Source organism: Brachionichthys hirsutus, chromosome 6, assembly GCF_040956055.1.
Source record: "Brachionichthys hirsutus isolate HB-005 chromosome 6, CSIRO-AGI_Bhir_v1, whole genome shotgun sequence".
NCBI lineage: Eukaryota > Metazoa > Chordata > Actinopteri > Lophiiformes > Brachionichthyidae > Brachionichthys > Brachionichthys hirsutus.
The window spans coordinates 6,394,149-6,466,237 of record NC_090902.1 but is presented as its reverse complement, the minus strand read 5'-3'; the positions used below and the strand labels follow the sequence as shown (position 1 = coordinate 6,466,237).

Here is a 72,089-nt window from a genome sequence, read left to right as displayed (position 1 = left end):
ATGTCCTCCATTAGAGACAGTTGGGTCATCTTTTTATTCTTTATGTTGGCATTAAGTTTCTCCAGCTGGAGCCCCAACAGCCTTTCTTTCTCCGTCCACGCATGTACCTTCGAATTCATGTTAGTCTTCACATCATGAATCTCCTGTATGAGAGAGGACTCTTTCTTCCTCCACAGCTGCTCGTTGTGTTCACTCGCCTGTTGTTGCTTTTTCAGGGACTGCTTCAACAGCTTTATTTCCTTCGTTAGAGACTGATTATTTTTTGTCTCCCCCTGTATGCAGGCGTCAAGGCCCTTCAGATGGGAACTCGATGCCTCTTTGTCCTTCAGCACCTTGCTGAGGTTCTGCAGCTGGGACGTCAATTCCTCCTCTTTGTGCTTCCACGCCTGCTCCTTCTCGATCAGGGTGGTCATCAGTTTAGTCATTTCCAGGCTTAGAGAGGATTTTTCCTTCCCCCACAGCTGCTTGTTGTGTTCACTCTCTTGCTGCTCCTCTTTCAGGGACTGCTTCAACAACTTTATCTCCTCCATTAGAGACAGTTGGGTTCTCCAATCCGAGGAGATATTTGGCACCTGTTTGCTCTGAGCCAAACAGGCTTTCAGATCATAAATCTCTTTTTCCATCTTCTCCTTCTCCTGGCGCCAGGAGGTGCCACCTTCCTGGCGCGCGACCCCCATTCTCACTCATTCACACACATAAACATCTTAAATCCTACTTACCTTCGTCCATCGATGCGTATTTCCCGCTGTTCCTCCGTCACACGGATCCTCCGTCGGACCGAAACGTGAACGGGGCCTTCTCCGAGGACCCGCTGCGTTGTCGACTCACCATCGCCATGCCTGCGCAAAAACCGCGTGCGTTCGCGCTCCTGCCGCACGTTCCGGACCGTGGATTCACGTGATATTGGATTCGCGGCTCGAGGACCAATAAATGTTAGGGATAAAGTCTCTAACATTGTGATATTAAATTTTAAACGCATCGAAATGAAGCAGGCAGAGGCACAGATGCTTTCTCTCTTGCGCCGCCAAGACCAGGTGGTCTGGCGCGCTCCTCAAAACCAACTCTGTTCCGCTGACCGGAACATGTTTATTTATCACCTTCGTAGCTCCACCTCTTGACCCAGTGACATCACAATACTTTTAGGGGGGGGGGGCAAACATCGCTGCCCACCAGATGGGACTGTTCTACACCTAACAGTTACATTACATTGAAAATTAGCTAATTGACTCTATCAGCTCCCCTTTGTCCCTGAGAGCTTTTAATAAGAGTAAATTCACATCAATATGAAAAGAGAGAAAAATAGATTTTAAAAACATTAACTCAAGTGGTTCGCTCCAGACCGACAGGTTGGTGGTAGCAAATTGTTTTAACAGCTTTTTCACCACTATTGCCACCCTGTTGGTCAGCAAACTACCCCCGCATTCAGGTCTGTACGGTTCTGACCACATCCAAACTCACTATGAGAAGCTAGGTGCTAAAAAGGACACTTTCTCTTTCACACCTGTAAATACCGTTGATGTGCTAAAACAACTAATTGCCCTTCAACCTAACAAGGCCACAGGCCTTGACAACATACCCACCCGGTTCCTCAGAGACGCAGCTGTCTCTATCGCCCCCGTGGTAACCCATCTGATAAATTTATCCATCAATCAGTGCCACGTCCCACAGGAATTCAAGACGGCGCGGGTTATCCCTCTGTATAAAAAAGGAAACAAATTAGAACCTGGCAACTACCGCCCTGTTTCCATCCTTTGTTCCATCTCAAAGGTTATGGAGAGAATAATCCAGGAGCAAATCAACCGCTACCTCGCCGAGCATAGCCTGCTCTTTGAATTCCAATCAGGCTTCAGAACATCCCACTCCACTGACACGTGCCTCATATATCTGACCGACTACATTAAGCGTGAAGTAGACTCGGGCAAGTATTGCGGCATGGTTATGCTGGACCTCCAGAAGGCCTTTGACACGGTCAACCATTCAATCCTATTGAACAAACTAGGGGCGATTGGTTTTGATAGCACATCAACAAACTGGATGAAATCGTACCTTGAGGGACGAGAACAAATGGTAGACATAAACGGAACCTTGTCCTCGTCCCTCCCGGTAAGCTGCGGGCTTCCTCAAGGCAGCATTCTGGGGCCGTTACTGTTCCTCCTATACATTAACGACATGAATGCTGCCTGTAACTGCAAATTGTTCCTGTTTGCTGATGACTCAGCACTCCTGATTTCGGGAGAGGACAAAGTGCAGGTTGAGGAGGCTCTCAGCTCTGAGCTCACCAGAATCCGTACTTGGCTTACCGATAACAAACTGTCACTACATCTTGGTAAAACCGAATCGATTCTTTTTGGGTCTAAACACTCTCTGCGTGAGATAAATGTTAATGATTTCAAGGTCACAGTCGATAATACAGTCATCTCCAGCAAAGAAGAGATTACCTATTTGGGCTGTGTTCTTGACAAATACCTGTCTGGCGATAGTATGGCAACTAAGGTGATCAAAAAAGTCAATCAGAGAACAAGATTTTTGGGCAGAATGTCTGCTTTTGTCAACAAAAGTGCTCTCCGGACGCTTGCTGCAGCCCTCGTTCAGCCCCTCTTTGACTATGCTAGCACCTCCTGGTATTCAAACATCAAAATGTCCCTGAAAACCAGGCTCCAAACCTCCCAAAATAAACTGATTCGGCTACTCCTCAATCTGGGGCCCATGACCCACCTTCTTCCTGGACATTTTGCTAGCCTAAAATGGCTCAGGGTAGAAGACAGGGTTAAACAACTCAAAATGGGATTGGCATTTAAAATAGTCAATGCAGCTCTGCCCTCAGTCCCCTCAATCCCTGCATACCTGACGGAACACCTCCACAGATTTAGTGACACCCACAGCCACAACACTAGAGGGAGCTCAAACAACAACCTGATTACCCCCTCCTATAGGACTAACATGGGTAAATCATCTTTCTACAATACGGCCACCCAAGGGTGGAACGGATTGACTCCCGCCCTCAAAACATGCACCTCTTTGGCCTCCTTCAAAAAGGCCCTAAAAATACACCTTTCAGGGGGACAGAAACGGAGATAGCCATCACGACTCTCTCCGGGTCAAACCCCCCCCTCCTTTTTTTTTGTCCACCTATGTTGCACGTATTAATTGCTTTAGTAATTTATTGTAATTTATGTAAGTTATTTATTGTCATCTCGCATCAGTGGTGTAATTTATTTTAGATTAATTGTTAGTTTGCACTGGCGGTGTAATAACATTTTATTTTTGTCTTTCTAATGTTACGTTGCATCAATTGCGTAATTTAATATTGGATTTATTTTTATTTGTATTATTTGTATTGTTTTTTGTGGATGATTTATGTACGAAGGACTTTCAACGGAAACAAGCCCGCAAGGGCTTTTTTGAAATGCTCCTCTTAGACAGGATGTTTGACGTTATTTGTACTGTAATACATGCTACTGTTTGACTGTACTTGTACTGTAATACATGCTACTGTGTGACTGTACTTGTACTGTAATACATGCTACTGTGTGACTGTACTTGTACTCTAACATTCTATCTAATAAATATATTCATTCATTCATTCAAACAAATATATGGCTCCACGCACTGAGGGTCCTCGTTTCTGTATTTACCATCTCATCATCAAGATGGATTCCTGAAAAACGCAGATTCGGATTGTGATCCGTATGTGTGAAGAAGCACCTCTGTGACGTCTTCATGATTCAAGTAATGTAAACTCAGATGTGTGTGTGCGTGCGCGCAAAAAAGGAAATTACTGCTGCTTGATGATGGGACAGAAACACTTGTTTGCGCTCCAAGAACTTCTAGTTGGAATATTGCGTGTTTGTTTTAAGTAGTCTTCCAGTGTATTAGAAAGTAGAATAGTACTTCTGTGTGGATGTACACACAGGAGTCTGTAGAATGTTTTGACTATCTACAGTGAAATAAATGAGTTTGACCTTGAGATGGTTCTTTGTACGTCATGTTCCACTATTAGCTGTTTTTTTCTTCGTGCACTTTCTACCTCTTGAAAAAGTCAGTGTTTCCTTCAAAGAGACAAAGAACCAGATCACTTGTGTCTGGATCTTATGTTCTGTTTTCTTTGCGGCACCAGACAGTAGCCGTCTGTTAGTAGAGCTTGTGTTGCAGGGGCATTTTGCACGGCTGGCATTTTGCTGTGAAAAATCAAAGAGCGGAAGCATGCCGTCACGGTTCCGCCCTGAGCTTGGGCTGCCACTTTAAAAGTAGGCCGTCATCTTGCCATTAGAGGTGGGCGTGGCCAGCTGTGTGCACGGTGGCAGAGTGGACTTTGTTTGGCTCCACCTTAATTCCAGATTACTACTATTTTAATGTATTCTTACCTGGGACCTTCTTTTGGAATAAATGTGTGAAAAAGATGGGGCCCTGCGTTTGCTTCAAGAGGGCATCACTTGCTTTTTGGTTTTTCTCTCGGCTGTGTATTATTATGTTGGGCTCCAGCCGCCCCTCGTCCTGTGTGCAGCTCCAGGCGTAAATGATAAATTCAACCATCGCACCGTCTCTGTTCTCTGCTTTCTGGGATCCGCTCACGTTAGTCCGTAATGTTCAGAGGCTTATTATACTAGTTTCATTACCTGCTTACCACTTATACTGACATTTAGTTGAATCCGCATTTAAAATATATTATATATGGCTCTCACTGAAATAAATTTCCAAATATTTTGCTTTCATGGCTCTCTTAGTCAAAAAGGTTCCCGACCCCTGGTCTAGGACCATGACTAATTTCGGCCGGATCCGGATCACAATCCGGATCTGAGAGCTAATTTTCATTCTAAAATCTGCATTTTTCAGGAATCCATCTTGACCTCATTTTTGGAGCTAGAGACTTCAAATTTGGTGTGCACACTCATAGTTCATTAGGCCCGAGCGCCTATCCTAGTTCTAGTTGTAGTTGTATCTTTTCCCATTCCAGAGCAGCAAGCTAGCGCAGGTTTGACCCTTCTGATCCGGAAGCCCTGTTCACTGTCTCACAAGATCGAATAGTCTGTTGGAGGCGAGGGTCTGCAATCTCTGATTGTCTTTCTATGTTGGTTCTTGGTTTAACACATTGACAATAGACTATTCGACACACACGCACACACGCCTGTGGTTGTCTCAGGTTGTGATGTTGGCTGGATCTAAGCTCCGCCCTCTCTTCGTGCGCCCAGCTACTTCTCCGTGAACACACTGAAGGTCCTTGAGATCCTCACCTCCAGGGCGGATGAGCGGCAGGAAGTGGTTGCAAATCTTTTTGACACAATTTTTTCTCCATACTACCAAAAGCGACAAAGTGTATGTTGTCATTATAGCGTAGGAGAGGGCTGCTGTGCAAAACCGTCCTCTTGCAAGTCTGTTGCGGTAGGAATGGCATCAGCGTAAAACTGTCAGAATTACAGTAGATTGCTGTGCACAGCTTTCCACAGAGCTGCCCACAGATCTTTGGGGATTTTTGACCACAGATCTGTCAGGGGGCGTTTTGACCACTTACAGTGGTACCTCGACTTACGAATGTCCCTACATCCGAAATTTTCAGGTTACGAAGTTTCTGAATGGGAAAATATTGCCTCTTGTTACGGAAGCATTTCAGGATACGAGCGGCGAATAGCGCTATTCGCCGCTCCCAGAGTTCACCGAACGTAAACAAACTTGTAGCTGCTCTGCCATCTGCCTGGCAACCCGTTGCGTATGCGTGTATCTCAGCACGCTATTCGTGTCCCCCTCGTGTCACCCGGAAAAAGTGTTGACAAGTCGGGCTATTGCTCATTATGATGACGTCTGCCTCGCACATTTCCGACGGATTGTCAAAAGCCGGCAAAAGCAGACGTCATCGGATCCGTTTTTCAAGAAACGCGAGGCAGAAAACACCGCAAAGGACCAGTAAACAAAGAGGACAAAAAGTAACAGCTAACAGGTAGATTAATATTTAAAAAAAATATCATAATGTAGCGTCCGTCGGACGCTGGAATAAGCACACGACGGGTAACTCTCTGTGTGTGTGGGTGCCGCGGGGAGGAGGAGAACGGGAGAGCTGCGTAGCTCCCGCAGCTCTCCCGTTCCCCTCCTCCTCCCCGCGGCACCCACACACACACACCGCCCCTCCTCCCTGGATGCCTTTGCGGACTCTCTGCAGCGTAGGAATAATGAACACTCCTAAAACATGAACCGTTACAATACTTTTGCGGGGCTTGGAACGGATTAGTGCATTTACATTCAAAATGCGTCTCTACTTACGACGTTTTCACGTTAGGAGGTTAGTCCCGGAACGGATTAAATTCGTAAGCTGAGGTACCACTGTATTTGTGGCCAGAAAGATAAAGAGGTCTCTCAATCCGTATAAAAAGCTGTACAAGCACTTAGTCTTGCACCACTTACGCTTATACCGCTTATGTGTTTTGGTAGTCAGTTTCTCTAACTTGCGCCAGAAGTAATTTTCCAATTCCCGCCACTCATGTTCCTTATGCCTCAGGGTGCTTTCCAGTTTATCCAATGTCTGTATGAGAGAGGACTTTTCCTTCCCCCACAGCTGCTTGTTGTGTTCACTCTCCTGCTTCAACAGCTTTATGTCCTCCATTAGAGACAGTTGGGTCATCTTCTCATTCTTTATGTGGGCATTAAGTTTCTCCAGCTGGGACCCCAACAGACTTTCTTTCTCCGTCCACGCATGTTCCTTCGAAATCATGTCTTTCTTCGCATCATGAATCTCCTGTCTGAGAGAGGACTCTTTCTTCCCCCACAGCTGCTCGTTGTGTTCACTCTCCTGCTTCTCCTTTTTCAGAGAGTTCTTCAACAGCTTTATGTCCTCCATTAGAGACAGTTGGGTAATCTTTTCATTCTTTATGTGGGCATTAAGTTTCTTCAGCTTGGACCCCAACAGACTTTCTTTCTCCCTCCACGCATGTTCCTTCGAACGCATGTCGGTCTTCACATCATGAATCTCCTGTATGAGAGAGGACTCTTTCTTCCCCCACAGCTGCTTGTTGTGTTCACTCTCCTGCTTCTCCTTTTTCAGAGAGTTCTTCAACAGCTTTATGTCCTCCATTAGAGACAGTTGGGTCATCTTTTCATTCATTATGTTGGCATTAAGTTTCTCCAGCTGGAGCCCCAACAGACTTTCTTTCTCCATCCACGCATGTTCCTTCGAATTCATGTTAGTCTTCACATCATGAATCTCCTGTATGAGAGAGGACTCTTTCTTCCTCCACAGCTGCTCGTTGTGTTCACTCGCCTGTTGTTGCTTTTTCAGGGACTGCTTCAACAGCTTTATTTCCTTGTTGGTCATGTTTTGGTTAGTTGTCCTGGACCCTTCACTTGGTTCCTTTTATAACATAACATCTTTGACGGTCACATCAAAGGGAAATATGTGCCTTTGATGTGTGCACATATTTGCCTTTGATGTGAACTTCAATGATGTGCGTTTAGTGAATCAAAGGTTCGACTTCAGATACAACATACTGAATTTAGGAATTCCTCTAACTACATTCAAGTAGAATCAGTAATATTTTCATTGGCTGTCAACTACCAGCGTCAGATTGTACTTGGACTTTAAATAAATACATTTTGTTTTAAACCACCACAAAATAAATGTAAATGTATAACTTTATAATGAACTGGATAATTCTGAAAATTTTTAGTTCCTGGAGTGACTAAATTTGATTTGGGCAAATCAGACTGGCTAGAACCTTTCTTCATGGAACTTGAACGTTCTGCTCTTCTTGCATGTGGGTGCTCCAGGTTTCGCATGAACATCTTTGAAGGTCACATCAAAGGCAAATATGTGCACACATCAAAGGCACATATTTCGGACGCATACAGACGCATTAGCCATGGAGCTGTAAGAGAACCACAGCCCTGTGCCACGCCCACACACACTTATTACAGCATGGACGCCCAACAATGGTCAATTGTGTGATATTAGAAAAATAAAAAATATTTTTTTTAGATGATATCGGAAAATCTCTCGCGGCACACCGGTTGGAAACACTGGATTTTTGCCCCCCCCCCCCCCAGCACAAATGTCAAACTCCGCCCATGGGCGGATGAGCGGCAGGAAGTGGGTCAGCATCTTCCTGGTGTAGAAGAAGTTGGTCTTTAGGGTCACCTCGGCCTGAAGGCTGAATGGGGTTGGGTCAGCCACTGAAGAGACGGGGACAGGTCACATGACGTCACGCATTCCAGATGAGCTCCACCCTCCATCCACATCGTCCCAAAACGTCTCACGCAAACCAGACAAACCAGCCGAAACCCCCCCCCCCCACCCCCCGGCAGAGGTTATTATGACATCATTATCTGTTGAACACTGAAGTTGAGTAACTGTTATTGATTATACATACAGAACGTTACGTAATCAGACACCTTTGGAGGCTATCCCGGCGTTAATGATTGGTATGTCTACTCCTCCATAAGTCTCCTTGAAGAAAGCAGCAGCTGCGGTGATGATGCTCGGGTCATTGATGTCCAGCTGGTGGAACTTGGCGTCCAATCCTTGCGAGGCCAGAGACGTCACGGCCTCCTGGCCACGCCCCCTGTAAACAGGGTAGCATTCACTCCTTTGTTGTAACGGAAGAGGAACAGAAGAGGATGAGTCCGAGGAGGATGACAAGGCACGTTACTGAAGCGTCTTGGTCCAGGAACATCTAGTGTAGGCTCCTCCCTCTTGCGTAGGTAAATTTTGCCTTCTCAGTGTCAGAGATTAAAGTCCTGGCCAGGTAGATCCCCACCATCTGATTACAGGTAAATGCATACGAGCATGGAACACTGGGACCAGTTCAAACCAGTAAATGGACTAGACTGGACTGTCACATTGCTGTCACCTCATTTATGCTGGCTGCCTGATGTACAAAAGCACAAGAGTTCAAAGCCCCCACCCTCAGAGTTGGCCACTGTGATTGACCAATGAGAGCAAGGGAGAAAGAGGGGGCGTGACCGACATTCCATCAGACGCTCGCCCACTTTAGCGGCACCAGATGGCGCTATAGATACAATCCATCTCTGACTACAGAGTGTTGAAACGTGCAGCATTAAAATTATAATATAATAACACTTGGATACTAATTTAAAGTCTGACTTTAAGGGAACACACACAAGCACTGTGATAGAACGTACCTGCAGCAGAGAGATGACGAAGACGATGGCCACTGCGTAGAGATTTACAGGTAACCAGTCCTCCAACGCATTGATGCAACCTTTGAGAAAGATGTGATCGCCCCAGTCCCTCTGTGGGAGAAAGCAACAGAACCCTTACCTCACCTGACACCTGTACCCATAGAAACCCTTGTCTGATTTAACGCTAACCCTAACCCAAAAAACAGACAGAAATAATAAGAATGCAGAATTTCTCAGTCCTTGTTAGCCGTTTGTGAGGTTTTGTGCTCGTACACTACATTTGCTCACATCCTGTGGATCTCCTGGGGGCTAAGCCCCCCCTGTCCTTAAAACTTAGTGACGCCCCTGCTCCTCATCAAGGAGGATATTTGGACTGAGCCACTTGCAGCCATATATCTCTGTTGCAGTACCGATCCTGCAGCCGAAGCTGCACCACAGAACCCATGAGAGGCCAAAACAGTTTTTGTGCACTAATCTCCACACAAATGGTTAGGATGAAGACACTGTGATTAGAACCCGACTGAGACGAGGAACATAAAGAAGCTACAGCACGAAATGTATTGTATGTAACCAGTCTGCATAAACCAAGCCACATGTCGGGCAGCGAAGCAACGTCCTCTCCGCATGTCTCAAATAAACCATTCGAATGCCTCGCAGCAATCGGACACAGTAAATGGAGGTCACTGCATTTGTCTCAGCTCACCTTGACGCTCACCAGGGAAGCTGCGTGCCTCCGTCGCACTCGCATCGCAGTTGTCTTTGACTCGTGTGCAAAGTGAAAGCCGTCGTTCTGAGAATACGCCGTCCTTGGTTCTTCTTACAAAGGACATAGTTTAGAACGCCCACGCGCGCACACACGCATGCAAAGCTGTCCTCGGATATAGAACGTCACCATTAACAGGATGGTGGGCTTCCTTTCACTGGAAAGGTGTTCAGAGTGTTTTCATGAAAAGTGTTTTCCTAAGCTCAGTTTCTGTAACGGCAGTCCATCCCTCTCATTAGACCTTTTAAGGGGAATGAAATTCCATGATCGTTTTATTTCTTTTACAAATGCACATGCCATATACAAATAATTATTAAGTAGTTAAATATGAATACATCAGACTGAAGTTTATTACATAGTCACATGGAAGTTTTACACTGGATGCTTGTGACTGTTATAGAATATAAAAAATATTAAACACCAGAAGGCATGCATACTTGTTTGGTTTACCAGGTTCTATAATGTGAAGCGCTTGAAACTTCAGGAGAACCGGATCAACTTTGCCGACTCGTGTTGAAAACACACGCCGTTCTATGCATGCATCCCGGGAGGTAGATTCTATAGCGAAAAATAGACGAGACCTATTCAAACAAGGACGGACGTCACATGTTCCTCCATTTCAACACGATGTCATTTTTCATTTACACAGTGAAGAAATTGGTCAGTCTTTTTAGGACATTGGCGTTCGTTGGATTGATGGGTTTGAAAGTAAACAAGAATATCCCGTGATGACCCGTCTCTGCTGGCGTGTGTTCCTGCCCTCAGAGGAAATCTGCTTTGAACTAAAAAATGGAATGGGGAAAACCGAGAACTAGAGAGAGAGTGACGGGGGAGATGGAAACGGGAGGGATTTGAGCTTCAGCATATCAATTAATTGAATATTGTAAAAAAAAAGAAAAAAAAAGCCCGAAAGACAAGATAGCGTACATGGAATTGGAAGTTGCGTCCCCATTGCATCCCTCCCATGTGGCCATGTTGCAGCACATAATGAGAGAATGATATTCTGTTTAAGCAAGCTGAATGTCTATAATACCAACAGGCTGAACTGATTTGCACTCGCAGTATTTTGCAGTTTGAATGAGAACTTATTTGACGTTTGTTTTCAAAAACATAGATTTTTTTTTTATATATATATATAATTGGAATTCTCTGAAACTTAAAAGCGAGTCGAATGAAATTTTGTGTACGACAACAAAACCTTTTCTGAGACAACTTCTCCTGCCTCAACAAACTTCTCTTCTGTGTAGGAGGTCTTGTCCTATACTGTCTCACGGTAAAGTCTCCTTTCATCCGCACTGAAGTTACTTAGTGAGGCTCCACAGTCTTGCTTAGTGCACACACCTACACACACACACAGTAATTGATTAGCAAGTCATCCTCGCTGTCTCAAGAGCCCAGATGCAAACCTACCGAACAGTAGTGTCATGCAAGCAGCAAGTATATGGGCATTGAGCCAGTCCGCAGAAGGAAGACTGTGTACTAGCCAGGAAAGAGGTCACGCTGCGCAGCATGTTTAGTAGGCAGGGGATAAAAAGCAGGCGTGTGTGTGCATGATCTATGAACAAATATCTAATGGCATGTAATCAGCGGTTGAAGTCATGTGCACCTGCGGCTTCTAACTGAAGTACATGGGGGGGGGGGGGGGGGGGAACAAGTGTGTATTAGTACGTGACTTGTGAATTAATCAGCCACCGTTGCAATACAGTCAAAAAGCAGGTTTGTTGTTTTAATATACAACTCGTATCTTCCATGGTGCTCTTTCACAGAGGAGCAGCGTTGTTATGTCTGGCGTTTTGTTCCATGGCTCGCATTTGAGCGTTCAGGCACGTTTCCGTCCTCAGGTAACACACCCTTTGGGCCTGAGCCAGGGTGCAGTTCAAGCAGCGACCCATAGGGGGCTCACTAGCACAAGGTACCCACCTCATTTGTCTGCAGGAGCAGACGACTTGAGGTGAGGCCTGTCAAATGACTGTAATGATGATTTCAACATGTTTAGCATAAATTATTTGGCACTGCATTCAGAGCAATTTCAACTGGGAGTCTAAAGTCAGCTTGTCAGGGCTTTGCTGGTTCACATCCTCCCCACTAAAGAGGGACTGTTTGACTTGACATACTGGAAGTAGTGTAAATAGCTGGGCTCCGGATTTAAGGATAAAGGTTCAGCAGGAATTTGAGCTGATTGCCAGCGCTGCTCACTGGCCAACGAAAGGTGCAAAGGCTGGCACAAGAGTTAAGAGCAACCAGCGCGCCCATTAGAATGACCAAAACGACCTATCATTGTTGCGTCTGTGGTTTGTCTCCAGGCAATGCCGGACTTCTGGGATGTTTTTAAAGACTACTGATATGTGTCCTTTCACTGACTGCACGTGCTTTCAGAGCGGGGAGTCTTGGTGATGAGCTGGAAAACTTGCATCCGTGCCAGCGTCGAATATTTGGGCTCATGTGGCCAGCAGCAGAAACCCGGTCAGAAGTCGTCCAGGTGTGAGTCTGTGGCGCTGAATGAATGCGAAGCAAAGTGTTGCTGGCAAAGGTTTCACTTCTCTGAATGTACAGAGGCTGGATAAACACCCTGTGTGCATTTTGATGACATGACTGTGGTGTTGGCTAAGACGTTTGATCATTTGGGCCTTTTATGTGGGCCTTTTGAGTGACTGATGCCAGTGTGTTGTGAGCCAGATTATGACATCTGTTAATAATAAGTCACAAGGTCAAACTGACCTTCAAATATTCTTGTCCATTCATTGCAAGCGGGCAAATGGATTCAACAGCAGATGCTCAAAGAGAAATGCGGGAGAAATAATACTGGCTTTGAATATGAAGGTGTGTGCTTGTGTTCAGTAGGTTAGGGGCGTTGCCCCCCCCCCCTCCTCTCTCTCCCCAAATTAATCCAAGATACAAACTTGGCCCAGTATCTTAAAAACAACTTACCAGTAGATGCCAAAAGCTATTTAACTTGCACAATACAACCGCGCCTGGCCAGGATTTTAAACCTCCCACTTAGTTTGTTTGTTTGTTTTTTTGTGTGACGATCTCATTTAATCTCTTTCAATTATTTTAGTTTTTGTTTTTAGCGTTCCCAATAAGAGACTCCTCTCCTTGGCAGAAGTGTAAGCCCCTGATTGGCGTATGATGGTGCCAAACTGCAGGGAGGAAATGCATTTAGTTACATCAGAACAGGGGCAAACAAGTGCGCGCACACACACAAGACCAAGAGATGCGTGCAGCAAAGTGCCAGGAAAGCCCCGTGGGCTGACTCAGTTTTGGGATAGCATGTGACTAGCAGTGCATTGGTTGAGACACTCCCATCTACTGTAACTGGATGTAAATTGCACTTTTTAATATCTCGAGGGAGGAGGAGTGTTTGGTTTGTCTGAAAAGACACCAAATGTGTTTTTTCATGTGAAGTGTTTGCAAAGATTAAATAACAGCACACTCTTGTACTATACCAAACTATTTCAGTCAAAGTTCACGTCAGTGGCTCATCATCATCATCATCATCATCATCTCATGCGCTACTTGGCAGATGTGTGGAACATTGTCAGCGATATACCTCCCCATGTTCAGCCCCTCCAGCTGGTGTTGCTTTGCCACTGTTTTTCATCGCCGTAACAGCTAGAGGAAGTTGCGGTCAGCAAACGTTACCTCAGTGTCTTGGTTCTGTGCATCGCAACAGCAGGGCGTGATGGGAAAGCGTACGAAGATGTCCCCTCTCAGTTCACGTGATTCACTTCTGCATTTTGCTGCGGTATAAAAGACAGAAGGGTTATTCTTGGGCTCACGTCGTGCCTGTGCTGCAACAGGTTGAGTATACATGCTTTATTGGTCACAATGTGACTTTAGATGAATGTATTTTCTGTCACTCATATCAGTAGAATAATAATCATGATCTCCATGCATGTCTAAAAAATTTCACAAACACTTTTCTGTGTCATAAACACATAAAATGTCGTAATTTTTAGATATTTTTTTGTCTTTAAAAAGTAATACATTAGAATAATCGTGTTGCTTGTATGGGTGTGTGTGTGTGTGTGTGTGTGTGTGTGTTCCTGTGATTACTCCTCATCTGTGCCACTAAAATAGAGAACACTTTCAACATTGTGGATAAAAACAGCGATGAAACTCTTGCCTGTGAACAAAATCATGAGACCTGAAGCAACTTCTTGAAATCGAAACGTTCTTCCTTTGATAGTTCTTCTCCCTGCAAATTGTACGGGTCATGAGATCTCTTTCATTTACTATGTACCCTGGAGTCCAATTCGACGTCTGCTTGAAGAGACTTCGGCAGCCTCCTGTTGCACGACTCCAACCACTGCCTTCGTGCCAGATAAACCACTGGAGCAAGAGGAAACGGTACATTCTATGGATTCCACTTTAAAAAATGCACTTTGTGTTTGTAATAGCTGCACACCATAACACAACGCAGAGTCAACATGAAAAGCTTGCTTATGATATGTGGCTGGTTGTGACCAGTGTGGTGGCTTTTATTTCTCTAATGCACCGCAAGACGAGAGAGCCTGTACATGAAAACATAAAAATACATGTTCCGAATGGAGAGAAGAGACTATTGACATGAGTACTACGGTATTACAGCTAGTGCTGTCTGTCCACATGGAGCAAATGAACCATGCCCCTTCCAGACATCAGTAATGATGTCTGGAAGGGGCAAAAGGGGTAAATAATAAAGGATCTTGTGTTTTCTTTCAAATTGTATGTAATAATCTCAAATCAAAGGCCTTGACCTATGAATCCATGCTGAAATGTCATGGTACTGGGCGTCAGCTCATTCTTCTCCCGGGTTGCTATTATCTCAACTGGAACAGCAAATGACTCATTTGGCAAACAAACAAGCAGACTTGCAGGCACAGCCTCAAAGCAAACAAATGCTCGAGTGATTGTATATATAATCCTGAATGTTTTCCATAGATATCGGGGGGGGCATATCGCCTTCAAGAGCCATGCTAACATCATTGAATTGAATCATTCTGATTATATGAGCTTTCAGAAGCCCTTTATAAATCAAAATGTCCTTGTTACCCCCCTCCATCTTTCCCTCCTTCCAGTAATCTCTGTAACACACCAGTGACACCCTTCTCTCTCCATTGCTGTCCTCTTCAACTTAGCACTTGTTCTGCAAATGCCCCTCAGCAGGAGGGGGTTGAAGGAGGCTGTGGGTTTCCAGTCACAAAGCAGTGTGAATGGGTGAGCAGCTTGTACCAGACGCTAACAAGTTTGTTGGCTCTCTGGGTCCCAGGACTTAATCCGTGTGCTGGCAGCAGTAAATAGGGGTTTAGTAGCGGGAGATCGTCTATTTAGGCGGAGCTTTGATGCCCTGGTAAAGTTGATGTGGCATTTAGGAATGTCCTTCTGCGCTCAGACACGTGTGCGTCTACAATTATGACACACACACACGTGCCCCGTGCTGCTCGGCAACATGCAAAAGCAGGGATGAGCATTGAACTATATCACCATTCCTCTCACAATTGTCTCCGTGTAAAAGCTGGATGGAGGCTGGGATCCTGTCCCTTCTATAGGACAACACAGCCAAACCCATTTCAGATGTCCATCCTGAGTGAGCGCTTCACATAGAGGGGAGAAATGGTGGGTGCAGGTTTCTATGGCTGCCTCCCCACCCATCAGGAACCCCTCTGACAGGTGAAACTATGCTAGCTCATGTGTTCGCTCATCACTGAGGACAGGAAGTCAGGAGTCGTGTCTGTCGACTGCAACCGCGCCGATAGGAAAAGGCTCGGACATGACATCGCAGACGGCTCCTCCACGAGTCGTGTGCAAGAACAGACACGCCTCCTAACAGTGTGCACGCGCTGACACGTAGTAATTATAATTAGCTGGCTGCAGTAAATAGGGCTAACGGCTAATGGTAATTATATCGGCACAAATGTGCCACAACTCCCTCAGGTCTGGCTGGGAAATGTCCGACATCTTCACATCTTGCTGCAGGGAATTCTGTATATTAAAAGCTTCTTTGTGGAAGATTTATATGACTGTTAAATTAGGTTTTTGACATTTCAATCCACTAAAAGGAATAAGAACTTCCAATTAGTTTTTTCTTTCTTAGCTTCCGGCTCGTTGTGATGATATAAATAAATCTGGCCTATGCCAGGAAGTAAGAGGGTGTGGCTAACTGACTGTTTCCTGTTGTTTCTTTGGTGGAGATTTGAGCAGCGTGTTGTGTTATCATGACTTGTGATTAGTGTCAACAAGAAATTAATAAACAAATGATTGGAGGTGAAAGTCTGGGGGGGAAGAAATCCTCTTTAATCTTTCATTTTGAACTGACCAGAAGGAAAAGGAAGGGGAAACGGCAAACCAACCACCCCGTTTGTGTTGCAGTTAATTAAGAGGCACTAATCGGTCTCCTTGGGTGTGAGCTTTTAATCATACCAGAAACAGCTGCCACAGGAATCAGAACTCACACCTCTGGTCAGGATCCAATATGCTCTGTCAATTTGGCCGATGCTCCTACCATTAGTGTTGATCGGCTAATTCCTGCCGCCCACTCTGCAGGCTTCAGGTTCCACGCATCAACCAGACTGCGCCACAAAGCACGAAATATGCATCAGCGACGGCCAAGAACCACCAAACAAGTTCGAACAACTGTAGCGCAAATAGCAGAGCCCTGTTCGTGCTTTGAGAATTACTTGGCAAAATCACAACCCTGCCCTACCAGAAAACAGTTCCACACGATTCCAGAACATGTAATTCTGTTCACCTGCAGTGCATGCAAACACCCCCACAGAGCAGGCGTGCGTGCATGCACACACACACACACACACTTTGGCACATTGTATGCAGGTACAATATGTATGCACTTTGCATGAATAAAATCCATGCTGACATTTGCAAAAGCAAAAAAAACATTTATGGTGAAATTCAAAAATATCAAGCTCATAAATGATCTTGTTGTTCTGGTGTGTCCCGTTGCCGATAAAGACATTCTGTTTCTTTTTACTTCCTCTGTACATGAAGCAGTTGAGTTGAGTGCAGGGAACCAGGCTCAGGGCTGCTTCCCTGCCAGTGACCGTACTTTGAACCAGCAGCTGGGGCGTGCGCTCGCCAAAGCTAGATGGCTAACTGGAACACGCTCTCTCTCTCTCTCTCTCTCTGTTTCTGTCTCGCCCCTCCTTCCTCTCCATCAAAAAAAATACAAGTACAGCATCTTCGTCCTCCCAGCAGGTTTTGCAGACGATCAAGCCCCACCTTGTCAAACGTGATCTCTTATGATCCATCCTGCTGTCAGACTATAGACGATCAGCCACTGGCGTTGAAAACTGTCAACATTATTTTCTCCGCCCCCCCCCCACACACTGGTTTCCCAGACACTCGGCATATGGACAAGTTATCATTTACAAAGCGATGTTCTTTTCAGCTGACGGGGAGGCTTCAGCAATGATGGCGTTCAAATGTTTTTCCCTCCTTACATATGCTCTGCTTCTTTCTGTTGCTCTGCTTTCCCCAGTAATTTATCTCGTCCCGGCACCTAATGAACTTCCTCAGCAGAGACGGGGACAATATGAAGATGGGAAAATTGTTCAAATGTGTGTGTACAACTGTTTAAAATATTTGTGCGAATGCAGCGTCTAATTTGCATGTTGTATATATTACACATTTGAGGCTGACTTTGTTGTGGGATTTGAGCTGGTCAGCGAACAAACGTCTTACCTGCCAGCCCACCATAGATGCACTTGTCAATGTCTTGCTGCCTAAATGGGCCTATGTCAGGTCACAGCTGTACCTTCTTTCACCAGTAACATAAAATTAAATACATGCCAATATTTTACATTACTCTAGTAAGTGTACTCGTCTTCTGTTTGTGGTCATTCAGGCTAAAGTGGATCCTTTCAGACACTTGTATTTTGACGTTTGACCCACGTCTTCAGATGTGGCTTTTCTCATTAATATCTTTGCAGCGGGCGACTCAAATCTTAGGTGCTGACCCGGTGTCACTTGAACCAGACCTCGTTAGGCTAACTCTGCTAGCAGAATGTTCATCATTAGCACCGTCGGCTTCGTTTTCCGTACTGGAAACTGCACAATTAAATATACGTCGGCCTGCCGGTGGAATGATGGAAATTATACCCTGAAAATAGACGCAAATAAATCTCAAACTGGCTGACTCAGATCGTGGGGGGGAAAGTTGAAGCCAGGAAAAGGGCCTTACTGTGGATGTGAGGTCATCACTGGAAAAATAAATTATGGGGGCCCCAGCCCTCTTGGTAAACTAAATAATAGGTTCTTCTTGCCGGCCCAAAAGGAAAAACAAACATTTATGTAGGTGTAGATGAGAATCAGTCAGATGAGGAAGACTCCTTGTGGCTTCAGTTTGCAACTGCAGCGGCCGCCCTCACCTCAGTGCTGTACATTATTAGAGATTTAGTGTTTTGCTACACAAACCCTCTGTGACATAAAATGTCTAAGTGTTTCCTAGTAAATATGCATAAAATATTATTTTGTGGCTTCCGTTTTCCTTGCTATGCCTGAGGGACAGCGTGTATGCCAAATATGGTTGTGAATTGTGAGGGGCAGAGTTGGAAAAAAGGAAAACCCGAAATGGCCAACATCCACTCTGTGTGTTTAGTCTGACTGACTCTCCTTGAACCCCTGCACCTTCAGTGACGAGGAAGTAGGTCATTTTGGGTGTGAGGGGTGAGCAGATGAATGAAACTCTTGTACCACCGTCTCTGCATCAAGCGCTTCATTGATGATCGGTGTAGCTGTTAACACCAAATATAGGAGCAGTCGGAGACGTAATGAGTCCGACGTGTCAGCCGGTTACGCCTGCATGGTGTGACGTGTTGGCGAGCCAATGGCTTTGCACAGATTTTTTTTTATATATATTCCTTTAAAATATGGCCAATGGTGAATGAGGGAAAGGGTTTTGAAACGCGTGATGTCACTTTGCAGTATCGGCGGTTTTCAGCAAAAACGTCATGGAAAATGTGAAATACTTCAACATCCAATCAGTAGATGGTGATGTGTCTCTCGACAGACTATAACTCACCACTGATGAAGCATTTTGAGAATAAACCACGCAACGCAAAGGGTGTCCTTCCAGTTGCACGTCAGAAAGTCCCACCATGCTCCTAAAGCACTGGTTCACTTTGCTTCCTCTTTTCACATCATTGTTTATGGCAATTAACTGTCGGCATGACAACCATTTAGAAACACTTCAAAAATCAACATCAAAAACGGTGTTAAAATAGGAAATACACAGAAAAGGGTGACGCAAGGGTGGGGTTATAGGCTAGGCCAGACATCAGTTCAGTAAGTGGGAGGAAGAAGGGGGGAGGGGAAGAGGCGAGGAGGATTTTAGCTGGAAAGCTTGTCTGGCTCTCTTCCTGATTGTGATTCACACTGGCTGCTAGGGGTGGGAGTGGGAGTGGGTTTCCCCCAGTCTGCCCCTAGTGTTGATGTCCTATCCCTCTTTTTATGTTGCTTCTTTCAGTCATTCTTTAACTATTTCATCATGCACGCAATTCTATCCCCTCCCCTCTGTCCCTCTGGGTGTTTTCCTCTGATGTCGCTCAGTAGTGGGAGCCAAACAGAGCCTGTCCTTATAAGGCCTGTGAATGGGTCCGGTGACAATAGGTCTGCTACTGATACCGGCCACTTTGGCCTGCCTTGAGCAGTGGGTGTTTCCCGAGGTTCCTGCTGACAGACGTAGACACAGAAGAGGATAAACAGGAAGCAGAAACCAAAAAAAAAAAGCTGCTGAGCTGTCAAGGCTGACGTCACCGTCTGTTTCCAGCCTTGTTTATAAAGTTAAAGGGCCTGTAGATGTTTCGTCTGTTGCAGCAGTCGGGAGGAGGTCCTTTCAACAAAAAGTTGCCTCACTCAGCGAAATGGTTCCTGTGATGCTCGTCCCAGTCAGTAAACGAGAACGTCGTTAAGTGAGGAGCAGCTGTAAATAAATTAAACTACATTATTATTTATTTATTTAGTCAAAAAGCTGTTAAAAATATATTTTTGAATGTAAAATGCTTTTTTCTGAACAAATGTCGCATTCATCATTTCTAATGAGTTTACTGCAGCGGTATCTAATATGAATACTACACTGTTGAGATCCATGTACTACACGGTTACGTATGTTTATCCACTGTGTACAACATGCGAGTACGCAAATGAAAGTATGCAATTAGAAACGCTCAACTGATGCACCTCAAAATCGACCCTCGAGACTTTGCTGAACGACCCCCCCCCCCCCCCCCCCCCCCCCCCCGAAGCACGGCGTGGAAGTAAACGTCATTATTTTAAATAACATTCTTTGTTCTCGATGCGTTTCGGTAGAGAACGTGATGGCGCCGCATTCAGGAGCCACTACTGATGCTGACGGGGTTATAGAAGATATTCAGCTGCTCAGTTATTCATTCTCTGCTAAATATTTTGACTTTATTTAGATCTAAACCGATGCTCACTCCAGACAACTACCTCGCCTTTTCTTTGCGCAGTTACTTGTGGGAAGTACTTGATGCACTCACAAATCCAATGCGATTCACTGCGCGACCGGGAAACAGGAAGCTGGGAGCCCTTCTCACAGCAACGCTGCTAGGAAGCTAAGCTCCACCCGCCTTCAACCACGCTGAAAAAAAAACATCACAAATTCTCTAGGGGAGACTCTAGAGCCTAAATAAGCATAACGGGGGGAATTACTCTTGTCTAAACCGACACCGCAAAATACAGATAAGGCAAATCACAAGCCAAGCCAGGCAAAACAAACAGCGACTAAATGTACCGCTCTCCTAAGAAACACTGGCTGAAATACTTCCCCCCTCCAAACTTGCAGATAACAAATTAACCACAGTATAATGAGAGCTACGCCAGACAAGCTACACTAAGTCCATAATTAAAAGATCTACGACAAACAGTAGACGAAAAACAAAACACAAATCAGTCTGCCCTTCTTAGCGGCACATCTTAACCGTTTTTTTCTGTGGTCAAGACTTATTGTACGCAAAACGCTAAATTAGAATAAAATATTTGTATAAGACTGAGGGTGCTTTTCAGGGAGGCTCCGAAAAGTTGAGCATGGAGAACCCTGTTGCCTTCAAAGCATTGGAGTAGGACGTACAAGAAAAGAGGATGGGGAACTGATACGCTGAGGAGGAGCTCCAGTCATGTTTCACCTTGAGCGTTTCCAATTTAGACTTCAAACCGCACTGGGCACGCTGTTGCCACGGCACAGCGTCACACTGTTGTTTTTTTTGTTGCTTAGGTAACTAGGCACTGAGGGTGTGTACAGTACAGCGTGTATGACTCAGTAAGGACTGACCACGCGTCCCCGGGCCTGAAGACCGAGGCAAATACTATGAATGAATGAAGCTCAAGCCTTCATCCTAATGCAGAGGCGACCAAACTGTTCCACGTTTTCCTTTCCAACCATCTCTCCAGCAGCTGATCTCACTAATGAGCCGCCTTCACTCAAATTGAACGAGGTGTTGATAATTAAAATCACCTGCTTTAGTGACCGGCTGGAAGGAAAACCTGCCGGGTCTCGGCCCTTCGTGGAACAGTTTGGGCGCCCCTGTCCTAATGGAACATCGAGCAATAGTTGGTGTTCAACGTTGTTTGATCGTTCTTTCTCTCTTCGGTTGGTTGCGTCCGTTCAAAGTGCTGCTTTCTTGTTGGAGGGAGGCGTCAGGGGGGTGGAGCTGAACTCTCACAGCAGCGTGCTGGGCTAACCCTCTCCGCCCACCTCATGCCGTTCTGCTCAACCGACTTTGTGTCGAAGGACGAGTGGCGCTACAGTCATCGCAGGAGGTCATTCCTGCCCACGAGCAGACAGGCAGTCAGTAATTATTCCAACAGCATGTGCATTCAATGAATATTCGTATTATTCTTACTATTAGTTGTAGCAGTAGTAATAATAGCACTATCATTACTATTATATATATATATATATATACTGTTCCTTTCTCTTCCCTTCTTACACTGAGCGTCAACAGCCTCAGTGCCTCGTTTCCCTTTGCAGGGCTCAATAAAGAGTTTCTGCCTCTGAGTCGATTCTCAGTGTCCTAAATGAATCTACTAGCACAGACATTAAAGGACATTTTTCTTTAAATGTTCCACCATTGCTGAGCAGAACGAGCCGTGGCAACATTCTACAACTTGTGTGCTACTGTCTGCTCGTACTGGCCTCAAATGTAGGCCAATGGTCTCACTTTATATAAGCTGCTGCTGCAGAGGGAGCGGGGGGGGGGGAGAATCAGAGCTAGCATTAAAAAAACACAACTGGAAATAAATGTTGTCTTGCAGAGGTCGGAGAAGAACATTCGTTTCTACTTTTCAGACAACATTGGATCTGCTGCATGCGTGTCTGTTTTGGCGTGTCCTTTGAATTCTTCTAAAAACCTTCCTATTTAATTTTGTTGTGGCATCGTTGGAAACCTTTTAAAAATGCAAATAATATCAAAGGAAGCCTTTTGAAAATGGAGCAAAGTTAGTCATTGAGTTCAATTGTTGGTGCCAAATGAAAGGCGTCCCTGTTTGTGGAACATTCAGGCAGACTCACAGATGATCTGCTCCAGTGACTGCAGGCCATTAAACTGGCCTCTTCTCTGCTGGCGTTGTCGGCTTTGCCTAATTACCCGGCCATCCTTCCAGAACGACAAGGACTGGAAACGGCAAGCAATCGAAAAAAGAATCGACCCTGTGCTTTTATTCGTGCGCTTGTGCGTTGTTCGAGCTGTTAGCCTTGCGTGTTTACATGTTTCGTTTGCCGATGCATCGCATGTAGGCAGAGACCTGCTCAAGGCCGTGCACTTTGTCAAGCGTGTCTGTTGTGTAACTAACGACAAGCTGAGCAGCAGCCACGCCGATTCTGTATAAATTATCCGAGCGGATGTCTTTCATTATGAATAAACTTGCTTTCAGTTTCATTTGAGGCCTTGCCATGTTGTTGGGAGGTCGATTTATCACATTTGTATTTTCAGTTGTCCCACATTGGAAATAAATTAACAAAAACAAAAATCTTAAGAGGACCATACAAATTGGACCGTGAAGGTTAAGCGGTTCTTCTTTTGATTAGGCTTCAATGTAGGCAGGAAATGTTATACAAGACGTACGTTTCTATAAACTCCTTCTCCATCTGGTGAACACTTATGGAGCAAAGTTTTCCAGCCAGTCACAATAATGCTAATGTTGCCGTATTCTTTTTGCTTTTTAGTTGACTATTATTATTATATTAACCATAGATTGCTTTTTCTGCTGCTGCATAGCAAAATATGTGCTGACAGCAAACATGCAACGACAATCAACGAAGAGCAGAATGAAGTGCGTCTCTAGATACACGACCTGAAAATCAGCCCTGGGATTCGTCACCACAAAAACCCAAAAGGAGTGCAGCTCCTTTGCTGTTTGTTCCGAGGCCAAGTCTGTCATGTATACAGCAAATGATCCCGGGAGAACCCTTGAAGTGGATTTGCGGTTTACTCAACTCTCAACGTCTGCCTGCGCTCACAAAGAAAGATGTGAATTGTTGACAGTAATTGTTTATGAAGCACAGGCAGGGAAACTATAAGTCACTCTGGGATGAACATACTGTATACTACTGGTAGTCTGAGCTGCTGTCTGTCAGGCACACATAATTACAGTGCGTGACAAATATAGCCAATTCATGAAGTGGGGTATTTTTAGGACTGAATGCTTGTGGATGAGTTCTCATTTCCTTCTGGAGCCTCTCTGTCACCATCCGTGTTTGTGTGTATCATCTTGGGTTTAATCCCATGGTAACCGTAGAGGGGGGGGGAGAGCCCATAATGAACTACGAACATGACTAAGAAACTTCTGTGCAGTAAACCATCTCTATCCCAGAATAGATGCTGTTCAACCCCAAGCCGTATTAATTTCTCTCCTGCGTTCTAAGTGCAGAGCAGGAAGCGTGCAAGCTGTTGAGCTTCTATATTTCACAGTAACGGGGAAAGGTGACTCGATGAAACCCTTTTCCCAGGCCTTAAATAGATGAAGAAATTTAAAAAAAAAAAAGAAGAGGGGGAAGTGGGTCACACCTTGTTCTGTGGAAATTCAGCTGAGCACAGATGTGTGTCACCAGGAGTCCGGTAAAACAAGCAGATGGATTATTCCCGTTACTCCAGTAAACTCGTGATAGGTGAAAACCTCGCATATGCCCACAATCAGATGTCCTTTATGCAATAAGCGAATGTGAGTATGATGGTGGCACCTAATTCAGTTTTCCGACCTCTGGCCTTTAGGCTATCCACAGAATTCCTACAACAAAATCCTAATTGTTGATAGGCTGACAAAGGCCAACAAGCTAGTTGTAAAAATCTGTTGCCTCTTTGCTTGTTTGTTTGTTCATGAGGACAAAGTCACATTTCATGCATCATCAGCCACTGACTGGTCCCTGCTTCCACTATGGGACTCATTATTTGACATTATCAGACGACTATCAGTGGCTCTCAATGACATCATCAATCTAAACAAGGGCATCCTCTGTTTATTACGAAGGCACTTGTCTGTGGGCCAATGACATCAGGCCGAGCTGTTTTCCATAGCGAGGGCATTGTTTGTCTGGGACACTGTGAACACATTGACATTTATTATAATGCGACGGCTCTTCAAATCCACTTTCTATCTTCGATCTCCCAAATAAGAGGTTTACTTTTTTTTTTTTTACCACAGGATTTGTTGAGTTTGGATTTTGCATTAAGTTACATGAAGAATATTAACGAAGATGGAAAGCACCAAGCGAGATTTCCGTTCGTCCTCAAATGTGTGGCAAAAATACTAAATAAAAAAAATCCTTTGCTGTGCATTTGTTTTAACAAATATCTTTCTGTTCATTTTAGAAGTAATTTCTCATTAATATTATTATTATAAGGAAATTAATGTCGTTGTCCCCCCCCACCGCCTCTTCAGTGGCTAAGTGGTGCATTGACAGTCGAGAGAAAATTATTCGTAAGTAAGTTTGTGATCCTTCCCGTTCAGCTGACCTTCCGCAGGTCCCTGTGGCCATGGAAGAGGAAGAGGAAGAACGTGTTAGTCTTGCCAGTGAGCCAGAATAACACCCTCTCAGGAAACTCTGTGAAAATGCAGAGTCAGGTCTGCTCTGTGAGAACCGCTCTGCAGCTGAAGGCGCAGCAGGAAAAGCCAGGAGGACTTCAAGCCTTCCTTGGTTTATTTTCATTTCAGTGACACTGCGAGTCCTATTGTTAGAAGACGGCTGAGGTGGCAGAAAGGAACAGGACTGGAATAATGATGTGATACAAAGGTGGTGCGCAACAACAACAAAAAACTAAAAGAAGAATATTCCAAATAAAAATATATTCATACTGCAACTTCAACAATTCCATCACACTATCACAGGCATTTCAACAGTTAAAAAATGCTTTTTGCTGAGTAATTCCATCCTTTTTTTATCAATTAACCAGCTCAATGTAATTAAAAAGAATGAATAGTGCAATGATTCATGAGGAGGTGATGAACTCCTACAGAATCATAAGTCAAACATGTAACGGATGCCTGAAGAGCTGAAATGTTGTTTTTGCGTGCTGTAAGACTGATGGATATTCTTTTCATGCTTGACCCTCACACACCCAAAGCCAAGTTCAAAACCGCAGCAAAGTACCGGTAATCAGCTACGTAACCATGACAAAGAAACTCTAATTCTCGTGTCGGCATGTAAACGACACGGACCACCAGAGAGGAATATTACCCTGCATAGCGCATTTCCCTCGTCAAGGCGACGAGCAAGATGAACATTCTTGGAAAATGTGATTCACCGTGTCAAATTCTGGTTCTAGTTCTCTTTGTGCCGTGGTATAAGAGCCGCCACGTTTAGTTTCCTAATAAAGAAAACAGAGATAATGCACGCTCATGTCTAGACTGTTCACTAAGCAGTAACAAAGCCACGCCTTTCTCTACATGGAAAAATATTTGTTTGAATACCACAAACACCTTTGACACACGCTAACAAATACTTATGAGGACATTTTCAGAATTGCTTGGACTTGGTTCACCTGTGCTAATGTGGAAACTTGCCATAGAGAACTGCAGGTGTTTCCCAAGTCAGCAGCAGCTCGACAGGTTATTTTCACAGGTCGCTCTTCGTGGTTAATGAGTCAAACATTCATTATTGCTTTTAGATGTAATGGCATAGCTGGGAAACTGAGCAGTCTTAGTGGGGGTTTGTTTTAAAGTGTCCTTTGTAGAATACGGCGAAGTAAGTGGACTGAATAATACCACGGTTACGCTGATACAATCGTTTGTGCTGCGTTAAACCCTCATTTACTGTTTTCAGGTGTGTGTTCTGGGCATGAGCTCAGATATTGATGACTAATGGCAATACTGCAAAGGGATGAAAATATTGTTCCAGTTGCTGCTGTCTTCCCTCCATTTATGCAGGCCTGTATTTCTAGTTTAACAACATTAACACTTGGTGTTAGTCTCCCGCTGTAGCCCACACACCCAAGCTTGTGACGTGGCAGAGCGATGGATGCGATGGCAAACGCATGCGTCTGTGTACCCAATGCTGAAACCATTCGTTAAAATGGTACGAAGGAGCACTCCTAATATCAGCAGCGTGAAACTTTGAGCACTCCGGCCCGCCTGGCGTCACTCCCAGTACTCTGCCGTCTGTGCTATCGAGGCGGTATTCCTAGAAATGCAGCAGCTATTGATTTAATCCACATGGAATATGGGATCATGAAGAAAAATTTGATTCACGTTTCTGGTCTTGATATTAAAACGGTGTAAACATTTCATTCTTGCTATGCAGATGTATCATGTTTAGTTCCAATAAGCACTACTATGAAAAACAAAGCAAAAATGGCTCACTGACATAAGGACTTTTTTTTTTTTTTCCCCTTTTCATATTTAATTCTTTAATATTGACTATTTCAATTTTCCATTCAAACTGCTTAAACATTTTGGCTGTCAGCTGTTGCTGCTGATGGGCCTGTTATCTCAGTTAAAAAGCCACATGATTGCAAAAACGCAAAATCCATTGCCTCTCAACCCTTGTCAGTCTGTCTATTGAGTGCTGGAAAACATTTAGGTGCCACCATCATATTCATGTTCTCAGCTGTAAGACTTTCACCTCTGGCGAGAGCGGCTCAACCCTTTTGACAGACCTGCCTGTCTGGTTTTGGCATAAAAGATAACAACATTCCCAATTCTTGCCATGGGTTGGAAAGCTGTGCAAAATATTTGCAATAAGTTTTCAGGAGCCCGAAAGAGAGAAAGGAAGCCGACACAGGGATCAAGTGTGTGTGTGTGTGTGTGTGTGTGTGTGAGCATATGTGTGCAGTGTTGGGTAGCTCATGAGTCTGTGTGTGTTTAAGTCTGACCCTCTGTGTGTACTTTCTGAGTAGCCTGTAATTTTTTATTTTGCTTCGTGAACACAGTGGCTCATTTGAAGAGAATGATTCTGATGAAACGGAGTGACGCTAACTGCGCTCGTTATGCTATACCTGCTTGCCTGAAGTTTCTCTCTGGAAGCCTGTGAACAAAACCCAGCAGCTGGGAACTGCTTTCATCAGACAGATGACGCTCAGACAAAAGAGAACGACATGTAGATTAACCCGACGCCTTTTAAAGCAAAGCAGGAGGTTTGCGCTGTGATAAAATGATGATGCAGCACAATGATTATGATGTTCCTTAATTATGTTTTCCCACAAGTAAAGCGTCTGCGTAGGTTTTAAATATGAATGTAAACACACTGGAAATTATTTGACTAGTGGTTTATCAGGCACTCAATGGTTTGGCCCAAAAATACATTCCTGATCTGCTCCAAAATAAATTATTTAGACTCCTTCGGGGCATCGGGTATGATTTCTGTACATACGGCCAATGCAAAACCTTTTTTCTGATGAAAGAAGAGACTTTAATTTTTCATTTAGTAGGTTCGGCATTTGCATAGTCATAGTAAAGAATATTCTGTGAAAACTGGGACACTCGGCATATAGCTGAGTTGAAAATGGCTGGCACCCAATGAGTTAGAAGCCCATTTATCCTTATAGTTTAAAACTTATTTCGCAGCTGCAACGCCTCTTATTTGAGGTAATTAGCTTCTGCAGAGAGGGACACGTTTTTCACTCTTGACTCTGGCATCTGTTGTTTGTTTAATTGTTTGTTGCTATTTTAGTAGACAGAAACCACTTGACAGAATTTCGTGAGACAGAGTGAGAATGTTGGGCACGTAGATCGTTACATTTTGGAGTCGGGCTGGATGAATGGGCAGATGCAGGATTTTCTATCTTGTCAGATACATGTAAAATACTGAACTCGGAATCGAGCTGGATGGGGGTGGCGTCAAATGTCTAAAAACGACAAACAAGACCAAACACAGGATTAGTTATTGATAAAGAGGCTCATGCACTAGCACTCTGCAATGAAGGGAGCTCACCTTCATAGTTTGTTTGAGTTTCTTAGTTCTCATCATTCAAAGAAGCAGCATGTTGTGTGAAAGAGGGTGGCCTGACTTGGCAGAGTAATCCAGAGTAAGGATTCCTGATCCACAGCAGGGCTCAGTTTCAACGCCCGTAAAGACAACAGACGGGCAATATACTGTCTGCTGTCCAAAGGAGCCTCACAGGAGGCATTCTAACAAATTTAACAGACAGGTGTGTGTCCACGCCTGCATCTTTGAGATTATGATTTTCAATTGCATGTTCCCAATTTTGTAATTCAAGCAGCAGGATGCAAATGGAGGGGGGGCATTATTCTTAATATGGAGCGTGGCCTAAATTAAATGTGTGATAAGATGACATTATATTATTCCCCTCTCAATGTGAGTGAGGAATGTTGCACAAGGGTTTGGTATCAAGTTGTCTGAGCTCAGTTTTAGGATATTACCTGCCAGACAGACATGCCTGAGACAAGAATGTAAATTGTGTTTGTTCAGTACTGTTTGTCCTCAGCCTGTTGCGCAACTTTTTTTGTCTGCCACGATGTGCTGAAGCCACAAATGGCAGGTCACAAACACTGGTTAGTTCCAGCAGACACGTGAATTCAAGTTGAGAAACTGGAGCACTCTGAGAAGACGGTAACTCCTGCTGAATCTCCCGGGTCACGCATTCCTTTTCTCTGGTAAAATTCCTAAAAACAAATAAGGAAATACAAGACGTCACATGAGGTGAGCCTACTAAAAGAAAAATGAAACTTTAACCTATTTAATGACTGACCAAAGTGGTTTGTGTTTTTATTGGTGATGCATATCACAATAAAGTGTTAGCGAGTCCAGTAAACAGCAGCCTGCATAACAAAAAACTGCATTATGGCTTTTACACAGATAAAAGAACACCATTGTTTGTATACTGTACAGCTGAAGTTCTCATATTATAAAAGTATTTTCACATCAATGTTTTGTTATATATTATTACACTGTTATTAAGATCTTTAATACTGTGGCATGTGTTATTGACGGCCTGAACAGCTGTTGTTGTTTCTTTTATAAGGGAGGGACCCATAGGGAAACCCTCTGCTGAGTCTTTGCAACACAAATATATTCTCAAGGTTGTGTGGCGTGCACTTCCTGTTCTGGTTGTACCTTATACTTTGTGCAGCCCTCTGACAACTCTCTCCATAGAACTAGAACAGATGTTTCCCTCACAGAACGTACGGGCACAGAAACAGACCAAAATGGATGAAGGGGAATTGCACAATTCCTTCAGAGCTTTTCAACCACTATTTGTGTCACAAAATAAAAGTGCAGTAAACTTCTGTAAATGTTCCATAAAATCTGTACAGGATTTTAATTCTCAGCAACGAAACCAGTACCACAAATAACAAATACAAGCTGATTAATACAGTTTACGAGATGCGAATTGTGCATTTTACATTAACTTGAATTGTAGAGAGCAATTATATATACATTTTAATTATTGCTGTCACATCCATGAATTGAATTATAATGTTGTGGCAAAAAAAGAAAATGAAATGAATGCATGAAGGGTTGCAGATGGGCATTAGGGGAGCAATGACCTTGACAGGGAACGAGCAACCCCAAACTCCAGCCACTGTTTTTCATTCTTTGTCCTCCAGAAATCCACATCCACACGACTTTAAAGGAGTCACAAAGTTGCCTTTCCCACACAAGATCCAAAAAACAAAAACTGTTCTCTTAAACTGCCTTCTTCTGCAACAGGCCGATAGCAGTATTTTTATTTGATCTATCATCGCCAATTTACACAACTTTTCCAGCAATCAGAGCCGTATATAAAACAGGAAATGTGTATTGCATGATTCTGCCCAACAGCATGACACAGGGGTGAAAACTGACAAATGTTTGAGTCGCCTCTGACTTTTGCATTGGACGTGATCAGCGTGTTGACATCCAGAGAAAGCGTGTTACATGTATTTTAATTTAACCTTTAAACCTTTATTTAGCCAGGTAATTGTCTGCATGGAAAGCGGGCAAACCAAATGCTTCTGCGCTATGCCAGCACGGCCGCGATGAGGAAGAGCTAGTTTATTCCAGCACAACCCTGAATTTACACCTGAACCGTCCCTCTGCTTTATCATTGCATAAAAACTCAACCCTTCTGTGGGCTGCTTGAATTACATATCGAAAGCTCCTCTCGCACATAAAATAGTGTTCTGATTTATTATTCATATTTACTTCATGGGAGGTGATCTGGGATGACTAATAATGGGGTTCAGACCTTCCGTGTTGATGCCTTTTTATAGGAGAGTCTTAAATTATTAACAAATGGATGAATGTGAGCACACAATTACCAAAGTAGTCCAGAAATAGAAACCGCAAGGGAATGCTAAAGCAAGGCAGGGAATTGAGCACTGTTTTTAGACTTCTGGGATGCCTGCAAGCGCGTACACTGAGCATATTTTTTGTGTGTTTAAATCTGCATAAACAAATTAATGACTAAACTGCAGCATGACTTGCTGCTTTAACTCAGGTATCTGGATAGGAGACAGACTTGTTGTGATAAAAAGCCACTTTGTTGCATTAACCCTTTAAAGCCCGCCCCATGAAGTAATCGTCAGAATGCTCAAATTTTGGGGAAAATAAGGTCTTAATGGAACCTTCTGACAAATTTATTTTCATAGAAAATGCAGATGCATGTGTTGGCTGGTGCCAGCTTTTTCGCAGGGGGGGGGGAATCAAACTTCTGAAGTAGTTTGGCAATAAAGGGTTAAACACTGTCTTTTCTTACTGTGCTGTACATTCTGCCTACAAATTAAATGTAAAACACATTTAACATGGATCAAGCCCGTTGGTTTTCACCTAGTATCACTTGCATTTGCACAATAGAGATCACCGTGACATGTGAAAAGTGAGCCATGGGGTAGACTGTGTCTTTATTGTGGTGACATTTGATCCGGTGGTGTTGCTTCTGGGCCCAGACTGAGAGTTGATGTTGTGCCTGGTAAATAGATGTGAAACTGGCCTACGTTCCAGGGAAGCCAGAGCATATCCTGTTACACTCAGGCCACACTGACTGGCTGCCAGTTTGTCTGGAGGGAAAATACTACATGGTGAAAACGCTGGAATCTGCTGGTCACAAGGGATTATTAGCACGCTACTATTAGCGGACATAATGTCTTTGGTTTTGTACAGCGTTTGTATAATTTTGTAGTTTTCTCCATAGTTTCTAACATGCTCGATCTTAAAATAATTGCACGCTTCCTTGTAAACACAGAACAAGGCTCACACAGGTCAGTAAAAATCAGCATGCGTTCGGAGACACTGTGAGGCAGTGACTCCGGCTTCCGAGAACGGCAGGTTCAACGTACAAACTATGTGTTGTTTACTCTGAAATTTCAATGAGGAATTTGAGCCCTACTCAGAAGACAGTGAAATCCTGGACGACTGAGCTGTGCTATCGGTCCACCCGCACTCCAGTTACAGAACAGTAGTTTGTATACATGTCAAAATGAAGCACAAGTACTACATCAATTAATCCAATATGAAGGCACATTGTACTATTTGTATACCCAAATTCCTGATTAAAAAAAACCTTTAGATATTCCACTTTGTGATATTGCAACGTTAGTTTCATTCTACCCAGCGGTGAAGTCGCAGAACAAAGGACGACCTGACAACGTATCGTTTTATGTAAACATAAGGTTTATTGCAAATGTGCAGTCGTATCGAAAACACCAGTGAGCAACTGCTTCCTGGATTCTATACAGCAACAATACATCCGTATATTAAAGCACAGAAACATTACGTGTACTAGCTCTACTTCCTGTGAAGTCTTTTACACATGGTCCTGGTTCACCTGGTTTCCGTCGCTCTGAATAATAATAAAAAAAAAACAGTCTTTGGTAGCTAGAAACAACAAAAACTGATCTCAATGTAAAAAATAAGGTCCTTTGACTACAGACAGGCACTGTTGTCATGCCATCGTCTTCCAGTGGGCATCCGAGCGAGACGCGGGTCACATCGGACTATGCTGTTTAGGCCAGGAGTGCATCTGCAGCCGTGGAATCTGTGCCTACCATCCCCACTAGGATTACCTAAGGATGCTTTTAATGAACATTGCAGCCGCTAGGCTAAGCGAGGCAGGTCTGCTCAGATGGCAAAAAACAATACATTTAAGACCGACTACAGAGGCCAGTGGCCTAATGTTTCAGAACCACTGTCTGTTTGGGGTGGAATCATGGAAGAAAAAAAGAAAAAAAAGTGTAGAGCTGGAATAACTTCCCCATAAGCAGCACAAGCCCCTCGTCTTCAGGCAATACTAGATTACAGCGGTCAACCAGCGCTGATTAACCAATCACCTCTGCTGCCTCAGCTTCTCTTGATTATTTTTGTTATGCTTAAAATGTACATCGTCATAAGAGAAATGCACTGTACAGGAGTCCTCATTGTGTCGCTGGCATGTGTGTGTGAGAGAGTCCTTGAAACTGTTTTTAAGATTGGATAAATCCACATGAAGGGTGTCTTCTCGTTGAGACATGGAGGACCGTCCCTGGCCGGGAGCAGCCCGGGCCCCATGCTGTCCAAGTCAGAGCCTGCAGGGCCAGCCTGACCAACGCCTCCTCACATCCCTCACAGAGCAAAGGGTGTGTGTTGGGAGGGTTTTCTAAGGCGGGGGGGGGGGGGGACCCCCACCCCCACATCTCTAAGAGCAAGCACTCATCAGTGCTTAAGTTAGTCCTCTCTCTATTCTCAGCACATTCGTCTACACAGAGACTACGACAACGAGTTGGACAGTATCGGAGGACGGACGCGCCCCCCCTCCGGACAGAGCATCCCAAGTTCTGTTTTGTGCTCATCAGAGTCAACAGTTCTTTGTGTCCCATCAATCATTTACAGCCCCAACGCGTCGCCTTCGTTGCATCGAAGGGTCGGCGGCGGCCAATTTGTAACGCTTCATTCAAATGGAGGTCCATTACTGTTAGTAGATGGTGGCTCTGCCCACCCCGAGGCCCCCACCTACACAACAGAGGCAGTGCTGTGAAGACAGGACTGCTGCTGGCGCCGGCGCTCCGTGCTCAGCTGGGCATTCTGGTTGTCCAGCACATCTGCCGGGATGCAAGACTGGAACTTCTCCAACTGCTCTGGGCTGGCCAAGTTCTTCAGCAGGCAGTTCTCCCTCTCGAGCTGGTTGTTCTTCTCCGCCAGCTCTTTGATTTGCTCTTTGAGGATCTCCACCTCCTCGCGCACTGCATACATCAGGTGGTTCTTGACAAGGTCCTGTTATGATTATGAAGAAGAAACAATAGATATTAAAACTGATTTTCATTGTTGCACAGGCTGGTTTATCCACAGCATCATTTTATATTCCCTTCCTGAGATTTGCAGTAAACAAACATGTCACGACTTTCTACTACTACAGAATGTTTCAGAATATGTGCTGTATTTTAATTTCAGTTTTGTTTTGTTTTTGCCACAAGAAAAAAAGAAACACGCAACAGTTTGAGCTGCCTTCAAGCAATTCCTGGGGCATTCCCAGAGAGCTGGGTTTCTGCAGAATGCACAGGGCAAGCTGTGGGAAGATCTGTGGTTCATAACGGTCGTGTACAAGTACGAGTTGAATTCCTCGAAACGTGATTAGTGTTAGGTGGCATTTGAACACGCATGCATCTGGTGCAACCTAGATTACTTGTGGTTTTTATCTCTGCTTTTTTCTGGTGTTTGTTTTCTCAACTTACCATTGCTTGTTCAATCTTGTTGTCAATGGCCACAACGCTAGCACCAGAGGCACTGCAGAAGAAACGGGGGGGGGGGGGGGGGGGGGAAGACAGGCCATAAATTAACAACAATTTCTCAGAGAAACACATTGGTGCTTCCTCCGTTCTGTGAAAACAAAACGTTTGCATAACTTAAGAGCAAACTGTTTACTGTTCTGGTACCTCGTGTCGTTTGTGCAGCGCTTAAGATGAGTGTTTTATATTTAGTGTCCGAACAACAAGAAGATATTTTACTCTTATTTTGAAAAGCCACACGCACTGACTGCAACGAAGGCCCGCAGAAAAACAAGAGGCTCGTGTTCGATTGACGCGCTTTAAAAAAAAACAAAAAAAAACGCTTCTTAAAATAAATATTGTTGTTTTTTTTAACGCGTGTTGCATATTTACCTGTTGTCAAGTTTGACCGACACGACGTCTCCTCCGAGTAACGAGGAGAAGAAGGAGATGGAGTAGTTGTGCAGCTGGTACACGGCTACCTCCATGGGTGTTTTCGCGAACATCTCCGTGCTCATGTTGAATACCACACGCGTTTGGATGATACTTCTCGCCACGTTTGCGGCTGGTTGTTTATGCTAGCTGTAAATCCGGGTTTGTCGCTGTTGCTGTCTGAGCGGCGGCGCCGAGTCTGTCCTGGAGTTTCGCTGTTTAACACGAGCGACTGTCTGATACTATTTCTGCCACCAGCTGCTATTTGAAAGGCTGGCTTATGACGTCATTTGACGCGGTCACGCAGGGTCGAATAAATTAACACTGTGCGACCTTCAGGGACAAACAAAAAAAACGATTTTACTTTCGAACGTGCAAGAATCTCATAGACACTTTAATAATTTTATTTATTAAATTATGAGTTAAGAAAAAACATCCAAGCTCGCATATTTGGGTTTTGACGAAGCTGTTCATTTTTGTGATAATTGTATATTTTTACTTTTTATTTCAACTATCATACAGACTGAATATTATTGTAACAAATAAAACCGTGAAATATGATGCAATGGAGTGCGTGTCCGAGAACTAAGCAACTAAGCAACTACTTTGCAAAATGCCACAACATTAAAACATCGATTATTGAAAAGTGATTAAAAATATTAAATATACATTTCCTCAAATGTTTTCCACTTTCATTGTAACACAATAAACAACAACGGTTTTTGCGTTGCATAATAACTCTTTAGTTGTAAACAAAAGCAAAAGCCAGATTCCAAATTTAAGAGGAGCACTTGAATGCACCATTAAGTCTGGCCGGCTTCTTGTGAAGTCAGCGCGACAAACAAAACAACTTATTTATCACCAGAAACTGTTGCTAATAATGAAAGAAAATTCAGTGCGACCAGTAAGCGTCGCTTTGGCGTAGTTTATCTCATCTGCTTTTCATGTTAAACGGATTAAGGAAATTAACGAGCCTTTGTTTTATTTAGATTGAAATGACAGCAGTAAACTTTTGCTATCACTACTTTTATTATTGTTTGTTACAGTAAATGTTTCATGGAACGTCCTGTACCATCTGCATACAGGTACACCGCAGAGGTACTTTTCCATCCTCTCTGCGGGTAATTTTCCTCTCAGTCTATGTTTGAACTATGTCGGTCTCTGGTGTCATGAATGAATATTGCATCTGATCAAGGGGCAATATTTACGACGGCAGTTTTGTTCCTGGGCTCAGTGTTTACAATGGAATTTTCCGTGCGGATTTTCTCAGATTTTATGACGTTACGAATCAGAGATACTTTAGGGTAATAGGAAGCATCGGTTTCCTGATGCAGCAATCCGTTGAACAGTTCTCATGTAAATGACTTTCTGTGCTTGAGGTGGTCTTTTAAACTTGTGTTTTATGATGTGTGACACAACTGTATAAACTCTTATGCAAGGTGTAAAAAAAAAAAGTTGAGGTTGAAGAAAAAGAATCGTGAAAAAAAAAAAAAGCCTGGCTGCTGTTATCTGTCTTTTTTCACTGCGTTTCTCTGAACACTGCCTGCTGCTGCGGTCCATTGCCCAACAGCAGCAAAACAACAATGTGTTTACTAAGACATGCGTCCAGATTTCAATAGTGCTAATATGACATAGTCAATCTCCCACTATAATCAGTTTTGTTATTATGATTATAAACCAATTATATTTTTTATTTAACAGTATCTTTAATAGAAACGTCAATAAGATCTAAATGAATTGTGTTTGCATTGCAAACCCCCAAAAAGGTTTGTTTGTTTTTTTGTTTGAGTAGAATTTCTGTTATGCAACAAAACATTTAGCGTGGAACTGCTGACTCTCAGTAGGTGGAAAGAAAGTGAGCAGAAAGCGCACTGACTGGGTATTCGGGCCCGTAGTGCCTGTCATCTCAGATTTCATGCCGTGACAGTGCAGCTGGCAGCTTAAATATCAGGCGATGAGAAGCGGGAGAATTACCCTGTACTCCTGTGGTAGTCCTGTTTAGCAGCGGGGAAATCACTGTGACTGCCCGTAGCTCAGCTGAGACTCAGATATAGAAACAGATGGAGGGGAGTCTTCCTACATTATTCAGGTGGATTATAAATGGCATGAGAAGAGAAGAATATAAAAAGAAAGTTGCTAGGACCTCTCTGCTTGGCTCGCTTTTAGTACTCTAAATCAAACCTTAACAAATAAAAGATGTTTATACACAAAACTGTATCCGTACATGTGCAAACAGCTTTAAGCACGGAGACATTTCTCCCAAGCTCTTCTTGCAAGATGATGTTTGTCGCATGCCGAGTCAATGCTAAAGTTTTGTGTTTCTATTAGATGTCCCCTGTGCAACAGCCACCCACGTCACACAACGCTCGAGTGATCTGCAGCGATGGCTGATGAAAAATGAGGGTGAAACGTGCTTGCACATTTGCAGCTGTATTATAATGACGACACCCCCACATTCGAGATGTGCACCGATTATAAGAGAGAACATTCCACACGGGGAGAAAGATTGTATCCTTGCATTGCTTCAGGATCTTTTATCTTTTCTTTTTTTTTTACTGTGCATGTCTTGCTGCACCAATTACAAATGCATGGCGTGCATGAGAGTGTCACCTGAGAAGAACACACATCTCCATCATGGACTGTTGCCAGAGGCTACCTCAGAGGAAGACGTGAGTATGGGCAGCACGTCTGCTAACGGCCAGCGAATACTGACCCCTCTATACGTACGTGAAAGTGTCTCCTGAGCCATGAATATAAACAAGGCCTCGGTCTTGCTGATAAGACTCCCAATAAATTTAGCAGGCTGTCAATTCATAACCTTGGATGGCATGTAGTATTACTTTATGTGATCGGTCGTATCAAACGAGCGGCGCCTTCAGAGGATGAAGATATTATGCATGGCTGAGAGAAACACCGCTTCACTTTCGATGCTGCATCCACTGATCTGATGCCACCATTAGGAGAAATCAACTTAAGATATACCTCAACAAAATGCTGATCACGCTTTCTGTCGGAGAAATGTGTTGGTACGACATAACGGCTCAAACACAGCCGCTACAGAAAACAGGTCTGATACTGAATATTGTGAAAGGTCAGCACCGCGTCAATGACTCTTAATGTGAAAATACACGCAAGGCAGTTCATGTCGAACATTGTATCTACCACCCTCCTTTACGAGAACATTGCCATCACACGCCTTCTCTTGAACTGTCTTGTGAACCCAGGCATTCCCCATCCTCATCCTCAGATAATCCTCAAAGGCAACACAGTAACAAGTAACAAGTAAGAAGCAGCTTACGCCTGGTCTTCAGTGATAACACGTAAAGTTTAGCATCCACGGAGGAAGATGCCTGATAGCAAAGGAGATTATGTCTATAGAGGGAAATAATAATTGTTTCAATATTAAGTCAAACATCCAGATTTGAGCAACCTGCTTTTGGTGTGTTCTGATTGATAAGTATTTTTTTCTTAGGAGATGTACAGGAGCAAAAACTAATAATTTTCCTAAAAATGCAACTCAATGACTTCCGCTCTGCCGCTCACCTCAATGCAGTCTATTCAAAGACGGTTGTTTGGAACACGCAACCAATATTTAGCCAAAGTGCTTAGTGCAGCAGCTCAGGCCTGTCCTAAAGATGAGTTCATGACATATTGTATTATCTTTAAAGTCTTAAAATGGTATCTAATCTGGCTGGAAACCTACTCTAATTACACTAATTCCCTACATACAGGATGTATGAAATCACAGCTCTCATGAAATGCTATGACAGCAAAAGTGGTATTTATTTTCTCTTTATCCTGATTCGTTTTCTCCCCCTCTTCATTGAGTCGAGGAAATAAAGAGCCGTTTGCTCACCTTCGCATGTTTTCAACCGACGTTATTGGTCCTCTGTGAGAGATTTTCCCTATGTGGGTGTGTAATTACACGGCACCGGTGGCGTGTCGGGAGAATAAAAGGAAATTGATTCTTTTTGTTTGTTATAGGAGTGTTGGGTTATGTTTCACCCATTGTTTTTCACAAAGATCCCTTGCTGGAAGCCAAAACATTGGAGAATATATCTATATTAAGTTATCGAATGAATAACCCTCTGATACGTTCAGAAAAATATTTTATTTATGTGTTGTGGCAAATGTTAACTTAATTTACAGATGGAGGGGAAAAGAGGAAAAAAGTATTTAAAAGGTGGGCTAAATTCAAAAGTCATACTCCTGATTGTGCTGCTGAAGAAATGTATCTAATGAAAACATGTCAATTGCAAGGCTTACATTTCCATTTAGAAATGTTCTCTTCATATTTCCCATCAGAAAAACAGCCCTGACCTGAGGTTAAAAATGAACCCAGTGAACCTGACATTCCACCACTGTGACGTGCCTGATATGTCTCTTTGAAGACAGTCAGCAGATTAAAATGATTTACCGAATGCTATTTTAGATATAGTTTTTCTCATTGTTATTGAAATTTGATTCACATTTTTGTGTCCCAAATTTCTACCTTGAAATCACTTTGTGATGAATACAGCAATGCTTGCCATGGATCCTTGATTGATACAGCAACATATTGAAAAAGTGTTTTTATATGACTTCCAGGTAATTCCACATTCATCTATAAGTAAAGATACGTTCTATCAAATATGAAAATAAAGAAAAAGTGACATTATGAGTGACATTAACCCTTTATTAGAGCACTTTTATAAAAAATAGTTTTTTGTTTTTTTTGTCAAATTTATCAGAAGGTACCATTAAGACCTTATTTTCCAAAAATTAGAGTGTTCTGACTATTACTTCATGGGGCGGGCTTTAAATGGTTAAAGCAAAACCTTTCAGCTATAATGCTACGTCTTTAAAAAATAAAAACAAGGAGGATGACAAAAAAAAACTATCTTAAAAAATGTCACATTATTTTTTCTAAGTGTAATTCTTGGTTCAGTTTATGCAAATGAATGAAATAATGAAATTCTCCTCTCCCACCTTCTGTCCATGCCTAGAAATAATACCTCCTTTGTTTCTTCTCTATTCTCCATCGCTTCATTATTCAGTCCATTCCTCCCTCTCAATATTTCCCCCTTTCAATACTTCCCACATCTTTCTCCATCTGCGTGTCCGGCCGAACTTGCAGCTGTGTGACCCCAGTCACCGTTAAATGGGGCAGCGTTGGAGGGAGCGTGGCCCTCCATGAACTGTCCACTGTTGCGTGTTTGTGTGCACTCTCGGGTTGTTGTGTGCCCTTGTGTATGATCCTTGCATACGTGTTTGTACATGCAGGGACCGGCCTTGTCAGCACGATCTGGATTTAACTGGATGATAAGCACCCTGCTGACTCTCACTGTCGGTGTCATCCAAACACAGAATCGTTCCCACAGACTCCAGCAGGCTTCTCCGCTGAGAATTAAAGCTAATCCCTTGTCACCTGCAAGAAGACGATTGGGCAATGATACAATTCCCATAGATAATTTTAGAGTTATTGGAGGTCATTGCTGAAGGACGCTGTGGTGGCTAAATGGATGAACATTAAAGATCCCTTTGTGTGATAGATAACTCCACGAAGATCCTCCAGTAGAAGAATAAATCACCCAGAAATGATATAAAAAATAGCCTCATTTCATGGATTGTTCTATTTTGTGATAAATTAGACTTAACTTGTAGCATATTATGCAGCTATTTGTCCCTTTCTGCCCTTGGGAACCCGACGGAGATGTGGAAAATATTCATCAACAACAAGAGAATAAAGACTATTAAGCTATTCTAAATGTATGTAAAGGTGTTGCACGCTCGTGTAAAGATTCAAAGCGGGACTTATGGAAACCTCTTCTTTGTGCCAAATACATTCTGCAGATCTTTAATGTTGTCTTCAGGGATCTTTGTTTTTTTATTTTATTTTATTAACTTGAGGCAACACTATTGTAAACTTTGATATATTGCTATAGACACAGCATCTGTGCCGTTGGATTCCAAACGATGCTGTTTTCATATGCAAATATGCACACAAATTCAAGCAATCCCATCAAAGTGGTATCAAAGCCATGCATTCACAGGCCATTACTTCCTCTCAAAAGGGAACTCAAGGTGCAGCTGTGGGATGGTGCAGAAAAAGAAGCCATATAAATTTACCATCTTGTGATTGTCCCCGGCTAAATCGATTTAAAAATGAAAACTTTTGAGAAACTGTCGGGACACTCAATCTGTCCAGTCCCACAGAGGCACAGTGTCAGAAGGGCTGAAGACTGTGTGAACTTTGTGGCGAGGATCCCCCACCGACAGTACGGGCATGAGACAGATGAGAGCGGGAACAGATGTGAGGGCCCCGTTCCAAGTCTCAGACATGTTGCAGTTTAACAAGAAACCTTAATGAGAATGTGCAATTAAGGCAACCTCATCTCCCGAAGGAGAAAACCGAACCTATCTGGACGTCGGCCACCCGTGTGAAGATTGTAAAAAGAAATCCATTCGGGCTATTAAAGCGCAAGCATGACATCATCTCGCTGCTGATTTCTGGAACGTTAATAAGGACTATTTGTGTCAGTTATAAAGTAGTTGGGAAAAACTAAAAGTCAGTGAGTTATTGAAGACTTTAGGATGCTTTATAGGTTTGAGTTATTTTAGTTACTGGGCTCTTTAGTCTGATTCAACTCAAGAGATTTCCATGTGTCTTATTCACAAAGAATAATCTACTTGCCTAAAGATCTACGGCACTCTTTTATCATTTGTCATGTTTTAAAGATGGTACTTAGCGTGAACATTTTGCAGCTATTGCTAATTTTAAGAAGATTCTAGTTCTCCAAACCTGAAATGTTGGACAATTGTCTTTACTAATGACTGAGGACAAGCAGAAAAAGATTATATCTTTACTTCTCAAACACTGGCCCCTCAGACACAGCCAGAAGTCTGCCTTTTATTAGAATTATTATTACCAGTATTATTATAGTAGATGAGCAGCAGAATTGAGGAGAAAGCAACAGATAGGGATTTTATTGTGGGATCTATGATAACATTTGTGCTTTTCAGATAATAGAATCACGTAACTGAAGGAAAAATAACGTAACTAATTGCACAGCATCCTCATTAATGCTCCCTTGAACAGCAATGAGTGTTGCTTTGACAAATAAGCAAGCTCCTCTTTTTCAATTGGATTATCCTTTAAAGAATTTATCAGCACACTGAATGCACTGCTTTATAACGCTTCAACTAAATAAATATGTTATACTGAATTTGCTGAAAAATTATACTAATGTTGACACCTCTTTAAAAAAACAAAGTTTGAATAGGAGCAAAATAGCTGTAATGTCAGCTCACTTTTTATTTCATTTGCTGCATCCAGTTTTATTTTCACTTCAGGTTTGTTTCAATCAAGAATCCATTTCAATTAAAGTTGAATATTTATTTTTACAGCAGATGATTTCGGCTTTCATAAAAATGAAATTGTAAGGTCGGCTCTGAGAAACACGCAGGAAATACTTCCACATGATGTCAGCGAACGTAAGACAGAATGTCTTTCTGTGACCTCGTTTTCCTGGTTGACGTTGCACATTAGACAGTGAACACAATTACCTATACCAGACATTGTGCAACAGCTTGAGTCAACAATTGGGCGACTTCCAGCGTGTACCTGGTCCAAAGTTCACTTCTGAACTGTCTCTGTTTTGCACACATGCACCACATACCAGGTACACAAGGTAAGAAAAGCGCCAAATAAAACCAATGCATTATAATTACGCGGTCACAATGCAATGTAAACAAAAGTGTGCATTGCAGCACGGGCACAAGATGACATGGAGATGGTCAAACCCATGGCGGCACGCAAAAAGGAAAAATGTGCACGTAGACAATCAAGCGATAAAGCAGATAAGTGGAGTATGTACAAGATTGACGTCAGCTGACAAAGCACGCAGACGCATGCAAGAACGCACGTGAAACTACTACACGTTTTGTTTTTCATCATTTGTCTAGACGTGTGGATTTTCAGCGGTTGCAGGCCACTGCTCACACGCTTACAAATCCGACTTGAGGATTCCTTTACTTTCGTTGACACCTATCATAGGATTTAGCTGATGATTTAAACACACGTTTGAAAGAGAGCGAGGTATTAATGACTGAGATTGCTGCAATGTTCAATACAGTATTTTGGCAAATATGTAAAAAAAAAAAAAAAAAAGCATTTCGATGGGATCAGTCATTCCTTTCTTCCTTGGCCGGCTTGTTGTGTCGTTCATCCTTCCTTTGTTGGCTGGATGGTCAAGAAAAAAAAAACTTTCTAACTTCTGACTTGCCGCCAGAGAATGTTCCAACTCAGCAAACCCCTTCCAAATGTCTAACCACCATGTTTCCTCAAAGCTTTGCATGTATGTGCTTAATGAACAGCAGGGTTGATGAACCTGAAACATCTAGTTATTGTAGTGCACACTGGAAACTAAGGCCACAAAAGGATGAGACACAGAATGCTTGTAAAGTTCAAAGTTAAATGCGCAGCTCTTTTTACTTCATGAACCGGTAACATGAACCAGATTGGTAAAAAAAATACGGTGTCTTTCTTTTGACTGGTTAACTTGGCTTTTTGTCATCCTGTTCATATTGTTAATCCTGCGATCTGTGTCATCTGGCTTGTTTGTATCTCTCTCGCTCTCTCTTCTCTGTCTGAGCTACATATTTCCAGCATCTATTGACAGACCTATGCTACTGATTGCATAACCTCTGAGCAGTGTTTGCATGCTTCAGGGCAGCTTTACCTTTTACACGAGGTAATTAAGGGCTCTGATGTGTATCTGATCAGTGATTGGGTATTACGTGGAACACACTTACCGGCACATAATTCTGACCCAGGTGTTGATGAGTCATTGCACAACTGGATTTGGGTGCATATTTCAAGCGCTCATTATACACAAAAGATTTGGTCACTATAGTGTGTGTGTTGCATTCAGAGGAGATGATTTGTGAGATGGAGCATTAGGGAACATTTGTTATCATTGTTATATCAGTGTGAAGTGATTCTGTCGCTGCCCTCTGCAGCCTGAGGACACCCCGTTTCTTTGCATCAAAGGCTGCACCAAACGCTGCACAACACCCAAACAGGAAAATGCAAAAACTGAGGAAGTGAGCAAAGGAAAGTAAGGGAACTTTTTTCTTCTTCTTTCTATAGTTAGCCAGTGTTTCCTCTGATAGACGGTTTTGGCTGTACTCCCAGTTCTTCAGATAAACTGTTAAAAACATGATTACCTTGAGATCTGGGGGGGGGGGGGGGTAAAGGCCAATTATATAAATATATGTATTTAAACACAAATATTTGACTTGTTTTATATATTACCTCTACAACACAAAATGCTCATCGCACATTCATTACTCACTTTATGTGCTAAAAGCTGTTTCAATAATATGCAAATAGAAGTTATTTTTCCAAATGTATAAGGAAGATGAGACACTCTCCCATTCAGGCGGGCCCTGGGAGAGGTGTTCAGCAACGCTGTTCTCAGAGCAATGGCCTAGATATTACAGCAGAAAATACACAGGGGGGCAAGCACTGCTTTGTCTGAATCTGATATCTCCTCTTTGAGTATGAATTGGAGGAAGTGTCTTGCTTGTATTTTATTTTTTTTATATCCAACCTTGTTGATTGTCACAGAAAAACAGCCAGGAACTTTTTTTTTTTATCTGGCTGTTTCTTTGAGTTTCCTACCGATACGAGCTACAATAGCATCCTCTCGCTCCAGAGAGCTATACGGTGCAGTCTATGAACAAACAAAAAAAGACCAAGCTACTTTCATAAACTTGAAAAAGAACAAGCTTACATTCTATAGATAAAAAAGAAATTGTATTATTTTTGGAAGCATTATGAAAGCTGTCTTTTTCTGAGTGTTCTGTAGCTTCTGGTGAGTGAAGGAATCAGAAGGAGCACGCCGCATCTATAGCACACCTACCTGCATTTATTTCATGGATGGAGTATCTGAACATACACCTACGACCCCCCCCCCTCCGCGACATCCTTTAACACCCACATGTTACACTACTGACCATCATGCATACACAGTACACACTGTCGAGACAGCACTGCGGGTTGCTCCATTTCATTTTCAGAGCAGGAACAATGCAACAGAAATGTCTGGTCTCTGTTTTATGAAAACGTCTGACGTAATAATTATTTATCTAAATACAACATTTTGGATCATGTGATGTTTTAATTTCTAACTTTGTCCTGATTGCTCAAGTCATTATCGTCTGTCCAGAAATGTATTTAAAATGCATAAAAATGACCTATGGCTAATCAGCTGCAGCAGATTTTACAGCAGTCAATTTGACATTTCGGACCAAGACTCCTCACAACTCACTAAAAACCTTCAAAAGGGAAATGCATGTTTTACAACACTATTACTATTTTATACGTCCAGTGTTTCCCTCCCACACATTTTTTCCTCAAGAGCCTATAGCAATACACAACAACTACATTTTGCTCAACAAAAATCTTTAACATAGTTACAGAACAGATGGAACTCCAACATCTTTGCTTCTTTCTAGACACTCCTATTCCGACGTGCTCAGGGTGACCTTTGTGAGCATGACGCTCTGTCTTTAGGTGAAGCGTCCATGAGCAGTCTGGCCTCCTACTCACTTCTTCCACATCAAAAGGCACTGCTCCTGAAGCAATAAGAACTCCCCGACCAGAACTAAATTCCACCCCATTGGCTCTCAAGTTCTGAAAGGCTGTGACCTTGAGTATTGCATAATATCTTTCTCCTTCTCGCTCTTGGCTGAATTATGCAGGCTCCACTTTGCCGTGTATGACACCTTGGATTCAGGCTAGTAGTAACTAGGTCTTTGTGTGCACTGGAGCTTGTACACAAGGTTTATAGATGAAGAAAATGAAAGAATTTGTGTCTTCAACATGTCCCCGGAGAGACCTTTGCTTCGTTGACATTGGTCTAAACACCGTGAAAGCTGTTTGCGCCATAAATGTCAACATGGATTCACTTATTTAGTCTGATTCTAGACGGCATTCTAACATTTATGATTATAACTAACTGCATTAACCCCTAGAAAGGTCAGGCGAATTATAGAAACGGTGTTACTAGAAGAAAAAAAAGTAACACGTCATATTCATGGAGCGTGTGGGGACTCTGTTCTGTGGTTGAGATTCATGGAACTTTAAGGTGCTGTGGTGACTTGCTCCTTCCTGGAGCCTTTCCCAGCTGAGGTTGGGCGAGAGGTGCGGTGCAATTTGGAGAAGTCATCAGTACATTACAGGGTTCTCCCACTGATGCAGAGCATGGGAGTGAGATCCAGTCTTCTTTTGTTAATCAAAATGCCTATCGAGACACATTACATAACATAATGTTGTCATGATGTTGGCATGCAGGATGTCATGTATGACCAGGCCTAGGCCACTTCATGTTCTCTATGGGTCTTGTAAATGCAAAGAAACAAAGACTGAAGTGCTGCTTCCTGTTTTCAGTCTTTTGAGTCTGCTGCATTTCACTCTTTATTTCCCTCTCTTCCTTTGTGCTGCGTAACGGGTGGAAAAGAAAGAAAATCACAAACTCCAAAGGCAAGCATTCATTTCTGTCTGTCTCAGGCTCTTGTCTGCCAGAAGGTATCTCGAGAGAAAACGCTGGCAGGATGGGTCAACATTCTGCTTCTGCTTCCTGCCAGTGGAATGAAACTGGTCCACAATCCAGCAAGCCTCGCCTTCATTCTACTTCAGTTACAGTGAAGAGAACTTTTATTGTTTTCGACTCGTCAGAAAATAAAACCCCGTACATTTGCAGGTATCTGTTTATTTTTCTTTGATATTTATTTTTAGGTTGATTTTTCTGATTTTCTTCACAATTTAATTATTTTAGCTTTGCCTGTTTTGAGTTGTGCAGGAAAGAGTGAACGCAGTAAGAGCTTGGAAATGTGGACTCGTCAGTGACAAACAGGAAACCATTTTCATTACACTTAAGTAAGACTTTGATTTTGGTTCAAGAAGATTTGCCATTTGGCCTTTCCAGACGATTTATACTATAAATTGTAATTCAGAGTGAGAGTTGTGTTTCCCGGACTTTATTCCAAGTTCTGCTTCTCCCTGACAAAAAAATAAATCTTGGTTTAGCAAAGAAGCTTGTTGCATACTTAAATCTGATGAAAACAATCCATTGTATCAATGTGTGAACAGGTTTATTTGGCAACAAAATATAGTCTCTCAGTTGTTGTTGGGTTTTTTTTTTTATCGTCACAATGCTTTCCAAAAGCCTGATGTAATGACAGATGACTGTATAATGCAGGAATTCCCACACATATTTGTGGTAGGTGAGGAGGCGGTGAGACATTTTTTAAAAAGTGGTAAACACAAAAGAAAATTTTAATTGCACTAAATATAAAAATGCCACTCAGGTGTGGTAGATGTGTTTGTGGGAAGAGAGTCAGAGGTCAGAGTGCAGTATAAATCTATTTTACATATGCCCCCTGAATAAAAGTATTATTTTACGTCCATTGCATAACAGCACAGCCACTTCTGACACAATGTTTGGCTCTAAAATTATACATCCACCCTAAAGAGCTCAAAATTACTAACTTGAGAACACAGAAGTACAGCAGGAAAGAAAAACAGGCTACATTGCCAAACAGCAGATGTCCAGAAACTTTAAAAATAGAAAAAGAGATGGGTCCTATTGCTGAACCTCTCCTGACATGTCTCCAAGCCCTGCAGAAGTTCAGAGACGTAGCTGTTGTCAGAGTAGCTGGGGGAACTTCTCCATAATGAGCTGTGGCAACACCATTGCTTAAGTACCGTATGTCTAACATTACCCGTGGGAGAAAACATATCGGAATTGTGTTTGTGTAAGTGTGTATGTGGCTGTGTGCACGCGTCAATTGATTTTTCAAGGCTGCCCACATATGTGCATGAACTAAGAAATGGCAAGCTCAAGCTCTGATAGGTATTACAATGTATGCACACACATTTTTGTGCTTGTGTGTGTGTGTGTGTGTATCATGTACCCATCCTGTAAGTGAATAGTACCAAGGGAGAAATTAGACAGGCTAATGACAGGCTTAGCTCAGACCCGCTCCCTGGAAAACACTGTGGCGTACGCAGTCTATTGTGATGAGAAAACAACTCAAACAGTAACACAAGGGACTGTAACAAAAAAAAAAAAGCATCCAGAGGGGAACATGAGTGGAATCAGTATGATAATTCATTTGAAATGAATTATGGGTATGGCAGGCCTTAAAAGCGAAATATCTGGCAGGATGTGTGTGTCTTTGTTGTTGCTCCTTCCTCGTGGATTGAAAGGGCAAAGCTGTGGAAAAACGTTTGCTTCCACTCCAAAGAGCTGTTTCTCCCCACAGCCAAGCTTTAACTTCATCACACAGGAAAGGTCACAATGGGAATCCCATGTTAATGAAAGCAGCCTGGGTGGTACACAAAAAGGGTTATTAACTTTTTGAAATTTAAGGTCGGCTTCAGACTGAATATCCTCTCAGGACAATCCGCCCAGATAAATGAGTTAAAAACCATAACACAAAGAAACAAGGGAAGAGGATTTGGACACATTTAAAACAACAGTTTTTAGCTCAGCACCATTGCCTGTCATATATTCGGTGATATATTTCTCCACCTTTACCTTTGAAACATTTACTGGTGTATGGCCGCCTCCCATATCTTGGTTTTGGTTTCAAAAAACAATCTCTTTAAGTCTACATCCCAACATATTTGGTGAATTCTTGAGCAAACTCGGATGTGAAGAACAAGGGTTCTATCAAGGACATCATTGGGATCATGTGTATTGCCATTGCCTCTGAGCTCTCGGAGGACTTTGTATTAGTACAGCACATTGTCTTGTGTGAGCTCCAGTGTGATTACAAGATGGCAAGGAAGTCCCCCTTGTTGTATATAATATAATGCGTATGTGCTATTACTCACACTAAAGCACAGATCAGTGTGGGGAAGTGTTTGTGGTGGCTGCCTTATTATCTCAACAGTCGCCTATAGGCATGTTCCAAAGAGATAAGGCTGCGACTGCAAACCGTAACCCCTCCAGCCTCCCTCCTTCCCTCAGACTTATAAAAGTCCAGCAGGACACGACAAAAAAAAACCCTGAGGTGCAGAGAGGAATAAGTAATGATTGACTTGTGTTTGATTTAGATGAATATTTTTTTCAGCAATTTTTCGGTGAGAGTAAAAAAGAGATTAATTACATATCATAATTAATTAATCTCTCAAATGTTTTAATCTCTGGACAGCAATAATTTATAGATAATCCACCTCCGGTACATCTCCTCTCTGTGTCACTCGGGACAAAAGAGCTTAGCTGGATTCGGCTATGGTGGCGTGTCAAGACAGACATAATACAGTGTCACCTTTGTCTGCTGTATGCTGCAGGTGTGTAGGTGTGTGTGTGTGTGTGTGCGCGTGTGTGTCATCCAGGGTATAGATGACTCATAAATTACCCTTGTAGCGAACTGTATTTCTAAACAAGTACAGGATTGGTTGATTTAAAGCGTACATGGAATTATTATTATTATTATTAAGGTATCTGCTCTCTGTGTCATTGTGAAGTCTTATTAGTTTATAATATAAAGTTTAAGTCTGAATGTAGTTGTTATTGGCAACAATTACCATGCAAACAACAAAACATGCATCCTTCAAGTTTTTCAGACTTGAACTTGTTAAGTAACAACCTGCATTGCAAGATTCAGGCCCATCTGTTCCTAGTGAGAACTTCGCAGTTGAACAACTTCTTAAAGTTAATGCTAACAAGAGGTTATGTTGGCATTTATTGACACATTTCAGCCACAAAACTGGTACACTGTAAAATATTCTGGGTATGTTATTCTTTTGGATATTTTCTATGCATTGTCTCTTTTTATTATTTCAAGTCAAGTAAACAATTGTTATTAAGTTAACAAACTAAGAGTTCCATTATAGTAAAAAAAACCCTCTTTAATTGATCAATATATGCAAAAATCAGTGTTGCAAACATACAGTCTGTCATAATGCAATGTGAATTCACCTTTTGCCTGTTTTTAACAGATCAGAAGAAACCATTCAATATGTTCTCACTGTGACTTTGAATTTCCTGCTGCCTAAAGAGGATTAGGATGCCTTCCCTTCGCTCTAGAATCAATGGTGCCTTTAGCTACAGATGCCAGCACTCTGTCTAGATCAAGCATCTACACAGCACAATGTTTTTAGCAAGTCCTGTCTAGGTTTTGTCTTTGCATTTCCTTCCTGTCTGGCTGTTTGTCTACTCCTGACTTGTTCTGGAGCTCAAGTCCTGCCTCTCTTTCCATGAACAGAGCTCAGACCTCTCCTTCTGGGCTTTTGTATTGTTTTGGATCGGCTTCTGAGACTTGTCTGGCCACGATTCTGTTCTTCCACCCAGACATCCTTTCCTTTTGACGCCTCTCGCTACTAATCCCTGTTTTTGTTTACATCTCTGGCCGCAGCCACCTGCAAACTACCATGTTATATAACCTCAGTTGTGTAAGGCCTGTTGTTTTTGCTGAACAAGTAACATTGTTTAGAGCCATTCAATTGAAAGGGTCAAGATTCAAACGTAGTTGGATAAATGCCTTATATGGGCATGGTAATCCTGGGTCAGGCAATAGCAATTATAAATTCTTGCTAGAATTTACAATCTCTCGTTTCTGTGTGATGTAATGCACCTGTACGGGGAAAATTATCTAATCATCCACTCAAGATTAAACTTGGAAACTGCTCCTCAATCTCTACACAGAGCCTGATTGAGAGAAATAATAAAAAAACATCCTATAAAAAAGGATCAAACGGTAATGTACCACGACCCCTCTGCCAGTTCTTCCACAAGCCATTTATATAGTAATTATTCTATGGAAAAACTTTGCTGTCAAAGCTGGAAGACATGAGGCACGAGTGAACGTTCAGCCAGAACGACTTCTCGTTGGCATGTTTTGACCTGCCATTTAATTTTCCTGCCATCCTTTCCTTCAGTCCTCTTGCACATGTTAGCTCATAAGTTCCTGCTACATTGACCAGCACAACCAATCGAAATCCAGCACGGCCATAGTATGACATATGATCGGCACCCCATGTCTTGGGGTTGAGTTTAGATCCTGCGTTGTCTCAATCACATGGTCCTTTGTCTGAGTTTGGTTATCATCTGTCATAATAGGAAAAGTGTCTTCACCTTGCTATTTGACTTGTTGCGAAGGCATTTTGAGTTTTATGTTTGGATCACAGAGTATAACTCTATGGTTCAGTGGGGTTTCTGATGCAGCAGGATGCTGTCTCCGCTCCAGTGTAACAGGGTTGGGTCATGCTCAGTCGTCAACTGGACCGAGTCATCATCTCAGGCCAAAGTGAGGAGATGCTATCACTGTGAGAAGGTTAGCAAAGGGCCAGAAGTGCAAATAGCAGAAAATGAAATGAAGTCAGAGGCAGAGCTGTTTTCTTAGAATACTTTTACTGCTATTTTGTACAGTTTATTATACACTACACAAATGTGGTGTATAATCAGACATAAAAAGTGTATATTTTTAAGTAGACCGACCTTTTTATCCAAACACATACCAAGCAGTTTCTTGCCTGCACTTGTTCCTTCTCACCTTCTTTTCCTTTAGAACATTGCAACAACAGACTTTCTCAACTCGTTTTAAAGTTCTTCCTCATTTTCAGCTCTGGGCCAATTTCACAAGGGCTGCGAAACTCGGTGACATATTTTATATTGCCGATGTCTGTCTGTCTGTTTTTTCCTTTTCTATTGCACTGACCTGTTATAATATTGTGTATGCTCATCGACCCTTCCGAGCAGGCATGTGATGGTGTTGAATCGTTGCTAAGTACTGGCTAAGTGCCTAAGGTGAAGGTGCCAAGAGTGTCACTCCTGTTCCAGCCAAGCGTTGTTCTTTATACCTCAAACTAAATCATCTCTAGTTTGATCCTGCAGAAATCAATCTTATCTGCTCCAGGTTCACTAAACACCAAATAAGACCAATGAGTTCAAACTCTCATCGGCACATTTCTGTCACCCTTGAAACATTTACAGAACACATTTGTGCACATATTCACTTGAGAATATGTCCTAACACGCAAAGTAGGCTTATGATGCACAGAGTTCAGCACAGCAAATCAGATTTCCTGTTTTAACTGATTAGTCTGACAAGCATGTGTGCAAATAAATATTTGTAGATACATTTTCGGTTTTGATATGGGTTATAAAACAACTAAGCTGAATAGTATATTAGAAATAACTACTGTGTAACATTTTTAGTAAAGCACTGCAAGAAGTATTCCAGATATGTTACTATAAATACTGCAATGAATAATGACTTTTCACAGCATACACAAGTATATCTTCAAGTATGAGAATTGTCCTGAAGTAAAAAATAAAAAAAACAATAAAAATGCATTTCCCCTTTGTTAACTGGTTTTGTTAGCTCTCATTTCCAGACCCAGTGCTTCGTCGCTCAACCTAAAGTTTCTTTACCCTTGTTCTTCAGCCTGTATTATCATAAAGACACACCCTATCTAATATCAATAAATCAAATTCGTCCTTGATTGGATAATGCTGCCTGACGGGAAGATCAATAATATTTCAAAGGTACCAAGCAGTGATTATTTAAGCAGCTCTTATGTAGCTCAGTAGAATGCAAGTTCTTCCAATAGCCTTTCTGTGGTCAAACAAATGGAGATGTAAAGTATTCTGCGGTGTCTTGGGTGTCAAAACAATTAATACAAAAGCCTTTTCAAGAGTTTGCCTGAGAGCTTGGCACTGCTTCACGTCCTCGGAGTAGACGAGGGCTATACGGCTGAGCGATCGCTCTCAGCAGCTACGCCGCAAATAAATTGTTTTAACTCGACAGTGCTGTTTGTGCTCGAGGTGAATCACTCATCACCAGGAGAGATCAAATCGGCCTTAATCACTGTAGCACACAGAATAATTAGGATGAGTTAAAACACAGGCTAAATGGATAAAATGGCAGCCTGTCTTCTACAGATATTTAAGGAAATATTGATCAAGACAATTACCCAAACAATATGAGAGATAGCATCCCAAAATAAATGAATGAGTGACTGCAAATGTTATTACTGAGTTGAGACTAAGCATATTTTATCAGTGTTTAAGTGAGATTACAAGGCTAAAAACTTGATTGATTCATTACAAAATCCATTATGGATTAATTAACGATAATTGTTTTTGTTATTTATTTGTTACTTCATTTTATTTTATCCAGTATTTGGTTTGAAATGTGCGAATTGTCACAAGTGGTTAATGGAACAAGAAAAACAAAACGTTTCAAAGGACATCCTCAAGAGAGGCTAATTTATAAGGCTCGTCGATAAGTTCTGTTCTATAGTCGAGGATGAAACGGAAGCCTCTCGACAGGAATTGATCAGAAACAGGAAAATCTTCGATAACGAGATTTCCTCTCGTACACCACTGGACAAGAGTAAAACAAGGGGTGGGGGGGAAACACTCTTTGATTTCTATCCTATCAGATGAATGTTATCAAATGGCATTGAAATGTCTGCCATAGCATGATGATGATCAGGCAGAGGCGTAGCTTTTCAGTTGTTATAGCATACGCACAGAGCGATAAAGCCCGTAGCGCTCCAGCTATTACTGCAGCAATAACCAGATAGTCCTTCAGTAAGTACATCTTACACTAACCACCCGACGCCAACTTTGGCTCCTGTTTGTGAGTTTTGCAATCAAAACACAAGCTGTGACAAGATGATTACTTTGAATTTGAAGCAGAAATTGCTGGCGCGCTGCTGGCATTCTCAGCAGAAACGCTGCAAGGTGACCTTGCACCTGTGATTGACCTTTAGAGTTAAAGGAACTTTTTAATTGGAGCCATATGACAATATGTTTTAAAATAAGCTTGTGTTTGGTAACATTTTCCTTTTGGTTTTTTTGCTTGTTTGTTTGATTGTACAAATATTAGCTTGCAGTTATTGTTAAATGAAAATGTTACATGAGTGGAAATAGAATTTAAGTGTTTATACGAAACGTCATATCATTATTCCTTTATCCGCATTCTGCGATGTGTGCTTATGTGCTTTCTGGAAGCCGTGGAAGGGTTTAATGTCAATACACGCTCTGAGTGACATAGTTGTGTGTTCTGCATGCATACCGAAATGACTTAGCATTTGATGAAACACATATAATTTATGCTATAATAACCATCTTAAACTATCTGGCTCATTTCAGTACATTTAAGTAAATGATTAGTCCTAAGCAAGTCAGAATGTGATGTAAACACAGATCAAAAGACAAAAAAGGTGGCCTTTGTACAGAATGGACTTAAAGGGGGGTAGGATGTGAAATTACTTTCAGCCTAAGTTAAAATGTAATGTCCTAATAAAATGCTGTTTATACTCAGTCCTTATATAATCGGATAAGTGTGTACATGAAGAACAGCCATACCTGTGAAAGAAAAGTAGAATGGACAGCATAGTCTGGTCAATGTCGCTGTTGCAGATGCCCTCATTGAGCAGGAAGCAGGGGTCCCTCACCACCGATTCAAGGGAGTCCTGCCGCATGATGTTGTTCAGCTTGTCTGTATTCAGGTTCTGGTACATCAGCTGGCTTCGGAGCTGGCGGAAGTGACTGACGCTGGGGCTGGTGGGGCTTGTTGGTAGGCCCCCAGTAGTACCGAGGCCGTGAGCCGAGTTTCTGGACATGGAGTCATCAAAGCCACTGGCGAGGTCCAAGCAGCAGCTGCAGCAGTCTAGGCCGATGGGTGAGCGGCAATCATCTTCTGACATCTCGCCTGAGGGGTGGGAAAGGCAAACGTGCGAAAGGGCAGGTGCAGGAATTCCAAGAAGGAAAAGACTTGGGTGTATAAATGAAAGACAAAGCAAAAAGACAAAACACTCAGAACAGTGTTTGCCGTAGCTCGGAGACGGGTAGCTGTTCTGGTCGGGCGTGCCAACCTGTCTTTCCTCTGGGGCACGAAGGGCAGGTTGAGTTCCTCCCTGAGAAGTGCAGTCACGCTGGGCCTCTCAGCCCGTTTACATCCCTGAGGTTGTCCTCCTGTGGCTCTGTATCGTTCACCCTTTTGTTCAGGACCGACGTCGCTGCAATGTGTTGCTACTGTGGCAGAAGGGAGTGAACGCCCCACGCACGCACACACACACACACACACATCAATTCAGCAGGAGTGCTCTTGAAAGCAAAACCCAGAAGCTGCTTTCTGCTTATCACTTTTTTCCCTGACACTTTGTTTTGGTTGGTGTGCATAGAGACAGTGGGAGGGGCCTAAGAGAAAGGGAGGGAGAGGGGAAAGACAGGAAGGGTGGAGAAACACGTGTGATTGGTAGTCAAGCATGCCCATAATGCACCCTGGGCCCTCCTCTTTACTTTTCCGGCTTAGCTGCGCACACATCAAGGGGAATGGAAATAGGGAGGGAAGCTTTGGAGCATGCTTGAAACGTGCTGTTGTTCCAGCTCCTCCCGACCGTACTGACAGCGCAAGGAGTGGCTGGTGAAAGGAGGCAGCAGGACACAGTCTTGTTCCGCTAATTTGTATAAATAAGAACACACAGATTAATGTCTCCAGTCGGTGAGAGTTGCCAGCACATTCTTTTTTCATGCATTTAATTACAAAAAAGGAAATGCTTCATTGATAAGCTTGTGTGGCTTTAATGATTTTCTTTTTTTAAATAGGTTTTTATATAGATATAGATTTTCTGCAAATGATCTCATTTTTGGTGGTTAGAGCAGCACTTTAGCACTTAGTATGGTTAGTTAGCTACTTATTCTTGGGGCTGCGTCCACAATCTGGTGAGGGTCTTTCTATGGCGGCTAACATGTTTTCCCCATCTCTTCTTGTATTTTCTTCTGGTGCACTTACCAGTGAAATTGGAAACTAAATCAATGGAGTTCATAAGAATGTGAGAATGCTGTGTCCTGAGCCCTGATTTAGACTGGTGACCTGTCCTGGGTGGAACCACTGTCTGTTAGCAGCCCACTGCAAATGAGCACAGGGTCCATTTAATAATGTATTCACTCACTATTTACAGAAATGCCTGTTGTTTTACGCAGTGTCTAAATTTGATGCCAATATACAAACCACCTGAAAGGATCTTTTGTACTTTCCCCTAAAGAAAAATTGTCACTATGAATAACTATGATCGACCGTACTGTGGGTATTAATGTTTTGGCCTGTCTTTCTTTATTTCTTCCCTAATGTAATGCAATTACGTTGTAAGTCCTTTATTTGTGTATCTGTGTGTACTTAACAGGCCTCCGCTATGGTTACACTTTGGTCAATTTCCATATCTGTTCCCAAACTGTTTGGATTGAGCAAGAACTTTCTGTGTTCCTGTCCTCCAGACAAGCATTACAGCCATAGAGACGACTCCAGCAGGAATACACTGATGACCCCCTGACCTCGGCAGCTGACCAACAAGTGTATTGCCTGCTGCCTACAGATGGCCAGTAATTCAGGAACACAAGAATATAATTACAAATGGCACATCTCTCTCTGAGGCATGCTGCTGTTTCTGCTGTGGTAAAAGTTGGCACCCCACGCATTGTTGAGTAGCTGTGGGGTGAATTAAGCACAGAAAATGACTGACTATTGCTGCAACCATGTCCTCGGGCAGTGGCACAGCTCTGGTTCAGGTTGTAGGAAGAAGTTCTTTTAGTAGAGGCTGCCCTCTAGTGGGGACATTTTAGCATAGTCGTTAATTTAGAAATCAAGTGCGAGGGGGAGGGGGGGGGGATGAGAAAATATGATTGAAGTCAGAGCTTGGTTCGCATTGCCGAGAGATTGGCTGGTCTGCGTGTTCCTCCTTCACCTTACGCTGCTTTTTGTCTTGCGCTTTAGCAGGGACTGAGTGTCTTCCACATAGCCCTTTGTCGTAATGTGTTTGGCCTCCGTAATTGAAGGAGTCTTATTTGCTATTTCCAAAACTTGTTCTTTTGCTGCCTTCATAAAGTTTTTCTCTTTGTGATTTATCACAGGTGTGATGTCCGTACATTTGGGAACAGGTGGTTTCCTGATAGCTAGAGGGTGAAACACTCTTGAAGACGATGCCACCTCAGCTAACTTGGACTCCTTCGAGTGCTTCAGGTAGTTGGCTGGAGATGGCTCCTTTACCTTTTTTTGTCCCATCGTCCTCATTTCAGGCTTCCGGGGCTGCTCAACAGGAGGGAGGCATACAGGCCACACGTTGTTGCGTGGTATGATTTTCTTCTGGGCACAACACTGAGCTCCCTCAGTTTTTCTCTGCTGTTAATGGTTTGGGGGAATTTCAACTTTTCCTGTATTATATTCAAGTTGGTGTGCAGATTTCTGTCTTTGATCACTGTACTAACAGAAGTGCATTCTCCAGCTCTGTTCTGAAGGCAGATTGGCTGGTCTCCACGGACTGGCTGATCTGCCTTCTTCAGCTTGCCGTGTTCCTCCTTCGCCCCACACTGCTCTTCCTTGCGCTTCAGCAGGTACTGGGGAACTTCCCCATAAACCTTTTTCTTAGGGGCGACTGTGGCGCAGGTGGTTAAGCGGGTCGTCCAATGATCAAGCGGCCGGCCGGTCAATTCCCTGTTCACTGTTGTTGTGTCCTTTAACAAAAGACACTTCATCCACATCGCTTGTGTGAATGTGAGCTCATTTGGTGGTGAGATAGAAGTCCCCACCCTATGTGACTGTGTCATGCAGGGTGGGCAATTCCATAAACATTGTTCAATAATCAACCGAGATATTGAGGAATAAATTCTGAAGCTGAAATGTCAGGACCAATAATTAGAATGATATAGTCTACAGTTGACGTAACTTGTATAGAAAAAAATCTGTCAGTTATAAGGCCTACATTGTATAAATGTGCACTCAATAATAACGTATAAAGCTGCCATTCTACCTGAAACATATGTGCCTTCATCATGTTAGTTGTTAGTGTTTTATATTCCCCTTCTATGCTCCATCATATCACCCTGCTAACACACAGCTCAAAACAGAGCAGCACAAATGGCATTCCTCAAAGGAGCTGGACTCAACACCGTGAGCTTTGACAAGGGCCTGATCCTTGTCACTGGGACTTGTCTTTCAAAGAACCCCCCCCCCCTCCAGCACTTTCAATGGCCGCGGGGCAGAGAGCACTCGGCTTCAGAGGCAGCTGCAACACCATCAAACAACTGGATGGGGGGGTGATTCAGGCCATTTCAGCTGCTACAACTATTGCTGTCAAGCGATTAAAACATTTGTGAGATTAATTAATTAGGATCTGTAATTAATTAATCTATTTTTTAATCTCACCTAAAAATGGCAGAGAACAGCCCTCAACTTGAGGTATTTTCATTTAAATTAATTACATTATTATGGAAAAACTTGCATGCTGTAAACCCAACATTACCCAAGTGCAAGTGGAATAAAATAGCTGAAGCTGTTTTATTCCACTTGCACTTAATAATAAAGTCCTTTTTCCTCGATACCTCTCACATACATCTATCTCCGTTCCGTGTGTTTCTCTCTCTTGCGCCCTCTCTCTCTCCGCACACTCACACTCGCACTCGCATTCACACAATGAGCTACCCCCCCCCCCCAACACAGGAACGAGACGCATCTCACATCACAACACCAGACTAACTATGTCAAACAAAAAAAGAAAGTGGTCGGACGAATATGTACAACATGGAACGTGATGGGAGTCGGCGTCCTACCGGCATGATTTTTTTATTTTTTTTTATTGAAAGATATTGCATGACAAGTCAATACAAAACATTAAACAAAAAAACTAAATACAATAAGCTTTTAACGGGGAGTATTTGCATGATTTGCAATACCATGTTGAGCTACTTTGCTGTGAAAATGACATGAGAGTGGCACCAAGGTGAAGCCATTCATATCTGAACTGGTCTCTCAAAGGCAACAGCAGAAGTCACACTGATTTGCCAGTACGTAATTTCTTGTGAATTCATGCACTGTGTTGGTTTTGTTCTTTGAGGAAGGTGATGTTCATGCACGGTTCATTTTGTGCACCATTAAAAAATCATATACCTATATGTCTTGAATTTGAAAAAAAAATCAAAGAAGGTTTCGGTGAATGTGCATATGAAACTGGTGGGGTTCGGTACCTCCAACAAGGTTAAGAACCACTGGTCTAGAATATATGACCGTGGGTGAGGTGAAAAGAGAGAAGTCAAGAATCCCTTTGCAATCATCCATCCGTTTTAAATTTCACAGATTAGATTATCTGAATTATCGATGCATTTTGATAATCTTAACATGATAATCTTGACAGAAACGAGAGGGAGACAGATAAATAAAGGCAAATCTTGTCACAAAGAAAGCCTCCTTGTGACGATCAAGACAAATCTATACTTACTGTTGCCGCTAGAGGGCAGTGAACGCAAATAGAAGACACTGACGCCACAGATTTAAAAGTAATGTGAGGCCATAAGTGTGTGAACACGAACGACAGTGAAAAGGCACTTGGTGGCATAATGATATGTGTAATAATTCATTTAATTCATGCGTGTCATTAGTTTTAGAACAAGCCTAACCATCAAATAAATTGTGCATTCGTGCCCAGCATTGATTTGACAGTTAAGCATAAAATGTTCCCATCATGAAAGAAACATGTTTCTTGTTACTCCCGTCGTTTATGAAATGGTATTGAAACTAATGATGAAAAAATATCTATTGAAAATTAGCATGAGTTCTTAGCACTTCTTAGTTTCCTGTGTATCAGCACAGAGCTACCGGTATAGCAATCACTCGCCCTGATGTGGAATGGAGTTGAGCCTCCGCCTAAGGCTGTGATTGGCCAAGGCACCAGGCCAGGCGAGCTCAAATCCGATTCGTTACTGAGATATATGGTACTTAATCCAAAACCTCTCTCACACTCTGAGGGTAATTTTTCCCCTTCTGCCCAGTCATATTGAAGATTTCACCCCACTGCTTAGATTTGGATTGGAGAAAAGTAAAGCACAAGTTCTTAACGGTCAATCCCTCATCACAGGAGCATGCAGCGCAGAGGGGCGGGCATTAGCGGCTTGTGGACGACATTCAGGCCTTGAGTTAAGCAAAGGAAGTAATTACCGCCGTCAGGAAAAAGAGGTCTTGACAGTGAGGACTTGGTCTCATGAATTCTAACTTCTTTCCCATACCATTGCTCTTGATATTTAGCTTTCCCTATTTTTCTTTTTTTTTTACCATGCAGTATCTTTTTCCTCATTCTGTCTTCCTGGCTAAGGAAACCTCGGTTTTCCCTGAGCTTTGTTTAAGCTCTCTGCCCATCAGAGCCCCGGCTTTTAACACACACAGTATATCACTTCTTCTCAGTGGGTATCGGCTTCCACACATTTCAGTCATTGCTAGGTCACTTAATGTTTCATGGATGTTCGTAGAAATGGCCAGAAAGCACTTTATCTTCTTAATTCTTTGCATTAGACATAAAGAGATTAAAGTCATACTTTTAAAGGCAAATTTGTTGATGTTGTTCCCAGTTTAAAAATATAAATAGCACTCTTCCTCTCAGAAATAGAGGCTGGAGAAATATGAAAGTATTAACACATAAATATTTATGTGGAACCATTATTATTCACTGCTGCTATGATTTATTTGTTTTATTTCTCCACCATATTGCTTTCCAACTTTTTTGAAGTTCAAATAGATCAGTGGTTTGAAACCATATAGCATTTTTTTTTAAAGTATAATCTTATTTTCTTCTGCGGACGTTTACAAATAAATAAAAGCTTTATGCTTAACTTTTAGGTGTCTGTTTTTAAGATACCACCATACAGTAATGTGTTCTGTATTCTGAACACGCACATAAATGAATAAATTGGAATCGTGATGCTGATACAAAAACATTTTCAAATTCATTTTCAGTGCCAAAGGAGGTTCTCTCCCTCTCTAAAAAATGCCAGCAGTTCCCATTGTGGCAGATTTAAAGATTTGTATGAACTCATTGTTTTCCAAACTGTTATAAAGTCATGTTGATTAATCTGAAGAAAAAACACTGTTTAACCACATTAATATTGGTATTCTCAAATATTCACTCAGCTGTGGCTTCTTTAAAAACATGATTGTGTATTTACTTCAGGAAAAGCTGCTTCACCATAAAAAGTATTTAAGAGTTGGGGGGGGGGGGGGGGTGTCCCTTGCTTTGCTACATAATTTGGAATTTCCCTTGGGATTAATAAAGTATCAATCAACCTATCTATAAACTCACTATCCTCACATGTGCAAAGGGTCAAAATTGGAATAGCAATCAATGTATTGATCATCTTTAAGGGAGACAAATTGAATGAAAGAATCATGGCTAAACGCACGAAAGGAAAGATCTGTCTCACTCGTAATTTGTCTAATTGTGCACTGTTTGGAAAATAAAGTTCTAAAATATTTCCACTTTAGCCCTGACATCAAATTTATTCTATCGTGTAAAAAAATAAAAGTGCAGCCTTGAGGGCTTTTATCAGTTTTGTCTCCACTAATGACCCACTTCCATGGCATTTCATTATATTTTCTATATTGGAAATGCACCCAAGAGGCTAATCCTCTGGATCCAACCTCCTTGTTGCAGACAAACAGAATTAGATCTTGACTGCTGAAACTGTGATTTAGGTTCAGTAGCATGAGTGCATTGAATCACATTATCGATTATAGCTACAGTCTTGTCAGTGGCTTGAAATGGAAAAACCAATCACTCACAGAACACAATATCTTTTATGAAGATCGAATTAAAGCTTAGCAAGATTTAATGCATGTCATTAATGTCTGCCGTCTGCATTCAGGCTAGAAATGACAGGAGCACTCTTTTAAATTGACCCGCTTTCCTTTCGGTCTGCCTTTTAAAATCCACCTCCTCGTGGCTAATCATAGCACAGCTCTCACGAGAATGCCAGAACAGTGGACATGTTTATTTACAAACTCACAATCGCATTTGTCTTCGGTGTGAGTAATGAGGACGATTTGGTTAGGAACACATTTTTTAAACAATATATTTCTGAAACGGCCATGAATGCCTATGAAACCTGTCCTGTTGTGAGGAGTGACTGATTGGCACTGCTGATGAATGCGTGCCTGTGTGGTCCTGAGGCTCGATGCAGTACATGGCGTTTGTTGTATATTGGGACATATTGATGAGAATGCCAGCGATGCATGTCCATAGAGCTGAAACCAGGGTCCCATCCACTTTTCAGGTCATTGAGATGGAGAAGAATCGACATTTTAGAGTAAGTTGTAAGTCTGCAGCCACGTCTTATTTTGTACCTCACTATATAAACCAAGCATGAGTGTGACATCGGTTGTAAAAAAACTGAATTCATTAAATATCAATTCATTTTTTCATTAATTTCATTCATTTTTCTGTACGTATGGAAGTCCTATAAGCTCTGTGTATTGATAGAGTACAATAGAGTAAATCTCCCGCGCAGCAAATACTGTACGTCGTCGTCTTAATGGCATCGGCATACAAAAGCACAGATCGCACACTCTGCAATACCTGCAGGGCTTCCTGCAGGGGGGGGGTTACTGCCTCAAAGTTGTATTTCCATGACATGCTCACCGGAATGACAGCATCATGCAGCCTCCGAACCTTTTTACAATCTCATCGTGAGTGCTAATGGAAACGGCAAGGGGTATTTTCTGGCTGTTCTGTCTGCTGCGGAGAATCGAGTGTCAAGGTTTACAGATTTGGACAAAAGCAGACAGCAACATACAATGGCCTAAATGTGATCATTACAGTGAGTCTCCTTACCGTCGCTGCGCCCAGTACTTTTGTTATTTCTCTGTTGCCGCTTTTGCTTTGTGCTCCACCATCCAACCCGTCTGTCACAACTTTGTGGTACGCTCACCTCTTTAAGATTCAATAACAGTGAGTGCTAAACTCATTAAATCCTTCTCGATTCAATCTCAGGGTAATGACAGAGCTCCGTGTGTTGCTGCCAGCTGTATCTGTAGTACACAGGGTTTCAGGATAATGGCAGCTCATCCAGGGTTTGAAACTGGCAATCATTCCTCGGCAGTAAAGGTTTGATGACATGTTCATTTTGGCTTAGTTCTAGCATGAAACCTTTAGACCTGCAAAGGAATTGACCGCATTGTAAGGACGCTAAAAACAAAGCATCCGACATCGTGATGCGATGACACCAAGTGGACAGTGAGCTGAAACAGCAGCTGGCTACATCAACACTAATCCTACCATCGAGGCCTGCAGTCAAATCCTGGGAGCTGCTAAACAAAGATGTTTTTTTTTTTTAAACCTCAAATGCTAAAACATTTAGAGCATTTTGAGAACAGACCCTAAGCCACTGACATATTTACGTAATGGTTACAGTATTATGCAGTTCTTAGAAGCCTACAATTATGCATGATGATTTTGCATTTGGCTCCAGGCATGCAGCCGAGCTCTTCATAGAAGTTCCAAGATTTTTGTGTCTCTTTGTTTCATTCTTATTATGAGACTGGAAGCTTGCAGCTATCCACATTTGAAAAGTAACTTTTTTATGTCTCAAGATAAATTATTATTTATTTTTTTATTATTAACTGTGAGAAACACAAAAACGTATTGTCAACCTTGGGTTGTATATTGCTTGTCCATGCATTGTTGTACTTATACACCAAACAACATCAAAATGGGTCATTCTCAGTTCTCAGTGCTCTTTATTGGCCTTATGGGGTTGTGTGAAGACTGATGTGATCCTTCTTGCGACCTCTTGCAGATCTTGCAGGTTTGTTTGGACAAAGCACAGAACAAGTCAAACAAGTCAAATAAGTCAAATAAAGCCAACAAGTCAAATAAAAACAACACAGTTCCTTCCACATAAAAGAAACCGGCAAACCTGTTATTTTAGTATATTTAATCCCGTTTTTTTCGCATTCATGTCAAGTAGGTATGGCGCTCTTATTTGCGTTTGCAGGCTCATTGTTACGCTTTTTCTGCACGTTACGAACTCCAATCGTTTACTTGCAGCCATCATGAGCCTTTCTGTACGTCAAGGAAAGAAACTCCGGCATGTATAATGCACGTGCCTGTGCTGTGCATGTAAGATGGAAACACAGTGGGGAAAGCCATAGGAATACAAAGTGATCGTGTCCAAATACTGCCTTTAAAGATTCTTCAGTCTTTAAACACAGGGAAGTTTTGAAAAAAGACATGCTATCCTAGAACAACACGAAAGGGAATTTTGAGCTTTGACTGTTTGATTTTGTAATCTTTAATAAATATGTTCATTCCCTTTAAAACCATGAGCGGCAGAAGACTGAATAAGGAAATACGTGGGAGCTTGTCGACTATGATGAGCTTCCCAATGTGTTTGACCGGATTTTTTTTTACCATGATCTAGAAGCAGAAAGGCCTATTGGTAGATTCTGGGTTTAAATTACAGCGAAGCGGCGGGCCAGTGTGACCTGAAAAGCACAATACGGTGTAACGCTTTCTGTACACGAATTGCTGCATCATTGAAGTTGGCGAGATAAACGATATTGGACTGCATCAGACGAAGCCATCAGCAGTTCAGGGGTTCTTTCACAGCGGCCGTTTTTGCCCTGACATGACTTGAACCATGACGGTAAACCGTCCAACTAGCAATGGCCTGTCCTCAAATGAAAAACAGCTTTAGCAGTCCTCACACGTTGGAGCAAACACCCAGCTGCCACATTGGATTTTGAGTCCTGTGGACACCCTACACCCTGGGGGGGTCCAGACTCCCTGGCACAAATGCAAAGTGGGAAATAGTCACAGAATCCTATAGTGTCAGCATCATCTTTGCCACATCCAGGGCGGTCACATTTTGCAGATTGTATGTAAATATTCATCGCTGCCCGAGGCCCCTTTCATTATTTCAACCCCCTCCCTCCACGGTGGATTTCCTTTATTCAGCATCAAATTGTGTTTTAACAGATTAAATGGGGATGATCCTCCAACAAAATCCAGTCAATGACAGTGTGTTAGGGAAATGGCGACTGACAGTGGGATAATCGAGGGTGGAGGCAGACGAACAGAAACAAAGCCCCCCTCCAGCACCGAGCTGTTCTTCTCCTCTCATGAATGAATGAGAACCTTGCCACAAAGGAGCTAATTAAGACAGCAACCTGTCCACGTCTCCAGCCCCCCCACTGTTCAACATCTGTCACATTTCCTTTTCAGAACTGTTTTCAGTAAGTCCCCCGACAAACCCTTGTTTTTTTTGGCACCACGCCGTTGGTTCACCGACGTCCAGGAGGAAAAAGCTTCTCCCATCTTCAGTTTTGAGCCCATGACCTTGACTGCAGGTCGGTAGTCACCATGTGGACGGTGTAAATCCAATTAGGAGGCGAATGAGCTGCTTGGCGGAGGTCTGTGCTCTCTGAGTGCTTTTCTGGTTTTACATTATTTAATTTTTTTTGCACTTTTTGAGTTCGAGGTCAAACAGAAAAACGTGATGGAGGGTAGATGGAGGGTATCAAGCAAAATGTCTTTCTCTATAAAATGTGTTCAGTAATAAATATCTCAACATATTTCCATCGCTACCAGTAATTCAGCTGCGCAACAAGACACCGATTGGCTGTGCGTGCATCTTAACGACAGCGACACCACGAGGGAGGGCGCAGGGGATGGGAAGAGAAGGAGTGTGGGTGGGCGCGCACAGCTCGGCTCTGTTGCACGCGCAGAGGAGCGCTGTGTGCGCAAACGATCCCGACTTGCCGCTGGGGGTGGGTGATAAACTATTCCCGTCCCCCGTGGGTTCATCCACGTGTCCTTGGAGAGCGTTTGGGGACCGCAATCGAGAGAGAGAGTGGGAGCGCGCCGTTGCGCGCAGCCGAACTGGGCAGCAACATCTCAAACAAGCGTTCAGCGTGCAAATCAACCAGATGATCAGTTTGTCCCGACTGGTCCAAACTTCGCTGCTCATCCACTGAAGCTTCTCATCAGCTGTCGCGGCGACCCGAGGTAGGCGATGCTTCTTTCGTCGCGTTAACTGGGAACATGCGCGGCTCAAGCGCGTGAACCTGGAGGCACGGGATGCTGGATGGCCACGGGGGGATTCGATCGGGCAGCAGCTGCTCACGGGTTGTGTTCTTCTTGCACTCAAACATGCAAGACTGGGTGCGTGTGTGCGTGCGTGTGTGTGTGTGTGTGTGTGTGTGTGACTGATCTGGCGATTCGCGTAAAGTGGCCTTGCGCTCGCCACTCTGGCATGTGGCGCGTCAGCGGAACATCGTGCGCCGTTGAAGTGCGCGCTGTGCTGAAACTACGCTGTAATGAGAGGGAAAGCTTCTCTCCTCTCATTACAGCTTGTTTGCTGACGTCATGTTCTCCTGTCAAGCTGCCCGTTACGTCATAGAAGTTTGTCCTGTTGGGTCGTGACCTGAGCTCAGCTGACTCCCGACAACAACTGCCCTCAGACAGGGCAACAGCAGGACATACCGGATGTGCAAAGCAGCTAATCTGGTGGAGGATATGCATTTTTTAGTGTTGTCAGAGTTGTCCACTATATTTGTTGTTTTTCAATTATTATTCTGTGCATAAAACTAGGCTTATAGAATTTACAGAGCACTCCATATTCCACATTTGGGTCACCTCTGGAAAATGTCATTAACATACATTAAGAACTTGAGATATTCTCTGAAGTAACTGTGTTCAGAGGTAATACTGGCAGTATTCCAGTGTGAATGAAGAGCAACGCGTTTCACCGTGACGTCAACAGGAAACGCTCCGTCGTTTTGGGGCTCTGACAGAATGCCACGCAGGTTACTACGGTTACTACGGTGACAGCTCTGTCGTGACAGTGGAGGCGCTGGAGCTCTGGAGTGTCAAATGTCAGCTCTCCAGGTGATAATGCAGGATACCAAAACAATGAGGGCACAGACAGTGATGTCCTGTGTTTGGTAAGGGTTACGCTGTACCGGTGCCTGCCTGCACATTTCCAGTCTGACAAGGCGAGTCATTATTTTTACAAGCTACTTCAAATATGAAGAGAAAATCTGATTTATTAATTTCTCTTCATCCTATAACAATGAAACACGCAACAGGTTGCTTCTGCCTCTGTCTTCGCTCTCGCTTGTCAGTGCATGATCAACTAATGAGACACTGCGTGGGACTCAGAGGCAGCACTGCAGTTGGTGCCCTCATTCATCATGCATCAACAGGGTGTTGCCAACCCCCCCCACCAGCTGCACCCTTGGATGGTAATTAAGACATTATAATGACAAGAGCAGCAGGTCCTTTTTTCCTCAGGAAAAGACAGTGTGTTAGCTTTTGTGCAGCAATGATAATAGATGTGACAGAGTGGCTGGTAGTCGGTCCTGCTGCTGCTGCTGCTGCTGCTGCTGCTGCGATGTTCCTAAGAACATGTGTTACCATCTGGCTGTTTAGGAATGCACCTTGTTGTCAGAGTGAGGAGATGCGGCTCCTGTGCTGCATTGAATTTCAATGCATTTGCATTTAGTAATCCCCCCCCCCCCCCCCATGCATTTTAAACAAGTCGAGCTAGATATGGCCTTGAGGCTGTATCTTCTCATAGCTTTAATTAACCTATAGCTAACCCAGGGAGCTATATGTGAAGCTAAGCAGGGAGCTTAGCTTCACATATAGTGGATCCTTGTACTTGTGGGTAATTCGTGCATAGATTTTTAGAATTTGGTACCTTTGCTTCTGTCAGCTTTCCTCCGCTAAGCGTCTGGTCGCAGAGATCATTTACACTGTGGTGAGAAAAGGAACCATCTTTAACCCCGATTTGCTGTGACCGTCCAGCACAAGAAAAACATCACGTTTCTATGTGGTAGGTTGTTTCATCTTGAAGTTGACCGAAGGGCAGATATGACATGCATTTATTTGCCCAGAGTCACTGTAGGGTACTTTGAATGTTGAGAACATCCCAGAATCAGCTCCCACCTCAGCATCCATTTCATGCGGTTTCTACTCTTCCTCTCTCTCTCTCTCGCTCTCTCTTTCGCAGTCATGCCTACGATAAATGCAATTTAAAAGCCGGGCAGGAGTCGTGGCCTGCTCCTTTAATCTCTAATCTGATCTCTGCTACTGTTCGGTGCGGGACAATCAACGGGCAGCAACAACACAATTCTCTTGCCTAACTGAACGAAAGCTAAACTGCTGCCATCTTCCCACTAAAGCCAGTACATTCCTGCCTGCTTGAATCTGTGGAGCCCTGAGTGTGTTGGGAGTGTGGCTCTATAGCTTATCCAGAAGACTCAAATTATAGCCGTGTGACAGAGTAACCTCAGGGTAGGCTTGATGCGATGGGAACAGCCTTCGATTGCACCACATGTAATCGCCAGGGCGATGGCGGCGGCGATGGCGGCGGCGGCGGCAGCACGTCACGGCTGCCAGTCAGCATCACAGCGATTTCCCCCTTCACTCATCAGGGCTTTAATTTTCAATTAAGGAGGGTCCCCCAGTGGGGTTAGCATTGGATGGCATCTGGATCGGCCCCGTTGATTTATGAGTGGGCATCTAAGCTAACGAGGCTCACGAGGCAGCTGGTTCGTGGGGGTGTATTTACTGACATGCAAGGAGTTTCTGTTCCTTGTTAGTGGTCAACAGAGAGCAGGAATTCAGTGGGCAGTCATTTCAAGCTTTAAATTCAACAGGATTGACTTTTAGATTGTTTAGATTAAATTTTTTTTTTTTTTTTACATGCATTTAATTATAAATTATTCTTGGGGGAAAATGAAGCAACAAGGACAAAGGTTTAAATGCAGTCTGGCCTGCTGAAGATAATTTGACGCTGGCGGCCCCACTGCCTTTCAGTCTTATGACGGTCTGTCAAGCTGTCGCATCCAGCTGAGTCTAGAGAGGCGCAGGTCTTCCAGCGTTGTGGGGGGGTGCATAAGCAGACAGAGAAACATGCAAAGTGAGACGTGAGATTTAGCATACTTGGCGATATCCATAACGCTGAGCATCCACACACAAACGTGCAGACATATGCACACACAACACCCACTGAAGATTGGAAACCGAGGATGTGGGAGGCTTTATCCAAATAAATTCCTTCTTCATGACACTGCTGCCTCCGCTGTACCGTCGTGCATGCACACACACACACACACACACACACACACACACACGCAGTGTCGTGTTTCAGGTAAGAAATGTTATATTGCATGCAACATTTCATGGTGTATCTATTGTCTTTACATTCACAGAAGCAGCTATATATATATATATATATATAACAGAGAAGGTGAACCTCTGCATCAGTGAGTGATCCTTTGCATCCGGGGCTGTCACCTGATGTGATTCAGTGGGGACCTCTTTGAATTCATCCTAAATTATCTGAACTGTATGTTCTCATGGGCGGAAAACGGCTTCCAGCGCTCTTGCAGTAACGTGGCATTACCATAAACCCACTGTGCCCTTTAAGCTCTTTATTCTAGAAATGAACTGATTTAAATTTGTACGTTTTTGCCTTTATTGAATTCTGAAGTAACAGAGCTCACCCCCACTTCTCTGAAATACCAGCGTTTGTGAGCACATTTGGATTCGTAGCTTCAGAGTTCAACGTTCTGCAGGGCGTTTTACAGTTTGGAATAAACCGTCCGATGCACCCGGCTTGTCTTTGCTTAAATCGGATTCTGAAGTCCTCGCCTTCATGTCGCTCGCGCATCTGAGGATATATATATGAAAGGCTTTGGCTGTTTAATTTCTTTCCTCATCAACTGAGAAATGATTCCAATAATTAAACTTTAAACATTTTGATGCATGATAGTCCTTTGTTCTCTTGGTCTGCAATGTTATAGTATGATTGAGTACTTTTGCCTTTCTGCAGAAGCCACTGTTGTTGGAAAGGGGGCTGAATCGTGGACGATGGTGTCTTCTGGTTGTCCTCTGGTTGTCCTCTGTCACGATCTGTTCTATTGCAGCCGTGTCGGAGGAGAAAGCCCAACCGTGAGGTCTTCTTTGCTTAATCCACTGTGATAAATTACTCTTAACCTCTCAGCGACTGGCTGACCTCTGCTGCCAAATGGCAACGGAAGGATTTCCTCATGCAGAAGCGTACTCAATTCCCCTTCCTGCTCCTATCTTGTCTCCTGCCTCCTCCTACTCTCTGCCTTTGCTGCTCATTATGCACCTTTTTCAGATTGGATTGGCACACACACACACACACAGGCGATGTAAATCTTTCCTTTAAATCATCTCTCCAACAGCCATTATCGTTCCTTCACACACCGCTGCCAGTCTCCAGACAGATTAACTGTTAATTGTCCTCTGCTTTACTGATGAGAATTTTAATTATTCAATTTAAAAGAAAAATGCGTCACAAGCATATGATGGTGCTAAACTATAACATTGTTATGGCAGTTTCATTCATTTGTGATAGCACTTTAGTTCCTCAACTCTTTAACCACATGTAATCATTTAATGATTTTGGGTTGCTGAATGCCGTTATCATGAAACCTTGACAAGACCATTTCCTCACTCTTGCTTTTTATTCCTGTGAAACACTAGGCAACGGTATTTTTGCAACCACCTTATTAACAAATTATCAAACATGTCAAATGGGAGCAATACAATTTTGCATTGTGTGTTTGTGTGTGCGTGCGCACATGTCTACCAGAAGACACTAGATGGCACTATAGATATATCTTCAAGCCTCGATCACACTCTTACTAGTACACACAAAATTATCTTGTTACGTATGAAGAAGGTAATTATAAAACTCTAGTCAAATGGGAATTACAGTGTGTGTGTGTGTGTGTGTACAAACACTGCATGGCTTGGAGCAACTGTTCATACAGAAACTCCGAGCAGGTGGAGATTCGACTTTGATCTGACACCTACAGGTTGGTATTTTTAAGGCTAATGAAACATCTCAATTATTACACCATCAGCCTCATAAACGGACAGATCAATATAATGAGATGCAAAGTATTTGTTTCATTCCAAGTGTAAACAATAATCCAATGTCATGTGAATGCTTCAAAAAAAATACACCAATAGATCAGTCACAGAGGAAGCTCTGTTCCCGAGCATGCTATTGTCTCCGCTGATTAGAGCTCTTCATAGTCATAGAGTGTTGCCTGGAATCGTGTGTGTGTGTTTGTGGTGCAGCCTGATAATGCCTGTTCAATAAGCCCCTATAGTCACGACTGCAGTTTATCTGCTCCCCACACAAAGAAGAAGAGCTAATGACTGGCTTTCATATCGTCCAATGATGAGTCGCAACAAGCAACGTTTTGCTCAGATTATTAAAAGAGAAGTACCGTAATGGAGTTTTGAAGTCTGACCCATGTGGTTATTAGATCTGTGCTGGTGGCGGCTGCTGCCTTCAAGGTGTCTGGGAGTGCTGGGGAAATGTCTGCTTACATGGCAACGCCCCCCCCCCCTTCTGATGAGGAGTGAAACTGGCACAGAAACTCAGGATTGGTTGAGGTTTTTAATGCAAGACTAGAATTCAGTCCCACCAGTGCAGTAACCAGAAACGAGAGACGATGAATTGAAATGCAATAGTCATTTTTTAAAGAGCCAACGCTGCCAAACACCTCAAAGTAAACGCTGGTAGCAAATCCTGACTGACCGAATTCACTGAGACGTCAGCAGCGATGGGGAGCAACGGATCCAACTTTTCCAGCGCACTTGGAGCCGCTGCTGTGGAAAAGATGGGCCTTTGGGATAATTGAACGAGAGCATGTTCTAATGTTTCACCCTGTAGCCTGCACACAATTTAGTCTCTTGCTTCAAATGATTTGGACAGACGGTTTTGAAGGTTCTCGAGTTATTAATCATTACGAGACACGCGAGGCAAGAAAACACGAGCAGCAGTATTTAAATTAAATATTCATTCTCTGTCCTCTTTTTAGTATTTGTTCGTAGCCTATGGTCTTGTGTTTGTCTTTCCTCTTGTATTGTGGACTTTTTTGTTTCTTTGATCTGTTACATAGAGGAACTTGTATTTCTGTGCATGTCGCACAGGACTAGAACTTTTTTATTTGTGCATACTACATATTTGTACAAATATATACCGGCATGCTGTGAGTGTAAGTACACCCAAATCAAAGCCTTTTCTGTTTTCAAAAGAACCTTTGATAGCGGCTGTTAGATCCCTTAGTTGTGCTGTTTGGCTGCTCTTCTCAAGCTACGACGGACAGTCCAGTTATCCGTGTTCATTCCCAGAGCCCAGGCATCCCAGTTCCCCACCAGTCCTTCAAAGTGTGTGTGCATGCAGGTGAGATAAATTACATTCCACTTGAAATTTAGAGAGAGTGCGAATTTGTCCTGTTACGGTAAGTGTCCTTTGGGTGTTATCTCTTAATGTCTCTTTGTCTATGCCTGCGTGTGTGTCTGTGTGTGTGTGTGTGTGTGTGTTTGCATGAGTATGAGTGGGATGTGCGTTCCCTGACTCGAGGGGAATGGCCGCCAGATATTATGCCACTCTTGTTCTTCACAAAGGGCCCGTTTCAGGCTCGGCTCTTTAGAAACATCAAACATGCGACGCGGTGCCTGATGGGTCGCGTTGTGACAGAGTCACTTGGGGCCCTTTGTCGTCGGTTTCACTCATGGGAACCAGGTTCTCGTGTGATTCGTGGGGTGTCATGTTTCACTCGCAGTGTTAATTCCCACAACGTGAACGGATGACGTCTGCGTTGCGTAGATCGCATGTCCCTGCTGCATCAGTCTGGGTTGCGTCGCGTGTTTTATTTTTACGATCTACGATCAAAAAGTAGATGAAATAATCAAAACATGATTTATTTTGCTGTTTTATTTGTTCCACAAAACACATTTCAGTAGAAAAGCAAATGTTCTATATAA

The 72,089-nt window shown here is 42.9% G+C and overlaps 1 protein-coding gene across 2 annotated transcripts; it reads right to left on the bottom strand.

Annotated features, from left to right (window-relative positions):
• Positions 1 to 31,928: 31,928 nt before the first annotated feature.
• On the bottom strand, positions 31,929 to 54,158 carry tsc22d3 (TSC22 domain family, member 3). Of its 2 annotated transcripts, none has more exons than XM_068740224.1 (3): positions 53,818 to 54,158; positions 33,980 to 34,031; positions 31,929 to 33,521 (listed from the first exon to the last, which is right to left on the bottom strand). In XM_068740224.1, exons 1-3 carry the CDS (start codon positions 54,156 to 54,158, stop codon positions 33,261 to 33,263), a joined length of 654 nt encoding a protein of 217 aa, XP_068596325.1. In that variant the 3' UTR covers positions 31,929 to 33,260. The 2 variants fall into 2 exon arrangements, with proteins under 2 accessions (XP_068596325.1, XP_068596326.1); XM_068740225.1 differs by lacking the exon at positions 53,818 to 54,158 and adding an exon at positions 34,406 to 34,667.
• Positions 54,159 to 72,089: the final 17,931 nt, after the last annotated feature.

Bases quoted from the DNA above. Each gene is read 5' to 3' on its own strand.
- tsc22d3 (XM_068740224.1), bottom strand. From the start codon at position 54,158: ATGTCAGAAGATGATTGCCGCTCACCCATCGGCCTAGACTGCTGCAGC. The intron at 34,032-53,817 runs GTATGGCTGTTC...TTTCTTCTGCAG, and splicing joins ATTCTACTTTTCTTTCACAG to TGCCTCTGGTGCTAGCGTTG. The intron at 33,522-33,979 runs GTAAGTTGAGAA...TAATCATAACAG, and splicing joins ACAAGATTGAACAAGCAATG to GACCTTGTCAAGAACCACCT.